General features: G+C 53.9%; 2 protein-coding genes and 1 long non-coding RNA gene across 4 annotated transcripts; 2 read left to right on the top strand and 1 right to left on the bottom strand.

Moving 5' to 3' along the window:
* Positions 1-3,815: 3,815 nt before the first annotated feature.
* LOC113902574 lies at positions 3,816-5,218 on the top strand. Its single transcript, XR_003513866.1, has 2 exons — positions 3,816-4,600; positions 4,716-5,218. It is a non-coding gene; the product is annotated as an uncharacterized LOC113902574 (long non-coding RNA).
* A 4,469-nt stretch (positions 5,219-9,687) lies between these two features.
* TUBGCP3 (tubulin gamma complex associated protein 3) lies at positions 9,688-45,533 on the top strand. The gene is made up of 22 exons (XM_027557991.1): positions 9,688-9,886; positions 14,954-15,061; positions 16,742-16,809; positions 20,939-21,016; positions 22,392-22,609; positions 23,764-23,936; positions 24,642-24,760; positions 25,324-25,449; positions 26,249-26,317; positions 26,630-26,762; positions 27,227-27,393; positions 30,205-30,315; positions 30,633-30,741; positions 32,072-32,261; positions 33,361-33,496; positions 33,822-33,890; positions 35,645-35,780; positions 40,455-40,543; positions 40,650-40,781; positions 41,925-42,065; positions 43,849-43,965; positions 44,531-45,533. The coding sequence occupies exons 1-22, from the start codon at positions 9,811-9,813 to the stop codon at positions 44,687-44,689; spliced, it is 2,724 nt and encodes a 907-aa protein (XP_027413792.1). The 5' UTR covers positions 9,688-9,810; the 3' UTR covers positions 44,690-45,533.
* Positions 45,534-48,303: 2,770 nt separating this feature from the next.
* LOC113902572 (sperm acrosome-associated protein 7-like) lies at positions 48,304-64,498 on the bottom strand. Of its 2 annotated transcripts, XM_027557990.1 has the most exons (7): positions 64,360-64,498; positions 61,186-61,242; positions 59,658-59,759; positions 58,599-58,703; positions 56,455-56,550; positions 49,371-49,451; positions 48,611-48,763 (listed from the first exon to the last, which is right to left on the bottom strand). In XM_027557990.1, exons 1-7 carry the CDS (start codon positions 64,445-64,447, stop codon positions 48,747-48,749), a joined length of 546 nt encoding a protein of 181 aa, XP_027413791.1. In that variant the 5' UTR covers positions 64,448-64,498; the 3' UTR covers positions 48,611-48,746. The 2 variants fall into 2 exon arrangements, with proteins under 2 accessions (XP_027413790.1, XP_027413791.1); XM_027557989.1 differs by having other exon boundaries at positions 48,304-49,451; positions 64,360-64,447.
* Between the last annotated feature and the right edge of the window lie 3,977 nt (positions 64,499-68,475).

Below are 68,475 nucleotides of genomic sequence, written 5' to 3'. Positions count from 1 at the left end.
TACAGCCCAAAGGCAGCCGTGGGCGCTGCAGACAGCGCAACCACTCTTGGGAAGAGCTTCTGTGACGGCTGGTGAGGGGCGCTGGGGAGCCAAGGTCAGGTGAGGTCAGAGTGGACGGACGAGGTGTGGTCCACTCGGTTCTTTCAACAAGAATCCCAAGTTCATAAAATACCTCAGCTTTTGTTTTTCAGATCAGAAAGTGGGCAAGGAAGAGTTAAACCACCAGCCCTTGTCAGAGGCAGAGGCGCCAGACAACCTGCCTCTGGTCTGCAGGCTCTTCCTGCGCTTTAGTAAGTCTGTTGCTTTTATAGAGAAAGTAATCCTTCATGGAAATGCAGTGGGCTTCCAACGTCCTGTTACGTCTGTAACTTCTAAACCGTAAACTGAGTTTGCACACAGGGAGGCTTCCGACTGCAGACCTTGCCTTGAGAATAGCCTCACGGTAATTTTGTATTTACGTTATATTCTGAGCGTGAGCCCCGGGGAGGGACTGTGCGGGCGTGTGGTCTGTGCAAACTGAAGCGTTGAGTGTAGGACGCTTCAATTCTGTGCTTCACGTTACACAGACCTGCCCTGTGTGTCCCAGCTGTATCTTTAAAACACTCTCAAGCCAATTTTACTTAAAAAGAACAAGCAGTGGGGTCGTGCACGATGGGCTCTGGGTCTGCCCCGTTGCCTTGGGAGGCTCAGCAAACAGACTGTCATGACCAAGAGCAAATGCCGTTCTCCACTCTGCAGAGATGAGCTGAATTCTGCTGCTGCCAAGGTAACGCAGGATATGTATTTATAGAAATGAGTAAGCCGTCCAGTCATTTCGTGTGCTTCAAATCAAGCCCGGAGCACAAAACCCCAGCCCAGGAGAAAGAATCTATTCGAACTGCCTGGGAGACCCCAGCGGCCACGACCGCTCCTGGAAGGTTTGTAGCCGAAGGTTCTGTGGCCCACAGAGGCCCCCCCGCTTGTTTGTTCCGCAGAAGGGGGCCAAGCTCTCTGATCATCCAGAAACTAACTTCTTTTTTTCAAACGCTTGATCAGATTTCTCCTTTGCAGCGTTCCTCGGATTCCTCAGGACTGAAGGGCTGAAGACCCAGGAGCTGCTCCAAAAGGTTATCAGCGCTCAGGAGTGTCTTAAGGATGGATTGAAACGGACCGCCCTTGGGTCCTGCCACCCGGATGTGAACCCTGGGTCCACCCCCGGCTGAGACCTCGGCAGAGGGACTCATGGCTTTGGGGGGCAACAGGGGGAATGGGACGGGGCTTGTGGAGATCGGCGAGGGGCTATTCCGTGCTGGACACAGACAGCAGGTCGCGGGGCCCGTCACAACCCTGGCAACGGTGGGCCAGGTGGTTGTGCTGGCCTGGTGGGCACCATGACCCAGCAGTCCCTGCGGAGGGGCCCTGGGGGTCCTGAGTAGACAGAGGCGGCCTGGGTCCCAGTAGCATCACGGGCTCTGGGGCACTGGGGCCAGCCTGGGCCTGGAGCAGATTTAGCCTGGGTTTATCAGCCTGATTTAGTCTGGGACACCTCAGCCTGATCTCAGCAAGGTGGCTGTGATCAGTGGTGAAGCCAGATCTTCACTCCCTGCCTGGGTATTGGACCTGGGAAGCCTGGAAGGGAGCCAAGAATCCTGGCCACCAGACCAGCAAAGGATGCAGGCTAGAAGCCGTTTCTCCCTGGATCTTTGTCCCCGTGAAAAACGCGTTTATCGTGGAGGAAGAAACTGTAAATGTAGGCTCAAAGTTCATTATTGGAGACACAGCACAAGAGCAAGTGGTGCCGCACACGCAGCGGCAGTGCGCTCGGCCGAGACGGATGCAGGGCAGACGCGCCAGAGAGCGAGCGCGCGGGCGCCCCCAGGGAGGAGGGTGCAGAGGAGAGGCGGCCAAGGCACTCAGGTTGGTCAGGTCTTCCAGGGCTTTGTCTCCCTTCAGCCAATTACCGGTTTCTTTTTCCACACCGGACCTACCTGGGGACCCCCCTGGGTGAGCACACCCGCCTCAGCCAAGATGGATCTCGGAGTGAAGGCTTCTGGGAAGAGCAAGACCCATTACGGCCTGGCACTAGCCCTTGACTTTTGACCCACAAGGAGCCTTTCTGCACGTATGTAGTGTCTCTTTTGTCCCAACAAGGGTGGAGCGGCGATCCCTTGAGCCTTCACTCACACAGGGCTTTCCCTTCTTTGCCGTCGCCGTGACCACTGCCGTGACCCCTTGAGCCTTCACTCACACGGGGTTTCGCCCTTCTTTGCCGTCGCCGTGACCGCTGCCGTGACCCCTTGAGCCTTCACTCACACAGGGCTTTCCCTTCTTTGCCGTCGCCGTGACCACTGCCGTGACCGCCACCGTAACGTGCTCACAGAAGACACACGCTGGCGTTTGCCCTGTTGCTGTTGTGACTTCCGCCTCGGAGGGCGAGCAGGAGGCTGACTGTAAATGCTTCAGCTGGAGCCCACCTATCTCTTGTCTCAGAAAACGCTGGTAGCTCTAAGTATCCAGCCTGAAGCCCACTTGGTGCCCCGACAAATGCAAACGGGAATCCAATCTGGAGCCCATCTACTCCCTAAGTCAAGCCTACTGATGGTGCCTGGGGTGATGGAATAGGGCGGAGGGCAAGGGGGACAGGCAGAAGCCACTGTTACCTTCAACCTGACCCGAGACGTGTGTCCGGCCCCCAACCCTGGAGGCAGGTTCCAGGTCTCAAAGACCAGTGGCCAGCACCCCGTGCCGACCTCAGGCCAGACACCGCAGACACGGCCCCAGCTCCCAGGACAGCCTCTCCACTGCACACCTCCACCTTCTTCACGCCTCATGACGGCTCTTCTTATACTTGGGGAATCTCGAAAAAGTTGTTCAAACCTTCTACCAACGGAATCAACGTATTCCCAGTCACCCCCAGACAACAGAGTGAACAGTTCACCAGATGGTGGATGAACTGGGACGTTCACATTGGTAAACGCACGGTCAAATGGGTAGGGATGAGGGCAGGATGGAATTTTGTATCCAAAAAAGGATGTTTCATCCCTGTTCGGAGAAGGCAATGGCACCCCACTCCAGTACTCTTGCCTGGAAAATCCCATTGATGGAGGAGCCTCGTGGGCTGCAGTCCGTGGGGTCGCAAAGAGTCGGACACCACTGAGCGACTTCACTTTGACTTTTCACTTTCATGCATTGGAGAAGGAAATGGCAACACACTCCAGTGCTCTTGCCTGGAGAATCCCAGGGATGGTGGAGCCTGGTGGGCTGCCATTTATGGGGTCGCACAGAGTCGGAAATGACTGAAGTGACTTAGCAGCAGCAGCAGCAGCAAGATCCCTGTTATGAAAAGTCATTTATTTTCTTTTAAAAGTGTTTTAAAATTAATTTAAAATATGTTTAAAATCAAAGAAGCAACATCCTGGTTGAACATCATATTTAAAAAACGCGATATGATTCAAACACTGTAAATATAGAGAAAGAAGATCAAAGAACACAGGCAAAAACAATGCTGGAAAACAGGGTGGGTGGAGGATTTTTGCTTCCCAAGCTGGGCTGAGAAGGAAAGTTAGGACTCAGTCCTGGTGCTGCGTATAGTAAAGCCATGTCAGGTGTCAGCCTGTGAAGACCGAGGCCAAGGTTTCAAACGTTCGAGAAGAAGCATAACATACTCACAAAACAAGATAACAGAAAGGACAGCGTCTCAAAAGACTTCTTGACTTCTAAAGTAATTTATCCGTCTACTTACAAGGGCTGGATGACAAGTTCCTGAAATATGTGCGTCTTCAAAGCCTAATTGGAATTTCTCTCTGTTGATCTGATGTCAGAACAGCAAATCATTATGTCTTGAAAAAGAAAAGTGAATATTAATTGAAAAGTTCATTGGAATTTAAAAGACTGTTCACTAGTTTTAGTCAATCAATCACTAACAATATAATGATGGAGTTGTGTACCGAAAGCTCGGTAATCACAAAGCTTTCCTTGGAGGTGGCTTGAATGCGTTTTTCCGACCGTGTCGAGTGTGACATGAAAGACAGAAAATGAGAGAATTTTAAATCTGGCCCAGGTCAAGGGGAAGGTAGAGCACCTCGTCACATGGCGATGAAGGGAAGTTGAGTAGCCAGGCGTGGAAACCGTCTCCCACAGGACTCAGCCTCAGATAAGGGAAAATGAGGCAGCGGCATATGGCCACAGAACTCACCGTCTCCTCGCAACATCCATCACCCTGAAGCACTGGGCCAACATAAACTCTGGACTTCATTAATCGCTTCATTAATTGTGCCCTGTCCTAATGCAGGCAGATAGGGCTTCTTTGATGATGCAGTGGATAAGAATCTACCTGCCAATGCAGGCGACGTGGCTTTGATCCACAGTCTGGGAAGATGCCACACGCCTTGGAAGGACCACAGCCTTGTGTGACAAGCGCTGTGGCAGCCCTGCTCTGGAGCCCGCCTGCCGCGACTCCCGAGCCTGTGTGCCGTAGCCACTGAGGTCTTTGCCCCGGAGCCTGTGCTCCGCGGCAAGGGAAGGCCCTGCAGTGAGGAGCGGCCCCATCCACCGCAATGAGACAGGAGCCCACACAGAGCAACAGGGATCCAGCACAGCCCCAAATGACCAAATTAAAAAGGTTCGTAACAGGGGAGACTGTGTGCCTGGGGCGGATGGGGGTGTGAGCGCTTCTACTCAACTTTCTCTAAGTCTACAATGATGCTAAAACCCACTGTCTACTCGTTATCTTTTAGGAACTCACAGCCTCGTGGGAATGTCAAAGGGCCCAGGAGTCGCCTGAGAGGGCTCCCGGGACCAAGGCTGAAACAGTCCGAGCAAGAAGATGGGTGGTGCGTGATCGGATGCTGAGCACCCACAAGCGCATACCGACGTAAGTGCATCGTTGAATGAACAAACAAGTGGGGGAGAATAAACTAATCTCCACGCAGAAGAAACTTAAAGAATCTGCGTGAATATTTCATGCTGAGGGGAGGGGACCACAGCGCCCTCCTCCCTGCGGCCGGGCTACACGGTGACGGCCTCCCAAAGAGCAAGAAAGAGAGAAGCAACCAACGCCGCCGAGGGCGGCCGACCGAAGTCCACAGCAGCAGGGGGACGCCCCGATGAACTGCAGCCTTCACAGGCTGCAGTTAGGACTGTGCCTGGCCTCTGTGGACTCAGCGCATTTATGTTTAAGCCATTTGTGACCAATTTTGGTTTCAACATACCTTCTTAAAACGTTTCCTCATTCCTCCTGTTCTGTGTTCACTTTTCTTTCTTATTTTTAACGGATGATTTTATTTTTTTTCTGTTCTATATTCTACTGTGCTGCTAAGTCACTTCAGTCATGTCCGACTCTGTGTGACCCCATAGACGGCAGCCCACCAGGCTCCCCCGTCCCTGGGATTCTCCAGGCAAGAACACTGGAGTGGGTTGCCATTTCCTTCTCCAATGCATGAAAGTGAAAAGTGAAAGGGAAGTCGCTCAGTTGTGTCCGACTCTTAGCGACCCTATGGACTACAGCCTACCAGGCTCCTCCATCCATGGGATTTTCCAGGCAAGAATACTGGAGTGGGGTGCCATTGCCTTCTCCGATATTCTACTGTATCACCTGTCTAGAGCGAGGGAAAGAGCTTGAGTTATTTTAAGGGACTGGCTCGCATGAGTGTGGGGCTGGCAAGTCCACAGTCTGCAGGGTGGGCTGCAGGCTGGGAAACCAGAGAAGAGTTGGTGTTGCAGCTGGAGTCTGAAGGCTGCCTGCTGGCAGACTCCCACCTCCAGGAGGGTCAGACTTTTGGTCTACTCAGGCCTTCAACTGATCAGATGCGGCCCATCCATACCATTTACTCAGAGGCCACTATTTCCATGTAAATCTCATCCCCCAAACCCTCTCTCAGAAACACCTAGAACAGTGTTTGACCACACATCTGGGCACCACGGCCCAGTCAAGGTGACACGAAACCCACCCTCACATGAAGATCCTGGTGGGGCTGCCACTTGTACCAAGTGGGCCCCCAGCTCTGGGCTAAGCTTGGGCTGCAGTGTAATGCTGTCGACTCACCTGGTGAGCCACAGCTTTTTGCCGGAGCCTGCCCCTTCTGGGCCCTCCGCTGACGGCCGGCAGCCGCCCTGCACGGGGGGCACACCCTCCCAGCTCCCGTTGTGTGGTGGGCCTGGAAGAGCCCTGGTGAGACCACAGGTGCATGTGTCTCCCTGGAGACGTCGCTTCTTCAGGAGCAAGCGCTTGCCAACTTGTGGTCCATCTCCGGTTGATTCTGCGTGCCATGTCTTGGTTCATTTGGGCAATTTTGTCCAGTTTCACACTTTTTTTTTTTGGTGGAAATGAGTTACTTGCATCCTCACCCATCACTTCTGTAAGTCCCACTGGCTTCATGTACTCTGAGGGCCTGTCCTCAGGCACACACGCAGTAACAGGTGTGTCTTCCCAATGAACTGACCCTTTCAGCAGCACAAGACGTCCTTCTCTGTCTCTCGACACTCCTTGTCTCCAAGTGTATTCTGCTGCTGCTAAGTCACTTCAGTCGTGTTCGACTCTGTGCGACCCCACAGACGGCAGCCCACCAGGCTCCACCGTCCCTGGGATTCTCCAGGCAAGAACACTGGAACGGGTTGCCATTTCCTTCTCCAATGCATGAAAGTGAAAAGTGAAAGTGAAGTCACTCAGTTGAGTCCGACCCTCAGCGACTCCATGGACTGCAGCCTTCCAGGCTCCTCCGTCATGGGATTTTCCAGGCAAGAGCACTGGAGTGGGTGCCATCGCCTTCTCCGTGCCTGATGTTAATGTGACAACTCCAGCCTTGCTACACTTGCTGTTTTCATGGTATATCTCTCCTCTGCTCATTTACTGCCAACCAGTGTATGTCTTTGTATTAAAATAGGTCCTCACATAGCCTGTGATTAAATCCTGCTTTTTCCTTCCCTCATTCCGGCGGTCTCAGCCTTTTGACAGGGCGTTTCACCCACTCACAAGCGTGCTGCAGTCACTAGTGTGCTTGGGCTGGATTTATGAAGAGTTCTGAACGTCTTTCTGTTTCCCTCTATGATTTTTGTTTGTCCACTCTCTCATTCCTTCTTCTGGATGATTTGAGTCATTTTGAATTCTGCCTTATTTGCCACTGAGAAGAGCAATCCTGGTTCTTTAGCAAATCAAGGAAAGGCCAGACTCTGCACACACACGAGGAGGGGGATCCTGCTGTGTTGAGGAAGGTTCAGGTGGTTTGGGTTTTCACGTTTTATTCAAACATCTCCATCCCAGATCTTGGGGTCCACTTCTTCTTAATTAGCTGCTGCTGCTGCTGCTAAGTCGCTTCAGTAGTGTCCGACTCTGTGTGACCCCAGAGAGGGCAGCCCACCAGGCTCCCCCATCCCTGGGATTCTCCAGGCAAGAAGCAATCCACCCTTAATAGGAGAGACTTGGTAGGACTGTGTATTCAACTCACACCATAATCTACAACTCAAACAATCAGGATTGGAGTCTGGTCCTCAGTTCTGATGACTCCACAGGTACAGAATAAGAGATTTCTTCTAGGGCTGTTACTGGGGCTCTCTGGTTCTGTCCATGACTGCACCTCTAGCTAGAAATGCAAGGCCTCAGCTTTCCGCAGCACAGTCCACACCACGCGGTCTCTCTGCAGTCATCACCACCGCAGCGAACCCCCATCACAGTGGCTGCTGAAATCGCCAATGTCTTGTCATCAGCTAGGTCTTTGTCCCAAGAAGCCACACAGTCATATAAGCCTTTTCGGTGGTCCCAAGGCCGGCCCCCTCTCCCACTGCTGTGTGATTAGTTATCTGGGGCTGGGGGCCTTGCTGTCGTTGTTCAATAGCTAAGTCTTGTCTGACTCAAAGTGTTGGAACCTCAGCTGGGGATGGGGAGGAGCCAACACTGCTTTTATAAGAAGCTAGAAAGGACTGTCATCCGGTCCCATCACTTCATGGGAAACAGATGGGGAAACAGTGCAAACAGTGTCAGACTTTATTTTTCTGGGCTCCAAAGTCACTGCAGATGGTGACTGCAGCCATGAAATTAAAAGACGCTTACTCCTTGGAAGGAAAGTTATGACCAACCTAGATAGCATATTCAAAAGCAGAGACATTACTTTGCCAACAAAGGTTCGTCTAGTCAAAGCTATGGTTTTTCCTGTGGTCATGTATGGATGTGAGAGTTGGACTGTGAAGAAGGCTGAGCACTGAAGAATTGATGCTTTTGAACTGTGGTGTTGGAGAAGACTCTTGAGAGTCCCTTGGACTGCAAGGAGATCCAACCAGTCCATTCTGAAGGAGATCAGCCCTAGGATTTCTTTGGAAGTGAGAGAGTCATTTGCTAGGCAGGTTGATAAGGAGTCTAGGGGTCCCCAAGGAGAGAGGGGTCTGGAATTGTCAAGGAGAAAGAAAGGACAAACTTTTTTTTCTTTCTCCACATTCCTTAGGATTATATAACAATAATGTATCCTGCCTAAGGACAGTCTTTGGATTAAACCTTCTGTTATCTTAAAATGTAAATTATGGGAGTAGACCTGGTCTTTACAAAGATGTATCCTGCCTGAGGACAGTGTTATCTTAAAATATAAGTTATGGGAATAAGTCTGATGAGGTCTTTACAACCTCCAGATATTCTTTGGATTATATAACTTCATTGTTAACACTAGCAAGCGGGTACTCTTTCTGCCCCCTTCTGATGCCTATGTCAGAAGCTTTCTCTATCTCCTTTATACTTTAATAAAACTTCATTACACAAAAGCTCTGAGCGATCAAGCCTCGTCTCTGGCCCCGGATTGAATTCTTCTCCTCTGGGGGCCAAGGATCCCGGTGTCTTCGTGTGATTCAACAAGAACCTTTCAGAAGGAATGATGCTAAAGCTGAAACTCCAGTACTTTGGCCACCTCATGCGAAGAGTTGACTCATTGGAAAAGACTCTGATGCTGGGAGGGGTTGGGGGCAGGAGGAGAAGAGGACGACAGAGGATGAGATGGCTGGATGGCATCACTGACTCGATGGACGTGAGTCTGGGTGAACTCTGGGAGTTGGTGATGGACAGGGAGGCCTGGCGTGCTGCGATTCATGGGGTCGCAAAGAGTCTGACACAACTGAGTGACTGAACTGAACTGAAGAAAGGACTGATGCTGAAGCTGAAGCTCCAATACTTTGGCCACCTGATTCGAAGAACTGACTCATTTGAAAAGCCCCTGATGCTGTGAAAGATTGAAGGCAGGAGGAGAAGGGGAAGACAGAGGATGAGATGGTTGAATGGCATAACTCAACGGACATGAGTCAAGCTCCGGGAGTGGGTGGTGGACAGGGAGGCCTGGCGTGCTGCGGTCCATGGGTCACAGAGTTGACACGACTGAGCGACCGAAAAATAACAAGACCCTGGGGCAGGTGCGGATGCTCAGCCAGTGTAGAAAATCATAACACCCTCGTGCTTCCATAAATGGGCTTCTTCCACCCAAAATGAAAGTAGAACCCAAAATGAAAGTAGAACCAAAGACCTTGTAAAATCGGCGTGCCCTGTGAAGGCGCTCCTGGGCGCCCAGCGCTCCCTGCAGGTTCAAGCCCTCTGCCGGACGGGTTTGGGGGCGTCTGAGCACCGTGTGCGTGAGCGGCTGCAGCCGGAACTCTTCCGCCGTGGCCGCAGTGCTCGGGGGGAACTCTGAGGCCTGCGCCCCTGCGGCCCCTGCGCGCCCGGAAGAAGCGGGGCATTGTGGGAGGGGCGCGCGTTTCGGCGGGTTCCGTTAAAATGGCGCCCTTCTTGCCGGCGCTGCTTGCGGGGCCTTAGCCGGTGGGGGAGCCGGGAGCCCGCGGGGCCGGCGCGGGCAGCCCCGGGCGAGGATGGCGACCCCGGACCAGAAGTCGCCCAACGTCCTGCTGCAGAGCCTGTGCTGCCGGATCCTGGGCAGGAGCGAAGGTAGCGGGACTGCGGGCGGCTGCGCTGCGCCCCTGGGCTCTCAGGGTCGGGGCGGCCGGGCCGGCTGAGTCACGGCGGCCCCGGGCGCGTCCGCCACCTCAGGCCGCGGGGCCGGGCGCGCGCCCCCGCGCTTCTCCGGCCGCCCGGGCCGCGCGCGGCGCCTCCTGACGGGGGCGAGGAGCGGGTCCCGGCTGACGCGGAGGCCCGCCCGCGGCCTCGGTCCCCGCGGTGCGGGCCGAGGGGCACCCGGGATGAGCGCCGTGCGGCCCCGGGCCCGCGGGGCGTCCCTGCCCGCCGATCCTGCGCTCGTGGCGGGAGGGGGCGACGGCGCGGCCTTGTGAGGGCCCTGCGGGCGCTGGAGCGCTGGGTTATTTGTCCCCTAAGCACCGGCGTGGGCAAGAGAGTCTGCAGGTTCTGCAGGAAGACGTGAAGCAGAACCGGAGCGTTGGGACGGCCCCTGGTCCTCCCGCGACTCTTGAATTGGCCCGCGCGACTTGTCTGGCGGTCTGTGATAGCCTCAGGGGCGGACGCTGGCTGTTTCGGTTCAGTCTATGCGGTGACCCCGACTCCACACAGCCCTCGCTCGTTTGTGAAGCTTCTCTCTGCCGCTCTGTTCTCTAAGAAGCCTGGGCTTCTCCCACCGGCAGGCACTGCGCGAGGTGGCGGAGGTGCAGAAGCGGGAGGCAGGGCCGCCTCCTTCCTGTTGGCCGTGGAGGGGAGCCTCCAAAATCAGCGCGCACCCAGTGCTGAGTAGTGGGGTGCCTGGGGAAAAAGCAGGCAGGGCAAACGGCTGTTGAGGGAAAGCTAAGGAAACTCGAACGCAGACCCGAGTGCAGACGGGGGGTCCCCGGCACCCCTGGGCCAAGGTCTTGAGGCGGGTGGGGGCCTGGCTGTCTCGTCTTTTGCCCCCAGCTCTTCTGCGCTCTGAATGGCCTTTCTGATTTGACACCCGGATCTCCCAGACCCGAGGATACCCGTAGACACCAGGGAACTGACTCTGGTGGTCGGGACTCAGTCGTGTTTCACTGGGGTTTGCTTTGAACCAGCGGGCCCTCGGTTTTCCCAGAGTGAAGCCACACGTCCGTGCGTTACCGTGGTCACAGCTCGACTGTGACGCTCACGGTGCCCATCGTGTTTCTCAGAATACTTTAACATTTGAGGATCCTGTCGATTGACTTAGCTTCACCCATTCTAGGAGGTTGAAAAACTTCTTTTCAGAAAGTTCTGCACCCCCTCTCATTTAGAATTTTGTCTAAATTAAGAGTAAATAGGCTCCTGTACACCTTAAACTTACAGAGTGATACACGTCAGTTACAATTCTACAAAATTAGAAGGAAAAAAAAGTAAATAACCTATGAGATCCTCTCAGAATAAAATGTAAAATCCACTAAAATGATGCTCTCTTTCCTCCGTTCTGGACAACTAGGATCGCCAAACAGTTGTATTCATGTTTCCAAATTACGCTTCTGTCCACTGAAGAATTTGTAAGTCTTTAATCGCTTCCCTCGTTCTGTTCTAATTTATTCTACCTCCTGAGTAAAGAAGCAGTGCTAATTGCTGCCTTTACAGGGTTTGAGGTTTTAAAAGAGTTTCATTAGTGGGTGTTTTGTTTGTTCACAAAGTAGAACATTTGATTAACTGCTTCGTTCTCTAGTGATGTTACAAACAACTGGCCTTCGGCTTTTGTGATATGCTTTTTTAATACGATGGAACTGAAGCATTATAGACACTTGTTACTTTTTACGTGAATTTCATATGAATCATTTTTTCGTATTTTTAAAAATTTGTAGTTGGCCTCAACAAACCTTCAGAAGCCAAGCCCTGAGCTCTAACGGTGCTTGACATTTTTATAAAGTTAGTGTAACCATTATTTCCCACCTTTTCCTGCTTATAACACGTGTGGGTTTGCTGGAAACACCCAGGGCCAGCCAGTGACAGGGGAGGTCTCAGCACCCCTGAGCCTCCCCTGGAGAACATGGTACTTCCTATCACATCTTTGGATAGTCGGTATTTCTGTTTTTGGAAACACTGTCCTTGAGGTTGCATCGCTTCCCCTCTGCCAGAGGCAACATTCCTTTTCTCACTTTGCAGTCCTGTTTCTAGTCGGAGATAAAGGAGAAGAGCAGGAGTTTCTGTTAAGTGTTTAAGTGCCAATGCTTAGGTGGGACTACAGTCCCCTGCACAGTGCGGTCAGACGATGACCTGACCTGGAAGCCCTGTGTGAGGGTCGTGTGAGCCCCGTGCGGGCCGGGATGGGCGTTGTCTTGGTAGCTCATGGGCTGCAAGTGGTGTTGCTGTGGGTTTTTTGATTTTTGAAGATGGTGAAGAGCTCTTGATGAAGTTCCAAATAAAGAATAGTCTTACTCTTGGGGAAATGAATGTGTATTAGATATACATTAAAACGTGTCATGTATTATTAAAATGTTCACTAAATGTTGATTAACGGGTATGTTACTTTTTAAAGCTTTAGGCTTCATTTGAAAATTGTACTTAATGGGCTTGTTATTTTAAATGAATTAGTATTTAAAAATAATCTTGGTTTACATTTCTAATACAGTATAAATAGATAGATGTAACCCCCATAAATAAAAACTTCCAGGGGTCCTCAGTCTTAGAAGTATAAAGGGGGCTTGAGACTGACAAGTTTGGGAACCACAGACCTAGAGCAGTGTTTTGGTTTTGTTTTGAGTACTGCTTTTCAGCTAGCTGTGTGATCAGAATGGCCTGTGGTCCCATGAGAAGCTGATGTGGTGCTGCTGCTCTGGGGAGAGGAGCTGGTGGCCAGACAGTGGTGGCGGGGAAGCCTCCCCGTGTCCGCTGGTGGCCTTTCCACTGTGAATCCTCTCAGTGTGGCGCTTGCTCCGAACGAGTCCATGCGCCCCATCTGCTGAGACTGTGGTGTCTGGCACACAGGCATTCTGACCTGCATCTGGGCTGGGGATTGGTTTAAGAAAAAGCTGATGGATTTTCCAAATGTCTTATCATTAACAGGAAAGACAGACTGGAAGCGTGGCTGGCGGACAGACAGGGGAACTGCAGCGTGGCTGTGGAGGTGGGAGGGACATGCGAGACACATGGACATGTGGAGAGGGTGTGAAGATGGGGGTGTGCCTCTGGTACGGAGGAGGCCTGGATTTGTGGTGGGAGAAAATTCAGAGCTTATGAAACTCTTAGACTGGGATTTTTGTCTGACATGCCTGAGCATTTTGTTAATGAACTGTTTGTAGAACTCAGGATCCTGGTAGTCAAAATAATTTTTAACTAAAATAGTTACACAGCTCTCCTTTTAAATACGTGATTTCACTGACCCTTTTAATATTTATAAAATTATTCTTGATGTAGGAAATTGTTTGCGTGTGGAGCAGCGTGAGGAGGAAAATCCCCCTCGAGCCCCGTGACCCCACGGGAGCATTCCGCGTTCCTCCCTTTTGCTCTTCCCTCCGCGCGTCTCCCCGTGTCCGAGGAAGACTCCGTGCGTGTGTGCGCGTGTGTGCGCGTGTGTGCGCGCGCGTGCGCGTGCTGCTGTGGGGGCGGGGCGGCGCCCTGAGGAGCTGGGGGGAGGTCGAGGGTCTCAGTGAACGTGAGCGAGTCCTCGCTGGTGCTGTGAGCCGGGCTGGGGGCTGGCAGGGGCCAGGGGCGGGTTTGCGGCCGCCGTGGCTGGAGGGGCGTTCGCTCCAGGGGCAGGAGGAGGAGTCGCCTGCTCCTCAGGGGACGCGCTGTGGCGTGGTCGTGGAGGGACATGCTGGAAGAAGCCGAGTCGGCAGGTGTAGGGAGAGAGCGAATTAGCCGAGATGGCGGTGGTCAGGCCCTCTCGCCCACGTGCTGTAAATCCCGGTTGTGTAACAGCCGGGATCCCCTACAGCACTGCGTGTCTCGATGGACCGCTAGGCCGCAGGCCGCGTGCGGCCTGTAAGCTCCACCTGCCGCACCCTGGGGGCGGCTGCCTTGCCGCTGTGTCCGCTCGGTCAGCCACGAGAGAACACAGTGAACCTGCAGCGAGGGCTGCGGAGCCCGTCTGTAGTTCCCGCGGCTCCTTCCGTCGTCTTCAGCTTCCCCGCTCCCGCCTCCACTCCCCGGGTTCAACCAACAGTGAGACACGGCGGACAGCAGGGTTTACTGATCGCCATGTTTTCTTTGCTCTCGTAGCTTTATGCCTTCAGTCTCCCTTTTTCTCAGTTTAGTGGGGTTTCTGAAGGGCGTGGCAACACGCATCTGTGTTTAAGCCGTCCTCTTATCTGGAATGGCACACGTGATCAAAAGTTACTGCCCCTGTTGGCAGCTTGTGGCCACTCCTGGTGTGTGTGTGTGTGTGTGTGTGAATGTACACGTAAGCCCTGTTCTGCTGCTACCGTGGTGTGTGTGAATGTATGTGTGTGTGTAAGCCCTGCTCTGCAGGTACCATGGTGTGTGTGCATGAGTGTGTGAGTAAGCCCTGCTCTTCAGGTACCGTGGTTTATGTGTGTGTACGCACGTGTGAGTAAGTCCTGCTCTGCAGGTACTGTGGGGTGTGTGTGTGTATGCACACACATGTGAGTAAGCCCTGCTCCACAGGTACCGTGGTGTGTGTGTGTGTGTATGTGTGTGCATGCACGTGTGTGTAAGCCCTGCTCCGCAGGTACCGTGGTGTGTGTATGTGTGTGCACGCATGTGTGAGTAAGCCCTGCTCTGCAGGTACCATGGTGTATGTGTATGTGTGTGCATGAATGTGTGAGTAAGCCCTGCTCCGCAGGTACCGTGGTGTGTGTGTGTGCACGCGTGTGTGAGTAAGCCCTGCTCTGCAGGTGCCGTGGTGTGGCTGGGGCTTTGCCTGCTCCTTAGGATTATCTGTCCAGTTGGTTTTCTGGCCCCGAGCAGCTTTCAGAGCTGGTGGCATGTCACGTCTTTCTTTGCCCATAAAACTCTGTTTAGCCCTTCATCCTGTTGCCTTGTGGCCCTTCGGTCCGATCAGGTAGGGCCTGGGGCAGGTGGGAGGTGGCGCCCAGCGCGCTGTCTTGAAGGAGCGGGAGCTTCAGGTGATCACCGCTGAACCTGACTGGCCATAACTTGCATCCTCTGTTTACCTTCCAGCTGATGTGGCCCAGCAGTTCCAGTATGCCGTGCGCGTCATTGGCAGCAACTTTGCCCCAACTGTTGAAAGAGATGAATTTCTAGTAGCTGAAAAAATCAAGAAGGAATGTATGTATTTTTCTTAAATGTTATCTCGTGTTGCATTGTTAAAACTTGTCAAAGCTTAAGAATATGTACGTGCATCCAGATATGTATCTGTATATTTCTGTATGTACATGTTAATGTCGGGATGGCTCAGTTCTTTCACTAGAACGTGGGGGAGGGGTTGTTTTAAATACTGTTTCAACAACACAACTTGGGTTAAGAATGTGAGGAAGATGAGAAGACTTAATATCACTTGCTGCTTCTCTTGTGATTCACGGTTTTAATCTTGCACGCCTTTTGAGCAGATAACCTAGCATATTATCTTGGCATTTAAACAGCCATGTGAGTTGAGTACCATGTCTGTTGATTGTCGCCATCCAGACTTCCAGTGCTTTGGAACTTCCTGTTGAACATTTTCTGAGATGGTACCGAAGCTCTCCTACACCTTGTCACCTTAGAGAAGAAAGCTGTCAATGTGTTAGCACCTGGTTATGAATGGGTCTCTGACTATGTGTTCTTGGAGAGGCTTTGAGGACCAGGACCCCCTGTGAGAGCTGCTCCTGTCCTGGTCAGAGGGTCTTATTCTCTCATCGCCAGGTCCCCTTTCCTCATAGTTCCCGGGACTTAGGAGCGGGTCCCAGCTGCCCGGGACGCAGCCTTGGCCAGTGCGTTCTGCCTGCGGGCCTGGCTGTTGCAGGTGGTAACGATGCCTTCTAGGAGGAGGTTTCCACGGCACGGTTTCTACCCGCTCCGGCTGTTGCATTATTAACTATGTTTGGCTGGCGTCTACTTGGATGTCCTGTTTCAGAGCTGAGTGCTGTGGCAGCTGGGGGTGGGAGTGAGGCCCTGGCATGTGAGGGTGGGGCCTGGTGGGGCTTGGTGAGCCGTGCAGGACTGAGGTGGTTCAGATCTTGGGGTGACCTAGCGTGTAGCTGTGTGTGAGGTGGGGGTGGTAAGCTGCTTGTCCTGCTGTGAACATGCACTTTCCTTTCTTGTCTGCAGAACTGAACCTGAGAACACTGTAGCTCCTTCTTGATCTCTGATGCTTAGCACATTTTGGATACTAGTGAGAATCCCGATACTGGGTGTGTTCACAGACCGTTTGCTTTGCAGATGCACAGATCCAGGCCCCTGGTGGGCACGTTACACGCGCTGGGAGCAGCTGAAAATAGTCTGTCTTCAGAGTTAAAGGCCTGGCAGCCATGCTGTCAAGTGGGTCCTGAGGATCTGTTTTCAGGAAGGAAATTGTAACCATGTGCAGATTATTCTTCTGCGTGTTCTCTGTGGTTTGAAGCAAGGCTTGCTGTGTAGACACAATGCTCTTCCTTTGCCAGTTACCTGCTGGTGTCCACAGCTGTTTGGGGCCCCTGCCCGAGTGCCCGACCCTGACGTGGGCCCCGGCTGCCTCTGTCAGCTGACTAACCTGGTGGCACTCTGCCTCACTGGATAGAAATGATGGGGTTTTCAAAGATTCTGTTACTTTAGCTAATGTTCACGTAAATTCTTTGATTCCAGCCTACTTGTGTCAATATTTTACAAATTTCGTTTTTTTGATGACTTGATGAAATTCCTGGAACGGAAGTGACTGGTTGCTCTGACTCTTCAGCTCAGGAGTGCCTGCAGACGTCAGTTACCTGCTGCTGTGGGGATAGTGTCGTGGGAGTGAACTTCGTGTCACTAACACGCTCATCTCCGGCCTTTCAGTGACCCGGCAGAGGCGAGAAGCGGACGCGGCGCTGTTCTCAGAGCTCCACAGGAAGCTGCACTCGCAGGTACCGCGTGCGGGATGCGGAGGAGTGGCTGCTCTGCGAGGCCGTGCTCCGTCTCGTGGAGGATCACGGAGCGTGTCTGGTGCTGCCAGGATCAGAGCTTGCAGTCCTCTTCAGTCCTCTCTGCTTCGTCTGTTGTGCCCTCACAATAAGCGTAGCCTTGTTTGCTGACCGTTTTGGTTCCTTAATGCACTTGGGTTTAGTTGGATTCATTGCTTTAAGTTTATTTTTCATCTTGGATAATGTATATGAAGTTACGAAACAGGAACTTTTTTGTATGGTCATTTTTAGGCAGATAGTTTCAAACTGTTGTATCATTTGCTTTTCCTAAAATTTTCTGTATTTTTAAAAGCAGCTCCATCTGTACATTGAAAATTACTAGGGTCTGCCTATCAGATGTCATATCCCAGGGTGCTCATAAGCCTTACCAAGTCTGCAGTGTGAGAAACCTGTGTTCGATCCCTGGGTTGGAAGATCCCCTGGAGAAGGGAATGGCTCACCCACTCCAGTTTTCTGGCCTGGAGAATTCCATGGACTGTATAGTCCATGGGGTTGCAGAGTCAGACACGACTGAGCAACTTTCACTTTCAAGATCCTGAATGGGAGATTAATCAGTGAAAGCTGTCGTGTCTGATAGCATTGGCCCTTCTGTGATCACACATTTGGGTGGTTTGATTTGAACGGTTGCTTTCCACAGTTCAGTTTGGAACCCTGAATGCTTATTCCTGAAATAGTCATGTTTTAAATAGTAGCCGACTTCTGGGGCTGGGAAACCCGTTGGGCTCGGGGCTGAAGGGGGACGGGAGGCGTCAGGGAGCCTCGGGCCTGCTCCTCCTTGTTGCTGAAAGTCTGGTTTTCCGAAACTGCAGTTGTGGTTGCTGTTGCATCCTCTCTCCTGCCCGTCAGGGCCTCTGATCAGGGCATCCGTGGAAACTAATGGGATCTCTGTGACAACCATGCACGAAACCTGGGGTGACTGCTGACTTCTGAATGCTTCAGGACCTGGGTTTCCCAGGAATGCCTGATGCCAAGACCCACATCTTAGACTTTAGAATTATTTTCTTTTTGTCTAATATTCTTTTGTTATGGCCTAAGAAATGGTGTAGCCATCATGGTCAACAAAAGAGTCCAAAATGCAGTACTTGGATGCAATCTCAAAAACAACAGAATGATCTCTGTTCGTTTCCAAGGCAAACCATTCAATATCACAGTAATCCAAGTCTATGCCCCAACCAGTAACGCTGAAGAAGCTGAAGTTGAACGGTTCTATGAAGACCTACAAGACCTTTTAGAACTAACACCCAAAAAAGATGCCCTTTTCATTATAGGGGACTGGAATGCAAAAGTAGGAAGTCAAGAAACACCTGGAGTAACAGGCAAATTTGGCCTTGGAATACGGAATGAAGCAGGGCAAAGACTAATAGAGTTTTGCCAAGAGAACACACTGGTCATAGCAAACACCCTCTTCCAACAACACAAGAGAAGACTCTACACATGGACATCACCAGATGGTCAACACTGAAATCAGATTGATTATATTCTTTGCAGCCAAAGATGGAGAAGCTCTATATAGTCAACAAAAACAAGACCAGGAGCTGACTGTGGCTCAGATCATGAACTCCTTATTGCCAAATTCAGACTGAAATTGAAGAAAGTAGAGAAAACCACTAGACCATTCAGGTATGACCTAAATCAAATCCCTTATGATTATACAGTGGAAGTGAGAAATAGATTTAAGGGATTAGATCTGATAGATAAAGTGCCTGATGAACTATGGACGGAGGTTCATGACATTGTACAGGAGACAGGGATCAAGACCATCCCCAAGAAAAAGAAATGCAAAAAAGCAAAATGGCTGTCTGAGGAGGCCTTACAAATAGCTGTGAAAAGAAGCGAAAAGTAAAGGAGAAAAGGAAAGATATAAGCATCTGAATGCAGAGTTCCAAAGAATAGCAAGAAGAGATGAGAAAGCTTTCCTCAGTGATCAATGCAAAGAAATAGAGGAAAACAACAGAATGGGAAAGACTAGAGATCTCTTCAAGAAAATTAGAGATACCAAGGGAACATTTCATGCAAAGATGGGCTCAATAAAGGACAGAAATGGTAGGGACCTAACAGAAGCAGAAGATATTAAGAAAAGGTGGCAAGAATACACAGAAGAACTGTACAAAAAAGAGCTTCACAACCAAGATAATCATGATGGTGTGATCACTCACCTAGAGCCAGACATCCTGGAATGTGAAGTCAAGTAGGCCTTAGAAAGCATCACTATGAACAAAGCTAGCAGAGGTGATGGAATTCCAGTTGAGCTATTTCAAATCCTGAAAGATGATGCTGTGAAAATGCTGCACTCAATATGCCAGCAAATTTGGAAAACTCAGCAGTGGCCACAGGACTGGAAAAGGTCAGTTTTCATTCCAATCCCAAAGAAAGGCAATGCCAAAGAATTCTCAAACTACCACACAATTACACTCATCTCACATGCTGGTAAAGTAATGCTCAAAATTCTCCAAGCCAGGCTTCAGCAATACGTGAACCGTGAACTTCCAGATGTTCAAGCTGGTTTTAGAAAAGGCAGAGGAACCAGAGATCAAATTGCCAACATCTGCTGCATCATGGAAAAAGCAAGAGAGTTCCAGAAAAACATCTATTTCTCCTTTATTGACTATGCCAAAGCCTTTGACTGTGGATCACAATAAATTGTAGAAAATTCTGAAAGAGATGGGAATACCAGACCACCTGATCTGCCTCTTGAGAAATTTGTATGCAGGTCAGGAAGCAACAGTTAGAACTGGACATGGAACAACAGACTGGTTCCAAATAGGAAAAGGAGTACATCAGGGCTATATATTGTCACCCTGTTTATTTAACTTATATGCAGAGTACATTATGAGAAACGCTGGGCTAGAAGAAGCAAAAGCTGGAATCAAGATTGCCAGGAGAAATATCAATAACCTCAGATATGCAGATGACACCACCCTTATGGCAGAAAGTGAAGAGGAACTCAAAAGCCTCTTGATGGAAGTGAAAGTGGAGGGTGAAAAAGTTGGCTTAAAGCTCAACATTCAGAAAACGAAGATCATGGCATCTGGTTCCATCACTTCATGGGAAATAGATGGGGAAACAGTGGAAACAGTGTCAGGCTTTATTTTGGGGGGCTCCAAAATCACTGCAGGTGGTGATTGCAGCCATGAAATTAAAAGACGCTTGCCCCTTGGAAGAAAAGTTATGACCAACCTAGATAGCATATCGAAAAGCAGAGACATTACTTTGCCAACAAAGGTCTGTCTAGTCAAGTCTATGGTTTTTCCAGTGGTCATGTATGGATGTGAGAGTTGGACTGTGAAGAAGGCTGAGCGCCGAAGAATTGATGCTTTTGAACTGTGGTGTTGGAGAAGACTCTTGCGAGTCCCTTGGACTGCAAGGAGATCCAACCAGTCCATTCTGAAGGAGATCAGCCCTGGGACTTCTTTGGAAGGACTGATGGTAAAGCTGAAACTCCAGAACTTTGGCCACCTCATGCGAAGAGTTGACTCATTGGAAAAGACTCTGATGCTGGGAGGGATTGGGGGCAGGAGGAGAAGGGGACGACAGAGGATGAGATGGCTGGATGGCATCAGTGACTCGGTGGACGTGAGTCTGAGTGAACTCTGGGAGTTGGTGATGGACAGGGAGGCCTGGCGTGCTGCGATTCATGGGGTCGAAAAGAGTCGGACACGACTGAGCGACTGAACTGAACTGAAGTCAGGCTTAATGTAGGGGAGGTGTTCACACATTTTATGATGGCACTATTCTGATAATCGCTGTGTTTGGGAAGCTGGCTCTTGAGAGGGTTATTTCAGGGAGGACATGCCGTGCGTCGGGAATAGGGTAATCTAAAAGCTTGTGCACTTTGGGACTTGGGCTTAGATTTCACGGGTTAAAGCCTCCCAGGGGCTTGAGCTCTGAGAACGTTCTTGCCTGCTGATGCAGCACTGTGCGGTGCCTGAAAAAGGGTGCGTTTTGGCGCCATGTCACCAGGTGGGTTTTAAAATGCGTGTCTATTTTGGGAAATTAGGATAACTCAGGAGAGGGGAAGGTGAAGCTGCGGAGTAGCACAACATTTTCCTTGTAATGTTTTCTTTCTCAACAGGGAGTTTTGAAAAACAAGTGGTCAGTTCTCTACCTCTTGCTTAGCCTCAGTGAAGATCCGCGCAGGCAGCCCGGCAAGGTGAGCTCTGTTTCACATCGCGGTGCCGTCTGAAGGCACGGTGTCTATTGGGACAGTTGTGCCAATTTTTGATCGGAATTGGCTTCTGTACTTAAGAAAATAATATTAGAAAAGGAAAAAACTTGTCTAGGTGTCTAGGCGGCTATGAGGGTCAAGAGGTTTTTTTTTTTTTTCTTTATTTTTAAGGGCGTTTTTAGTCATTGTGCTGTGTTTCCTTAAGGTGTCTTTGAGAATCATGTTATAATATTACTTCAAATACCGCCTCTGGTTAGGTAGAGCAGAGCTATCGGTGCTCAGATTTTTGCTGTGTACAGTTGCTGTTAGCCTCGCTTTGTTGTTCTTTGAGTCAGAAAAGCTTTTAGGGTTTTCTTTTGTTTTCAGATGCCATGATGAGCATTAATTACTGTTACATCCTGAAAAGCGCATTATCTGTGGGTTCAGGTTTTGACCTGTGCAGTGTTTTGAAGGTGTGATTGGGCAGCTGCCCGAGTCCCCGAGGGTCTGGTATAACAAGGTGCCCCACTCCAGAAATCTGAGAGCTTAGGAGGTTGGAGAGTATGCGCAAAGGAGTCAGGTTTACCTGGAAAGCCACAGCCTTGAGTAACGAGCCTTCTTTCCTTATATAACAATGCCAGGTTTTAAAGCTATTTTGAGTAATTGTTTGACTTTTAGTTTGCATAGGTTCTGAATAGAGTGTTTAGTTAACAGACCATGTGGGCTTGGGAAGATCCTCTGGAGAAGGAAATGGCAACCCACTCCAGTACTCTTGCCTGGAAAATCCCATGGACGGAGGAGCGTTGTAGGCTATAGTCCTTGGGGTGGCAAAGAGTCGGACACGACTGAGTGACTTCACGTCCACGACTGAGTGACTTCACGTCCACTTTCACTTTCAGGTGGGAGTCTTGGGATTCAGGAAGCTTTCTAAAACTTTTATTGGTTCAAGCACACTTCAGAAATACGACTAATTTACCGTTTAATGAATTCAGCACATCTTTATCGTGCTTTGCAGGTGCCGCGTTTGTTTGCTTTTTTGTAGGTTGAAGGTTTGTGGCAAATGTGCCTTGTCGGGGGATGGTTGCCATTTTAAGCGGGAAGGTGTTTAAGACGTGTGTGTTGCTTTAGAGGCTTGCTGCTGTGTCCGCTCAGCAGACGGAGTGTAGCGTAAGCATGACCTGCAGGTGCACTGGGAAGGCGGACGTTCGCGTGACCTGCTCTGTCGTTGGCTTTCCGGAGCCAGTCTGGACTCTGTCTGAGGTCTGCCTGTGCGACTCCAGGCAGAGAAACGCAGCCAAAGGGAGATGGAGTGTGAGTTGTCTTGTTGGCTGGGGAGAGTCATGTGATTCTGTATCTGCATTCGTGATGTGCTTATTTTCAGGTCTCCAACTATGCCACGCTGTTCGCTCAGGCGTTACCACGCGATGCCCACTCCACGCCCTACTACTACGCCCGGCCTCAGACCCTGCCCCTGAACTACCAGGAGCGCAGCACCCCGTCGGCCCAGAGCTCGGGCAGCCTGGGGAGCAGCGGCATCAGCAGCATCGGCGTGCACACCCTCAACGGCCCGACCCCGCCGCCCCCGTCCCTGCTGCCGGGGTAAGCGGGCAGTCGCGTGGGGCCTCCGCGGTGGAGGCGGGAGCGGCCTGTCTCTCAGCCCGTCATTCAGTCTTCAGAGCCTCGTGCGTGTCCGGGGTGTCTCGGCCCTGGGTCCGATGTGCTCTGTGGTGGGAGTCAGCCGTCTAAGCATGCCCTCCGGGCTGCTCTCGTCTGCGTTGACGGTCAGGTCGGCCGCCTCCTGACCTGGTAACGCACGTGCTGCGGCAGGGCCGGCTCGCAGCGAGGTGTGCGGTGCCTTCGTTGTGGGAACTGGGTGTAGGCTTGCGCAGCCGCCATCAGACGATGTTTTCCACGTGAGCGTAATCCGACAATATTTCTGTCATTGTATTAGTCAAGTGAAATTTTATTGAAGATACTGGAAAATAGAATGTGTGTGCAGACACAGGGATTATAAACAGAGTCTAGGATTTTAGAAAGACAGCATCATATACCCCAAAATTTAATCTCAGACTCATATTCTGGCTGAAAGGGTCTGGCTGAAACAGACTTTCTTATTTTCGCCTTTAATATAAGTAGTTGAAATAATTATTGTCATGATACTGACAAAAGCTGTGTAGAGAACTGTGAACTAAAGTGGTCTTTTAGACTTTTGCTTAAATTTAGAACTATACGCAAAACCATAGTTTGATTTAGTGTCTCCCCTGCCGGGGGCGGGCTGTTTCTGGGTCCGTTCGGAACCCCCTGGTGGGCCGCCGCGTTCTGAGGCGGGTGGGCCTCTCCCTGCGGTTGACGTTGCTGTGTGTTTCACGCGGAGTGCAGATCACACTGTCTGTTTGCATCAAGTGCTGTGAAGGCTGAGAGAGAGGACAGGGCAGCGGGCAGTGCCATCGGTTTTTACTCAACAAACGTGGGTGGGTTTCCAGGGTAAAGTCAGCAGTGAACCCTAGAGTCTGAGCTGGGAATGTATGTGGGTGCTTGCAGGCAGAGCCGGGTTGGCCTGTGACAGCGCCAGGAGGGCTGTGCAGGAGGCGGGAGGAGCCGGGGGGCTGCGGTCGGGGAGGGACGGCCGCGTGGGTCTCGGGCTCACACGGGCCAGTGGCTCACGTGGTGACTCAGGAGGCGTGTCTGCAGCGTCTCAGTGACCTCTGTGACTAGCCCGGTGTGCGGACCCAGCAGGCCCCTCCTCTTTTCAGACAGTCTCACCTGGGCCCGGGGACGGGCGACTGTCTCCGGCAGCAGCTGGGCGCCCGTCTGGCGTGGACGTTGACTGCAAGCCAGCCTTCCTTACAAACCACTACCTCCAAAGGTGTCCCCAGCGCGGCTTCCCGCAGCATGACGCGGCCGCGGAGAGACGGGGATGCGGGCGGTGAGTGAGGACGGGCTCCGGCTTCTCCAGGGTTTGCAGCCGAGACTGCCCCACGCGCCGCGTGCCGCCTGGGGGTGCCTGTGCTCAGGGGCCTTGGCGCCCAGCCCCGCCCGTGCTCAGGACTGCCGGGCGCGGCCCTGGGTGTGCACCCTCCTCCCCGACGACAGGCCAGGCCGGCCTTTTTACCTGGTGTTTGTGGAGGGTCGCCCATGCTGGCGGCTGCCCCGAGGGCCCCCAGCTGTGCTCGGACAGGGCCTCTCCCACTGGAACCTCGCCTCTATCTGGGCCTTGTCTTCTTGTGATATTGGGTGACAGTACGTTCTGAGCTGGCCTTTGTCCAGGGTTTGCGGGGCTCATAAGCCTTTGCTCTGGTGGGGATGGGGCCAGGCTCACGCGCCTGCTGTGTAGTCGGTCAGTCTTCTAACACCGTGTGAAATGGTCACCCATGCCTCTGGGACTGATTTGTGCTGCTCCTAGGTCATACGTTAGACTCCCACAGATTGCTTTGTCTTTTTGAAAAAGACTTGGAAGACAAACTATATGATCTCCATATGCTTTTCAGAAAATCCTTTTTTTTAAAAAAATATAACTTCATATTCTTTTTCATCTTAAACTCATTTAGCTTTTAAATTTTGTTCTGGTTACAAATATATTACCTAAAACGAATTGTGTCGTGCAGTTCACCGTACGGAAACCATGTTACAGGTGCCGTGGAGGTCACCGAGGCAGCCCTTGTCAGAGACATCCTGTACGTCTTCCAGGGCATAGACGGCAGGAACATCAAGATGAGCAGCGCTGACAACTGTTACAAGGTGGAGGGAAAGGTACGGTCCCCGGACCCGCTGCAGCCCTCCCGAGCCGGGCGGCTGTCCCCAGGGCCGGGCGGGAGCTGCTGCTCCGTGACGCGGGTGGTCTGCAGGCGGGGGTCCTGGCCCCTGTGCGCACCTCCTCCCTCCTGTGATGCTGGTGCCAGGGCTACCTGACGGACTGCTATCCTGGCATCCGTGCCCTGTCATGGGTCCCCTGTGAGGCGCTCCTGCCCGGTTTTGCTTCCTCTGGAGCCTGCCTTTCTCACAGTCCTTCCGTTGACGGTCCGTCCTTCTGCGTCTCTGGCTGTGACTTGGGCGGCTGACGTTGCAGACGGACCTTGCCGCGCTGGGCCCTCCTGGGCGGTGGGCCTCCAGCCTGACGCTGCCTGCGACAGGGTGCCGTCTGTGTCCCGGTCTCACTGTCCTCACTCCGGGGACGCTGTGTTAGTGATCTTCAAGTTTCCGGTGTTGAAGCCTAAGAATTACAAACATGAAAGTACAAGTGGTTGGAAAGAAGTAACAATTAAGATTCCAGCGGTAAACGTATTTTTTAAACTGTTGACGTGTTTGCTTTTTAGGCAAACCTGAACAAATCCTTGAGGGATACGGCTATGAGGCTGGCCGAGTTGGGGTGGCTGCACAATAAAATCAGAAAGTACACGGACCAGAGAAGCCTGGACCGCTCGTTTGGACTTGTCGGCCAGGTGTGTTCTTGGGAACTTGGGTGGCGCTCACCTCAGGACGTGCTTCATGTCCTTAGAACCTCATGTGACGTCATCCTGAGGCGGGTTCCTTTTCCATGAAGCAGGTTTGATATGATACACTGTGTCAGCCACGGTCCTCTCAGGAAAATAGAAAACATGGTAAATATTGACACAGGTAACCAAACAGGAAAGTTGTTTAATGAATATTTAGGAACACTGACCTGTCCGAGTCACTTTACGTATTTTAATGATTTCCCTTTGACCTAAAATTCTCTCAGTTAAAAAATAAATTTGTTTAATTGAAGGGTAATTGATTTACAGTGTTGTGTTTCGAGTATATATAAAGGGATTCGGTTATATACGTGTGTTAAGTTGCTTGTGTTGTGTCCGACTCAGCGTGACCCCATGGACAGTAGCCCACCAGGCTGCTCTGTCCATGGGATTCTCCAGGCAAGCACACTGGAGTGGGCTGCCGTCCCCTCCCCCGGGGTCTTCCTGCTGTGCTGCTCACCTGAGGCTAACATAGCCAGGTTACAGGTGCGGCTAAAATACAGCATCAGGGTCTAAAGGAGTCACCCTTCAGGTTAGGAGCAAGGCGCCGCGTCTGTGCTGCGCTCCCGCAAACCCAGTGCTGAGACGACCCCCAACTCCGTTAGTGCGTGGTGGCGGCTCACCTGCACGAGCGCGTGGACAGAAGCAGGCTTGTCTCGGCCTGAGCTGTGCCTCAGAGAGCCGGCCTGCGCAGGTGTGTGGTGGCTGTCCCAAGCGCGGCGACCACGTCCGGCCTCTTTCTCCACAGAGCTTCTGCGCGGCCTTGCACCAGGAACTCAAGGAGTACTACCGATTACTCTCCGTTCTGCACTCCCAGGTAAGCCCTTGTTTCTATTTCATCACGATCTGAGATGTTACAAAATTCCACTCTCCACAGTTCCTACACTTCCTCCTACGTTAATCGTAAGATTTGGCGGGCTGTGGGGTGTCCTGGAGTCAGCTTGCGGCTCACTTTCAGGGTCCTGTCCCCCTGAGGCAGACCGCCTGTGTCCTGAAGGAGCTGTCCTCCCCCAGAGGCCCTCTGCCTCGTTGACGTGAGGCTTGCCCCTTCCCCGGGACTTGACTCGGGTCGAGACGTGACTGAGCTCCTGGTGGCTGCACGCAGGCGCTCTTCGCTCCTGTTTTGCAGCTGCAGCTGGAGGACGATCAGGGTGTAAATTTGGGCTTCGAGAGCAGCTTGACGCTCCGGCGCCTCCTGGTGTGGACCTACGACCCCAAGATAAGACTGAAGACCCTGGCGGCCCTGGTGGATCACTGCCAAGGTCACTCTGCTCGGATTTAAGGCAGCTCTAGGGAGTGTCACTGAGGCTTGCCTCTGTGTCTGCCCTTTATGCGTAACAGCCATAAGGGTGCTACCAAAGACAGACGGATAGACTTGGGCTTCCGGGGGGAACAACCCCTGGGCCAGGATTTACACCCGTGGCGCTCAGGACTCCCTGGGATGAAGTGGGGGACGGGGTCTGGTCCCCTGAGGCCCCCGGGTCACGGGGCTCGTCGGAGCTGCCCTCACTCCGCAGCCTCTCCTAGGCGCCCCAGATCTGGCTCAGCAGCCGTGTCCTACGCCCCTGTGCGCATCTGCCTGGGCCTCTCCCGCCCCCGTCTGGGTCTCGGCGCTCTGCTCAGCGTGCGTGCTCTCCTGGCCGGGAACCCCTTGCCCTCTTCTCCTCACTTTGTCTCTGCGTCTCGGCCTCAGCGTTTGTGTTCACTGTGGCTTCTGTGTCCCCAGGAAGGAAGGGAGGCGAGCTGGCCTCGGCCGTCCACGCCTACACCAAGACGGGGGACCCGTCCATGCGGTCCCTGGTACAGCACATCCTCAGCCTGGTGTCGCACCCCGTCCTGAGCTTCCTGTACCGCTGGATCTACGACGGCGAGCTAGAAGACACGCACCACGAGGTGAGGAGGCGGCTCCTCGGGGCGGCGGGGCGCCGGGCACACCCCGAGGCGAGGCGGGCCTGCGGTGTCTCCTCAGAGCAGTGGGGCGCCAGGCGCACCCACGGGCCAGCCTGTCCTCCTGACACCGCGTCGAGCAGAGCTGTGTGTGCTTGGTGGGAAATGGTTCTCCCCGTAACTCAGGAGCCTGGACCACATCCCTGCTCCTCAGCACGCTGGTGGCAGAGCTGGGGTCTGGGTGTCCGGCGTCCTGGTCTGTCCTTGAGGCAGGCATTGTGAGTTCTGATCCTTCGCGTGGTTAATGGTTAGCTGAGCCAGGCCATTTATATGTGTATTTGTATTCTGCACGTTGAAACACGCTTAGTTCTGCTAGAAAGCAGCATATTTGTCTGAAAGTCACTGTTACTCAGAGTCGTCCAGTGAAACCACAGGCTCCTGACCAGAAGTAGAGAGGGCTCCCCGCTCGACCTTGTCACTACATTATGTTAGTAAAGAAGGGGACTAAGTGGAAGTTGTAGCTTTTAACACACAGTAAGCAGTTAAGAAACACGCAGATTCTAGAATAAACGTGGCCCTGACCTTGGCAAAGCCCAGGGGTTGGCAGGTGGGCGTGGGCGGAGCAGCAGTGGGAGGTCCTGGCCCTTGTGGCTGGGCTCCTGGGTTCACCTCGGCTCTCGAGGCTGAAACTGCCTGTGAGTGATGGAAACAGATAGGACCGCACGGCCCTGTCCCTGTTGGGAGTGCACTCGGGGCCCCGTGCGTGTGCTCCGGGCGCCCTGTCCCTGGTGGGAGCGCACTCGGGGCCCCGTGCGTGTGCTCCGGGTGCCCTGTCCCTGGTGGGAGCGCACTCGGGGCCCGTGCGTGTGCTCCGGCGCCCTGCAGCCCCTGTGGTGTGGCTCCTGTGTGGCCGCGGCGCCTCTGTCTGAGCAGAGGCTGTCCTTGTGGTCGTGCGTCTCCGGCAGCGTGAGCGAGCTGCCCGCGCCTTTGTGCGCCTCCCCGTGTGTGTTCGCAGCTTCTCTGGTTGGTCCTGGGAGGCGGCTGGCTTGGGGGTGGAGGGTGGCCGCACCCGCAGCTTTGATTTTGTCTCCCGCGCTGGGGGACTGTCCCCCACCCACCCTGCACCCCATTGGCTTATCCCCCTTCTGTGCGCTTCACGTGACTCGCCATGAGCAGGACTGCTTTTCATCTAACCCCGGCCCTGGGCTCATCGCGTGGGCCTCCCAGGCAGCCCTCTTGAGCACCACATTCCCCTGCTGTGGGGACACTCCCCTGTCCTCCTGCTGCTGCAGAGTGAGGCCCCGCGTCCCGCCTTGGCTGCCTCTGGGTGGGACTGACCTGCCCCCCACGGATGAGTTTTCACTCCTTTTCCCTGAAAGAAAAAATCCCAGGTGACCCCTGAGCTGCGCTACTCCTGCAGCAGCATTAAAAGTGTCTCTGGGTCCACTAGTTGGGCGAGACCAGAGCCCTGAAGGAACCTTCTGAAAGAGGCATTTCTCCAGAGGAGATGAGCAGGTGGTCCGTAGGCTCCTAAAGGGATGCTCAGCATCACTCACGGTTGGACAAATGCAAACCGAGACCACAGTGAGACGCGACGGCGCTTCACGCCTGTCGGGTTGGCGTCAGGGAAGGGCAAATGATGGCGAGTGAGGGGCAAAGGGAACCTGTGATGGCGATGGGCACTGGCGCATCCCCATGGAGACAGCACAGACCTTTCTCAACAAATGCCGCTTCTGGGTGTTCACCCGACAAACAGAAACACTCGTTTGAAAAGAGGTGCAGGCTGATGTTTGTAGCACCGTTACTTCCGGTTGCTAAAGTGTCGAAGCAGCTTAAGTGTCCCATCAGCAGGTGGATGAGCAGAGAAGAGGTGTGTGTGCCGTGGAGCGCTGCGCGGCCAGAGGAGAGTGGGGTTTGCCATTTGCAGTGACACGGACAGGCTGGGAGGGACGTTACGCTAGTGAAGTGAGACAGAGAAGGACAGGTGCCGTGTGAGTCGGTGCTCACACGCGGGATCTGAAGATACAGCAGGCGCACGAGTGTAACGGGAAGGGGCAGACTTGGACGTGGAGAATAAGATGCGCTTTGCAGAAGCGAAAGCACGAGTCTGTTAGGACTGTGACTGAAAAAGGAGGATGTCCTCGGTGCAGTAGCAGAGGAGCTGGAAGCAGTGACTTAGTTTCCTCCTTCGCGTCCTGCGTCCTTTCTGCCGTTAGCCGTCAGGCTGGTCCCCGGGTTGGTGAGGCTGAGGAAGCGGACTGGGCAGCTTCCGAGCGCGGCGGTTCTCAGGGCAGAGCCGCCCCGAAGGTCACTCCCCATGGCACTGCTGGGTGGGCCACGCCTGCCATCTGAGCTGTGTGCCTCAGGCAAGGCGCCTGTGCTCCAGATCTGGGCCCCTGCAGGGCTGGGGTGGATACCCCGGCGGGGGAGACGCAGTTGTTTGACACGGGAGGGCAGGAAAACTGAGTCAGCTTGAACTGAAAATTGAGCCGGGCCCAGAGGGCTGGGAAGAGTCCCTGTGGATTAGCACCGCCCCCACCCGCCCTCCATGTGCAGAGCAGAGGCTGTGAATGAAGGACCACTTCGTGTCTTAAGGAAAAAGCTTGTCTTAGCACCCACCCCTTTGTTATAAGAAATGGGGAATAACTGATTGCGTTTAGTGAGAGCTGTCCAAGGTGCCCTTTAGAACAAGTTCTGTTGTAAGTGGTGGGTCCCCCTGGATCTGGAGTTCTAGGATTGCTTGTTTTCTGCTGTGCAGTTAGTGAGCACTTGGAGGAAGCATCACTGTGTCGCGTCTTACCGCCTCCTCACTTGCAGTTCTTCGTGGCGTCGGATCCGACCGTGAAGACGGACCGGCTGTGGCATGACAAGTACACGCTGCGCACGTCCATGATCCCGTCCTTCATGACGATGGACCAGTCCCGGAAGGTGGGCTCCTGCGGCTTGGGCGTAAGGGTGTGCCTGCCTTCACGGACAAGGCCGGTCTGCGGTGAAACACGTCTTGTGGCCTGTTAGGGTTTGCGTTCTTGAGGTGAAGTGTACGTTAATTGCATCAACGTGTACTTGTAAGTGTTTGTTAATAGCAGTTTTTTCAGGTCCTGAAATTTCCTTGATACTGTCGCTGGTGTTCCTGCTGTTTAATTTTTAGTCAGTAGAAACCTGTGGCTTGTGAGTGTTTGTAGAACTTGGATGTGTGATCATTTTGATTCTGAACAAAGGTAACTCCAGGGTGTTTTCCTCTTCAGGTCCTTCTGATAGGAAAATCAATCAACTTCCTGCACCAGGTGTGCCACGACCAGACGCCCCCTACAAAGATGATCGCCGTGCCCAGGTCTGCGGAGCCCCTGCAGGACGGTACGAGGGCGACGGTGGCAGGGCACCTGCTGCTCCACGCTGGGGGTCTCTCCTCGCTCGCTCACGTGTCGTCAGGGTTTTTCAGTAGAATCCAGTGTTGAGATGTGTTTTGTAAATGGTTTTGGGTTACATGGATGCAAACCTGCATTAAAAAGCTGCTGGTGTGAATCAGCTCCAGGTGCTCCTCCTCCTCTGTCGGAGGCTGGGGGACACCAGCTGAGGCTCGGCCTCTCTGGGCCCGTGTGCTGTCCCCCGCCCGCCCTGGATGCTGTCTGGCCTCCCTGCGGCCTGGGATGCCCTGATGTAGCTGCATGCTGACGGCACCTAGCCATCACGCCAACAAGTGTCATGGCCAGGACGCCTGTAACACGTGCCGTCTCGGGTTTATCCTCGACACCATCATGCCTGACCCACCCCGTGCCCTCTGAACCTGTGTTTCAGTGCGGCCTGGAGTTGGCTTCGTTGTGGAAGGGCTGTGACCTTTAAATCTGTGACGTGGTGAGCAGTACCCTCTGGGCTCCCCCAGATGGGAACACAGGTGTCTGCTCCATGTCCAGCGTTGGCAGTGTTTTGGGGTCACAGCTGGGGATGCTGGTGGCCCCGACAGCTCCCATGGTCTGTTTTGGAGCCATGGGGAGGCATGGGCTGGCACGTGTGCGTGTGAGGAGCTGCGGGCGGACGCGGGCTGGCGTGTGTGTGTGTGAGGGGCCGTGGGCTGGTGCGTATGAGGGGCCGCTGGCGGGCACGTGTGCGTGTGAGGGGCCGCGGGCGGGCGTGGGCTGGCGCATGTTCGTGTGAGGGGCCGTGGGCTGGCGTGTGTGCGTGTGAGGGGCCGCGGGCGGGCGCGGGCTGGTGCGTGTGTGTGTGAGGAGCCGTGGGCTGGTGCGTATGAGGGGCCGCGGGCGGGCACGTGTGTGTGTGAGGGGCCGCGGGTGGGCGCGTGTGCGTGTGAGGGGCCACGGGCTGGCGTGGGCTGGCGTGTGTGCGTGTGAGGGGCCGTGGGCTGGCACGTGTGCGTGTGAGGGGTTGCGGGCGGGCGTGTGTGTGTGTGAGGGGCTGTGGGCTGGCGCATGTGTGTGTGAGGGGCTGTGGGCGGGCCCGGGCTGGCGCGCGTGTGTGTGAGGGGCCGCGGGCGGGCGCGTGTGCGTGTGAGGGGGCGCGGGCTGGTGCGTGTGCGTGTGAGGGGCCGCGGGCGGGCGTGGGCTGGCACGTGTGCGTGTGTGTGAGGGGCTGCGGGCGGGCACGGGCTGGCGCGTGTGCGTGCGCCTCTCGTTCCTCCTCCTTGAAACGCGATCATGTGTGTGTGTGTGCTTTCCCCTTGTCTTCACAGCTGCAGATTTATTCACAGATTTGGAAAATGCGTTTCAGGGGAAAATTGACGCAGCTTATTTTGAGACCAGCAAGTACCTCCTGGACGTCCTGAATAGGAAGTACAGCCTGCTGGACCACATGCAGGCCGTGCGTCGGTACCTGCTGCTCGGCCAGGGGGACTTCATCCGGCACCTGATGGACTTGCTTAAGTAAGACCGTGCTGGACGTGCCCACGCGTGCGCGGTAGATTTCAGCAGGGCCAGGGGTCTTGAGTTGTTGTTTAAAGAACGAATGGCATTAGAGGAAATTTGTTGCCTTCTCGTAGAGTCTTGGGAATAAAGCCTCGTCACGTTATTCCCTCTAGCCCTGTTTGCCTTGTTCGCAGAGGCTCATGTGCCTGTGAATACAGGCCCCGATGGATGTGTAAGGGGCGCGTGCCCTGCTCTGTTGGCTTAGATTTGGGTGAAAGTTGTCTGTAGGGCAAATGGGAGCAATCGTGAGTGTGTGGGGGGCGGGCAGGGGTGAGGGGGTGGGCGGGGACATGGGCGTTTCTGAACCTTTAGGGCCACGTTACAGATCTCGTCCTCTGGGTGACTTACCCGTGTTTGCCTTCTGCTTGGTTTTAATAATTGGAGCATCTCACCCTTGATATCAAACAAAAGCTTAGTTTCTTCTCAAAGGTGTGTTTCCAATTTCTAATTTAAAAGGAGACGCCATCCCTGGCCAGCTTGCCTCAGGTCACCTGAGCGACACTGGGGTTGTTGGTCTCCTCAGCCTTTCCTGCCGACATCCTGCGCCCTGAAGGCTGCGGGGCGGTTTCTGCGCACCGCTGGGGAGGGCGGGCTCGGCCGCAGAGCTCTTAGTGTGGTGTGTGGGGACGCAGGTGGCGCTCATCCTCGGGGTCTGCGGCGGTGCGGCTCTGGGCGTCTGCACGTCCCATTGCTCTGGTTTAGCCGAGGCCTGTGCTCCACGGGGAATCTGCAGGCGGTGCCGGGGGCTGTGCTGCTCCAGGACCGGCTCAAGTTAGGAACCGTGTTTGCTAACGTGGCGCGTGTCAGTGTTCTAGGAATCAAAACACTCAGGACCCAGTTTTAAGCTGAATCAAAATTCATTTTTAAAGGACTGTCTCAGTCCCCCGGTGCTCGACGGAGTCTTTCCGTTGATTCTGTGAAACTTCTGTTCCCGTGCTGTGTTGTTTCCACTTGGCTTTTTAGTTTTTATAATTTTGACTCTATAATTTTAAGTTTTTCCAGAGATTATTGTGAATTCAAGTAACATTCTTTTTTACTTTTATACAAATCTGTGAAGACCAGAGCTTGCCCGTCCAGCTACTACTCTGTACCAGCACAATTTGACTGGAATTCTGGAGACCGCCGTCAGAGCCACCAACGCCCAGTTTGACAGCCCGGAGATCCTCAAGCGACTGGACGTGAGGCTGCTGGAGGTGCCGACGCTGGGCCCCGGGCAGCGTCCCCATGGGGGGTGGACCCCTGCTGTCGTGTCTGCTCTGGTCTGGGGGGTGGTCTGGAGGGGGAGGGGTGAATCTGGGCCGGACATGCCCTTCATCCCCGCGCGCGCCCGTCACCATCCAGATGCAGGGCGCCATGTGGACAGAGGTGTGCGTCTCTGCTCGCGCACAGCTGGCGCTCCACACGCTGAGTGGGTTTAGAAACAGGGCTTCGTTTCCTGTGTTCTCCTTGGGATGTGACCATGAGGGCCGTGGCCGCGTCGGGGTGGGAGGCCCTGCAGTGGTGTGTGCTCTCCCGCAGGTCTCTCCGGGGGACACTGGCTGGGACGTGTTCAGCCTGGACTACCACGTGGACGGCCCCATCGCCACTGTAAGACCCGCGGGTGGCTTCAGCGCTGCTGCTGCTCTGACAGAGATCACTTCTCTTGGAAGTGATCACTTGGCACCAAGACATACCCGCTGAATGAACACTCCAGCCAGGATCGTTTGTGTGTGTGTGTGTGTGTGTGTGTGTGAGTGTGAGTGTGAGACAGTCACTGGGTGCTAAAGTGCTCTAATACTTTAAAAATTATTAAACATATCATTTATCCTGTCATAGGTTTCAGCAGGTACTTACTAAATGGATTATTCATTTTGTTCCACTATTCTTAGACTGGAGCGACTGATTTAGGATCATTTGAAGCAGACTACGAAGTGTACTTTGGGAGCCGCATTCTCAGTACTTGGATAAAGCTTGGTGTCATTACTCCTCTAAGCGACCACGGGAGTGGCCGTGCGGGCGCTCACAGTGCTTTCGCTGTGTTCAGACAGAAGCGCTGTCTGCCTGCATGGAGCGACCACACGGCCCTCCCGCCTCTGTAGGTAGACACCCTCTTCACGCCCAGTCTGTCTTCTGAGACTCGGTGAATGTCCTTGACCGAGACCCCTCTGGCCTTGCTTGTCGCTTTCTCTCTGAAGTATTGAAGATGGACGCCCGTTTCTTCTCATTCTTGGGAGATCCCGTTGAGGCACCGCGTCTCCGGCTCTGCAGCATCTCCCTTGTAGCCTCTGCGGGTGCCGTCCGGGCTGGCCTGCCTGTCCCTAGCGGCCCGGCCCGGCCAGGTGGACCGTCGGTGCCAAGGCTGGGCTCCCCCGCGGCTGCCGGCTCTGCTGTCCGTCTGCTCTGAGGTGCCAGCCGCCGGGCCATGTTTTTACACTCAGATTCCCAGATCAGAGCTACATGTTTTGAATACGTATCTGCTCTCAAGCTCTATCTTTGGTCATATGCAAATTAGTTTTTCCTCATTAATTTACATCTTAAACAGTTTTAGTAATTTTAGCGTACAAAACCAGATATTTTAACAAGTTGTTGGAAACTATCATATCATACACCACGTTAATATTGTATTTCGATGTGTTTTTTCTGTAGTATAAATGATACCGTAGCAAAGCCAGCTGCCTCGATCATTTCACAGAATGTGTCTGGAATCATAGCTGAACGGAACGTGGTGCATATGTGGTTACTTGACTGTTGTAGTATCGAGGTTGTGTGCTGTGTACCTTGTGCATAAACAATCGATCATGCGGTGTTATGTCTTCAGAATTTCAGGTTTTTAGAAGCTCGAGTAGAGTTAGGAAAAGAAGTTAGTATCGTAGATGTATTTGAAAAGAAGTTTGGGATAGATCCTACCTGTGGCTGATAGGCGTGGGTTTCCATGCCATCTCCAGTGGGTTGGTGGTCCGATGAGAGAGTCTGGGTTGGAAGGACGAGGGGTCTTGTCATTGGTTGGTGGGGGTCTGCCCGGGACTCGCAAGGAAGTGGCCGCTGCCCATCCGGTCTTTGCCCTCCAGCCCTAGGGTGGGCGTTCGTCTTGGGTTGGTGCGTGCTCAGCTAACGTCTGTCACACGGAACTTCTGGGCGTCAGGCCAGGCCGTTGAGTGTGCTCTGGCACGCTAGGGTCAGGAGGCTGTTCTGCAATGCAGCTTCCTAAACGTGCCATGTGTGCTTACCTACTGCTTAGGAGGTGTGAGAGCGGCTCTGTGTCCTCTGGCTCTTTGTTTCAGGAGTAAAAAGAAGACGGAGCCCCGCCCCGGGAGCGTGCTCGTGTCCTGGGATCCCGTCAGTCTGTGCTCTGCTCTTTGCAGGTGTTCACGCGAGAGTGCATGAGCCACTACCTACGGGTGTTCAACTTCCTGTGGAGGGCCAAGCGCATGGAGTACATCCTCACGGACATCCGGAAGGGGCACATGTGCAACGCCAAGCTCCTGCGAAGCTTGCCAGGTAACCGCCCGCCATGCGTCTCAAAGCGGAGTCCTTAAAGACATTGAGAAGTGGTTTCTTCTTGTGCCGCTGGGTTTGTCTTTGTGAAGAGGGTCGTTTGTAACATCGTAGCTTGACTTCAGTGCAAATCAGGAGAAACACATTGAGTCAAGTTAGCTTTTTTTTAGGCCATGACGTTTCTTTCAGAATCATACAGTGTTCATACATGTTTAAAAAAATATTAAGGAAAGAAAGCCGTTTAGTAAGTCACGGGCTCATTTAAAATTCACTTAGTTAGTGTTTTAATTAAAGACTGTCTGGAAATTGCTTTATATACTGGTTTGGATCATTAACCAGAACATGAAAAGATTTTATAATTTTTACAATTAAAAGCTGTAATAAAACTCGTTGTCAGATAAGTTTATTTTAATTTTATAAATATTGAATGACTTCAGTTGTGAGTAATTTTGAAGTCTTTATATTGAAAGGGATTTGGTCAGAACCTTCGAGAAAGTATTTCCACCAATGATGTCACCAGAACAAGCGGTCATACCCTTAGTCCTTTGGTGGTGGAAGCAGCTTCTTAAAGGGGCCCATGTGGGCTCTGCCTGTTCACCAGGCGGAGGCCCCCGAGTTCAGGTCAGGGGCAGCCCCTAGGCTGGGGCTGGCAGGCACCCAGCCCTGTCTGATCGTGTGGAGTCGAGGGCTTGCTGGGTGCCCTCACTGCCTGTATCCCCGGGACCCGGCCCGTGGCACGTGGTGCCCTTGTGCTCCTGGCCCGGCTTCCTCTGGGCTTATTTCCAAGAAGGTAGGTGGTGGGGCCCCTGAAGTATCTGGGGCGGAGGCCAGAGGGGACGTGTGCCGTTAGATCCTGCCGTGGCTCTGACGGTAAACCCTTCAGCGTCCACCTTCTAGTGGCCGTGCCGTGCCTCGCCTGTGGGCCCTCTGGGAGGAGCACCCCTGTGTGTTCCCGGCCACCCCACCGTCCCTCTGCCCTGCCCTCCTCCCTGTGGGCCCAGGGTTCCCATTCTCCCCGTTGTCTGATGTGGGTCCGTTCAGTGTGGTGGATGGACCCTGTCATTATTTCTCTCTTCTAAATAAGAACTGTAATACTTAGAGATGTGGGCAGGTCTGAGCTCTGTAGCAGTCGAGCGTGTTAGCTGATTGTGGTGCGTTTCATCACGGGAGTGTCAGCAGTGTCTGTGTGAACTGGCTGCTCTCTTACTTTGCCTAATCATCAGTGAGTTTACTCCTCGGAGATAACTAATGCATTCATTTGATCAATTTTCTGTGTAATTTTAACATAACTCTGTTATGTCGTGTTGGATTTCAGCTTCTTTCACTGAACCTTTTCCCTTGTCATTAAAACCTCTGTAAAACATTTCTGATAGCTTAACATTCCTCATGTGGACGTCGTTTATATTTTTTCTTTGGTTAGTAGTTTTTTTTTTTAACTATTCTCCACTAATATAAATAATGTCATAAGTGTTTTATAAATATATATTTATATGCCTCTGAATATTTCTTTAGAATAGGTGAATTGGAAATGGAATTGCTGGGTTAACAGGTATGATTCTTGCTCTTACTTTATACTTACTAATATTTATATTTGTTAGTATTTACATTTTAACTCTCTTGGTACATATTGACAGATTCCTTTCTAGGGAAGCTGCACCAGTTTAATTTAGATCCTCATAAACACGGCTCTCACTGGTCGAGAGTTGTCTGTGTTGCTGGTGGGGGTTTTTTTGGGAGGGGGTGCTAACATCGGATATTACGTTCAGATTGTCAATTTGATAGGTGAAAATTGAGGTTCACTTATTTATTTTTATTATTTGTTATTTTAAGTTTATTTTTTTGGCTATGCCCCAGAGCATACAGGATCTTAGTTCTGACCAGGAGTGAGACCTGTGCCCCTGCAGGGGGCGTGCGGAGTCCTGAGCACTGACTCGCAGGGAGGACCCGAGCTCGTGTTCGCTTCCTGTAAGGCTTTAAGATCACCGGTGGCTCTTCTTGGGGTCATTTGTGTTCCTTTTCCCAGCAGATTGCCCTTTTTGCCCGTGATTCTGCCGGGGCACAGCGTTCTTATTTTTAACTTAACTTACACGGAAGTATTTTACTAGTTAATGGCCAGGCAGCTTGATGAGCAGAGATCCATCGGGTGGTTTGTCTTGCTAACACAGCAGGTTTAGAAATGTCCTTCCCACTGTAAATGTGAGGCAGAAATACGGGGAGACTCCCAGAACGCTCCTGCAGACAGCGTGAGCAGGAGACAATGCTCCCTCACACGTGCGCCCGCCTGTCTGGCCACGCGCGCAGTGTCAGTGGTGGTCACCCGGGGGCCCTTTCGGTGACTCTCGTCCAAGCCCGTTGTTCACGCCTGAAAATGATTTGCTTAGGAAAAGTTTTTGATAATGGTCTGCCTAGATGATTAAGTCCATTTATATATATTTAGCTGGACAAAAGAGAATGTTGATCTGAAATGGTTTAAAGAGTTTTTTTTTCTTTAAAAAGAAATGGAAATTCTTTCATTAGATTCAGTGAATCTCAAAACTGTTGCTGTTAGTGGCAACTGGATTTATATTTCAGATGCGGTGTAACCAGAAGAGATGGACGAGTGCGTCCAGACCACTGGGGACGAGCTTCCTGTGTTCTTTCTCAGCTTCTGTGTCAGGGGTGGGGGGAAGTGCAGGGAGGCCCCCTCCCCAAAGAGTAGTGTTCAAATAGCCCCTTTTTGGTCCTTGTTGGAAATAAAACTGAGCAGGGAGGAGTGGTTGGCTCTCCGTCCCCTCGGGACCGTTTTCCTTTCCTGGCGATGAGTGTGGTGACGGTTGCCCTCACCTTTGGAGTGGTCCAGGCTGTGGATGCCGCTCTGAGGTCAGTGGGCCTTCTCGTGAGCTTCCCTGTGGACGAGTAGGTCGTCCTCATCTGTTTGCTGGCTTCTAAGCCAGGCGGTTAGCACTCTGCCCAGCTGCTGGGCAGCACTGCCCAGTGGGGCCATGGCCTTGGCTGGTTCCTGGTCTCCTGCCTCAGTGCCACACCTGGGCGCCGGGCCGGCCGTCAGGAAGGGGTCTGTGTAGCGCTCAGGGTCCCCAGTGGACGGTGGATGTCAGATGGGTCTGCAGGAGGCCTGACCCTGATCGGAGGCCCTGAATACAGGGGGGACCTGAGGTCTTACCAGTGTCCTCTGGCTCCAGAGCCTCGAGAAATGAGCCACGAGGGTCATTGGTGAAGTTACTTTTAAACACTGCTGCATCAGCTGTAGATCCAAGTGGAAGCAGGTGGTCTTGAATTGGTGAGTACCTGGTTTTAGTGTATTTTTGTATTTTTAACAACTCGCAAGGCTGTTTCCGGTGCTTCTCCAGTTGGCAGAAGCGTCTGGTGCAGATGCTCAGAGGCCAGCCAAGCTGGGAGGGGTCAAGCCCTTGAGAGCTGGTGTGTCTAAAGCCAGCCCTGAAGTTCTTCCTGCAGCCTTGAGAGGGCAGTAGAGAATCACCCACGGTCTGCCGCCTGGGTCAGCCGGAGGGGAGGTGGCCCTCGTGGTGTCTGTGCAAAGCTGTCTGCTGTCCACTGAGTCCATCGGGAGGTGTGCTTACTTGTGTCCTTACTGGGTCCTTACTGTCCTTCCTGGTCCTTACTTCACCCACAAGGGTGAAGGTTGCTTTGCTCTTGGGATTTTTAGAATTATGTGCGTATTTGTGGATCAGTCGTAAAAACAGAAGTACTTATGTTTTAACTGTGCTTTAAGTGTATTCCCAGGGCACCGGGTAAAGAGACTCAGGGCTGCTTCAGATTTCTCGGAGTGAAGGACCAGCTGACAGCTTGTGAGTCCAGCGGCCTCGTGCCTCAGCTTCTCCCCGGCCAGGAGTTGCTGTGGCCCGCAGAGCCCCCACGTGTGGTCTGGCCTCAGCTTGAGGGGAGTGTTAGGCTCACGGCGCGCAGTTCTCTTCACCCTGCTCGTGTGTCTTGCGTGGTCACTCTTCTCTGAGGAGGGATGCAGACGGTTCCTCCCGGAGCTGCAGCTGCAGCGAGCAGGTTGTCTGGGCAGCTCAGCACAGGCCTGGAGCAGCCCCAGTGGTATGCCAGATCTCACCCGGGGCACGGCTCCTTGTGGGCGTCCCTCCTATGCCAGTCCCTGATGGGGCCTTGGGGACAGTGGTATCCCATGATGGTCCGGCGGAGTCCCTGAATAAGTGAAAAGTCCAGGCAGACAGTGGCTGCTCCCTGGTGACCCTCCAGCCTTTCGCTGGTTTTGTAAAGAACAGGAGTGGAGTCTGGACTCTGCCCATCCCCTCCAAGTTCACGTTCCTCCCAGGTGACAAGGTCATATTCCTTAAGGCGATGTCATTTTTGTCTCCAAATAGCTAGGGAATAGTAAAAGTCTCACACACTGTAGGCAGGCTGACTTAACTGTAAAGAAACCATAAAATTGATCTTATTCAAGATACCGCGTTATTATAAAATAACCTTTTCTTTAATTTTCAAGTTCAGTTAAACTTTGTTTTTTGCATTTCTTGTCAGATCCTTGTGTTCTGTGGTAGTGCTGCTCAGTTGGGTGGCCTTGTCTGTCTGTGCATGGAGGCTGGCTCGGGAAGGCTGCCGGCCGTGGGGCCGAGCGGCGGGGCCGGCCCTGCAGGAGGACCGCCCTGCCCCGCGGCCTGCCCGGAGTCTGACAGCCGCCCTGCTCTCTTGCAGAGTTCTCTGGGGTGCTGCACCACTGCCACATCCTGGCGTCCGAGATGGTCCACTTCATCCACCAGATGCAGTATTACATTACCTTTGAGGTAGGTCCCGGTCAGCCCTGCACTGTGGTCCAGCCGCCCTGCGCAGTGTCCCTGGGCCGGGCCAGGCTGCGCTGCCTGCTCCCTCGGGCCTGGGTGTCGGTTCCAGGTGCTCGAGTGCTCCTGGGACGAGCTGTGGAACCAGGTGCAGCAGGCGCAGGACCTGGACCACATCATCGCCGCTCACGAGGCCTTCCTGGGCACCGTCATCTCCCGCTGCCTGCTGGACTCCGACTCCAGGGTAAGGTGGCCGGCCGAGCCCATCACAGCGTGGGTCGGTGTTTGTGTCTGCTGGGGCAGCGGGGCTGAGGCAGGAGCTGGCGTGAGGCGGGGAGAGCGTACTGGTGCCCGCCCACCTCTGGGGCGGGGGAGCCGTCCTGAGGGACGGGGACCTCTGACACCCACACAGCCCCAGGCAGCTCAGGAACGAGCGTTGAGGGCTTGCTCCTCCGTTGGGGGCGCAGGTGGAAGCCTGACCTCGGGCCCTGGCTGCAGTCAGGACAGGCCATCTGTCAGGATAACCCCTTGTTGCTGACTGTCCCTGCTGCAGGCCCTGCTCTGAACGTCGTGTCTTACGTGTGCTGAGGCTTCTGGGAGCTGCTGAGGCTTCTGGGAGCTTTGATTTTACTCAAAAATCTGGGGAAATAAGCAGCAGTTTGCTTTCACTTGAGATAAATATGAAGTAGGAAGTAGAATTTCAAGTGCATCTTTGACGTTTAACTATGTGACTTCAGTGACATGTCAGGCTTACTGAGGGCCGCTCGCCAGTAAACCTCTGCTCACCTCAGGGGCCCTTTTGGGGAGCGTGATGTTTGCACAGCTTTCCTTCCATCTGAGTTTTTGAGTCTGCTGGTTAGCCACCTGTGACTGGGCAAAGATACTTTGAATTAAGCGAACGTACTGTCACACTTGTTCAAAACCGCCCTTTCATTCGTGGTGCAAAGCATGGTATGATACTCTTTTCTAAAAATCCTTGCAGAATCTGTTTATATTTTTTAAAGAATTTTCTCTCATATTCTCTGGGTCTGGTTTTGGCATGTGTCACCAAAAAAAAAATGCTTTCCCGTTTCTTTCTGATCCTCAGAGTAGCTGCACTGCAGACATGGCTCTGGGCTCCAGGGGTTGGGCGGCACGTGGGGGCTCGCGAGGTTGGGGCTGGGAGGTGGGGTGGGCAGGGCTGGCTCTGGCCGCTCCCGTCACTGTGGAGGCTCTCGGGACCGATGTGGATGAGTGAGAACAGTTAAGAGCCCTTGAGAGTCAGAGTTGATGTCTGGGTTTACAGTGGTTTTTCGCTAATGGTCAGTGTATTATTTGAAAAGCGTAGTGATTAATACGTATGTGGGGGGCTCTGTTCATAAGAGAAAAGGCTGTTCTCTCTCTCCAGGCTCTTCTCAACCAGCTGAGAGCCGTGTTCGACCAGATCATTGAGCTTCAGAGCACGCAGGATGCCATCTGCAGGGCCGCTCTGGAGGAGCTGCAGAGACGCCTGCAGTTTGAGGACAAGAAGAAGCAGCGGGAAGCTGAGGTGTGGTTTGGGGGTGGCTGGCATGTTGGTTTAGGTGGTAAGCAGTTGCCATGGAAACTGCAAGCCCTCAGGGACTCTGCTGCGGTCACCTTGTGTCCCGCCGGGTCCTGAGTGAGCTGGGTGGTCACCGTCACCCAGCTTAAAAACCAATGAAGGCCAAGTGCACAGGAAGTTCAGGTCTCTGGCCAGTGTCCCTCAGGGAGTGTCCAGATGTCCGTCTGCATCGGTGTCTCTGCTGGGCGGTGCCTGGCTGCACACACACATCTGGAGCGGGCAGACACAAGTGTGCACACAGGAACTGGATTTCTGCACTTGGGCTGTTTTTAGTGACCTCACTGCAATATTTCATTTATAACCTTGAAGTACAAATACTGAATAAGTTTGGGTCTTCGTGGGATTTCTTGTATTGGGTATAATCTGTACAGGTTCTGGCTTTTTCAAGGTGCTTGTTCTCGGGGTGGTGACAGATGGCTTTTCAGCTGACACAGTTCGGTTGTGTGTTGAGTATTTCCTTGTCTGTGTCGGTGGGGGTGTAACTTGAAAGAATCCAGCGTGTCTGGCACGTTGTCTCCCGTGTATGTGGAGACAGGTGTTTGAGGGCCGTCACCTCACGGTTCTGACACACGGGGCATGGACCTGTGGCTGGGAAATCACCCTGCTGCTGCACCGTGGGGAAGAGGCCAGGATGTCGCTCCGAAGCCGTGGTGTGCACAGGTGTGCACAGGTGTGTACAGGTGTGTGTGTGTGTGTGGGGTGGGGTCAGAGAGCAGAGAGCAGGGTGGGCTCCTGCCAGAAAATTAGACTTCCAAGCACGAGACACATAGAAGGATCCTGTGTGTGTCCTGGACACGTGTTCACTCTGTTTGCGTTGCCAGGAGCAGGGTTTGTGGCTGAGACATCAGAGCTGGTGACACCCCCAGGGCCTCCTGGGCAGGGCAGCCTGAGGCTTACGCCCGTCACCGGCTTCCTGCCTTTGCTGACTTGCCCTGCCAGAGCCCCGTTTCCTGATTCGCAAAGTGGGAGTAAGGATAAATACACACACTCCTGGGCGCCCGTTCTCACGTGCTCACGCATGTCAGCTGCTGGGCAGGCAGGCGGTGTTGGGAAAGCCAGCCGTGCTGACTCCCAGACTGCCCCGGCCTGGAGAGCCTGCCCTTCCTGGGAGCCATGAGCCTGCACTCTGGGCCCAGGCCCCCCTGGAGATGGTACCCGCTGTGTGCGCCAGCACCTTGCAGAGCAGACCTGCATGGTGAGGCGGGTGGTTCGGTGTGTTGTGTCCAGACGGCAGGAGCCGGCAAAGCTGAAACCGTGCCTGAGGAGTGATCGATGTTCAGGAGGCTGTGACCCAGGAAGCCACCATCAGACCTGAGGCCCCTGCACGTGGGGGGCCTGTGCGGGGGGCCTGGGGAGCTGCTTTCTGCTGCCTCCGAGCTTCCCGGAGCACGTGGGTGTGGTCAGGTGTCCAGGACGCACACAGGACCCTTCTGTGTGTTTCGTGTTGGGAAGCCTTGTTTTCCAGCAGGAGCCCACCCCTGTCTTTGCTCTCTGACCTCCCTGCCCCTGACACACACACCTGTACACACGTGTGCACACCATGGTCTCGGAGCGGGCGTCCCGGCTTCTCCCCCGTGGTGCAGCAGCAAGGTGATTTCCCAGCTGCGGGTCCTTGACCGCACGTGTCAGAACCACGAGGAGACGGCCCCGAAATAGCTCCCCCACCCACGTCTACCCCTGCCCGTGTGCATCTTCGTCCGGAGTCTGACCTCTGGTTCTCCTGACTCAGGGCCAGTGGGGCGTGACGGCAGCAGAGGAGGAGCAAGAGAACCAGCGGATCCGGGAGTTCCGGGAGTCCATCCCGAAGATGTGCTCCCAGCTGCGCATCCTGACCCATTTTTACCAGGTGCGTGTCCAGACCTCGTGCCGTCCCCGCAAGGACACGTGCTGTCGAGGGGCGGACAGGCCTCACTCAGTCAGTGTGGCCTCTTCTCTGCGGTCAGAGATGGGTCGGAGCTCCCAGGCGTGTCCCCCAAGTGGAGGAGGATCTGTGGTGTGAGCGGGCCCCTCTGGTGACTCAGCCCTTGCCCTGAGCCCTGAGGCCGTGGTTCCCAGCGCGCGTCTGCTCCTTAAGTTCTCAAGTGTCTCCCATCAGGCTTCCTGACTCTGTGCTTTCTAGCCACGTGGAAGGTAAGCAGTGTAGCGCGGGGCTTTCCTGCTCGGAATTAAATCAGCAGGTGCCCTTTCCGTGCTTGCTTTGCCGTTTCACTGATTCTTGTAGAATTTAAGGGCCAGAAGGAAAATCTGTTGCTTAGTCCTTTCCCATGAAGCTGCTGTTGTGAATTTCATCGACGGTGTGAACCCTGGTCCCGGAACCCTGCCAGGGTGGGAGTTGCTGGAAGCCCCCACGGGGCTGCACGGCGGGGGCTCCGCCCGCACCTGAGTGAGCACGTCCCCCTCTGTCTCCGCAGGGTGTGGTGCAGCAGTTCTTGGTGCTGCTGACAACCAGCTCCGACGAGAGCCTGCGCTTCCTGAGCTTCAGGCTGGACTTCAACGAGCACTACCGGGCACGGGAGCCGAGGCTGCGTGTGTCCCTGGGTGCCCGGGGCCGGCGCAGCTCCCACACCTGAGGCCCAGCGCCGGGGGCCGCCCCGGAAACGTCCCCGGGACGCCGGCTCGGCCAGAGGTGGGGCGGGCCTCTAGACAGCGGAACTGACCGTGTTCGTGACGTCACTAAGTTAAACGGGCTGGCTTGCACTATCCGAATTTATTTTTTAAAGTCTTCATATGTAAAAGATACCATACTTTGAGGTTTCTTAAGCCCTCCACGATATAATTTATATTTGTCACTTTTTAAAAGATCACACTTTCTTTCAGAGAAAATTAAGGCGATGGATATTCATCAGTTAAGATGGTAATGTCATTGCTATTTTTTTAACATCCTTTTTAGAGGCAATTCTTGTTAATATAACCAAATTAAATTGAAATCTAATGTCCCTACTAAGGAAATATAGAGAGCATTTTATTTTGGTTTTTAGTGTTGTAAAATATTAACCTCTCTGAGGACCTTTCTATCAGTGTGTTTACACGTTTATTCTTTTTTTCTCTTCCTTCAAAGTTTACATTTTTGTATCTCATTTACTCTCAGATAACTTGGGAAATAGAGTAGAAAAGAGCAGAGTCCTGATGCCTCAGTTCTTTGAACCATCAGCTGAAGCACTGTGTAAATATGGATGCCTGAAAAGTTAACAAAGTATTTTATTTTCAGGATTCTGATAAGCATTGGAAAGAAATTGTCTTGAATAATGAAGATTTCCTTTTTCCTTGCCTATTTTTTCATTGTAAATATTTATATACTGCTGCCCAGATGTTGGGGGGACATTTTTTGTAAAAATGTCATATCAAGTCACATAAATCCACCTTTATTATGTTGCGTAAGTGAAAACTTAGACAATTAAAAGCAATTATCTTTCAGATGTGTTGGTTCTTTCTCGACTCGTCTGTGAGGACAGTTCACCCCCAGGCTCCAGGGCCAGGTGTCAGCAGGGTTTGTGCTTCAGCACGTGAATCACCGTCTGTGAAGCCAGGAAACTAACCGTGTGCGCCCCTCAGGCTCGGGTGAGCGAGGGCCCCCGCACTGGGGGGTGGGGAGATCGGTGTTCCAACACCCACACTGGCTCCTCTGGGCGCAGGGTCTTGCAGGACAGAGGGGCACCAGGGGCCCCGGCTGCCCAGCAGCGGACCCAGGGTGAGGTTCCGAGCTCCCTAGGATACACGTTTACTTTCGGTTTAGAAATTCGCGTGGCAGAGCTGGGAAGCAGGTTCCCCAGCGCACAGCTTCCCGGAGGGGCTGCCATGCGCTGCTAGACGGACTGCCCAGAGTCCGTGGGGCTCGGAGCCTGCCTCTGCTCTGTCTCGAGCATCTCCCAGAGATGAGTCCTTGGCGGAAAGCACGCTCGCACGCCGCTCTGCATCTAGAGAGCTGTCAAGCAGTCAAGCTGGCCTGTGGGCTGAGGAGGAGCTTCCCGGGGCCAGGGCTGCGGGCCGGGGCCAGTGGAGGCTCTCAAACCTCAGGATGGGTTGTGGGTCTGGCCCCCAAGGGTCAAGCAGCCTGTCACCCAGCAGGGTCTTGCCCAGAAGAGTTGGCATTGAGTGGGAGCTCCACCTGGGGTGGGGGAGGGGAGAGCCCACTGTGAGTGAGCTGTTTGGAGGCAGGAGCCCTCACAGCCCCAGGAGGTCACTGCTTCCACCAGAAAATGATCACTGCTCTCAGCTTCCAGGTCGTCACGGGGGAGAGCCTGCGTGGGGCCAGCACACGGTCCTCGGTCAGGGGGCCTGTGCTCAGTGGACAGGAGCCCCCCACCCCCGCTGCCCCTGCTGCCACCCAGGGAGGCCAGCTGCTGAGGCCAAAGCCCCAAGGCTGAGCTCCTGCTAGAGGACTCGCTGTTTGTCCTGCTGGGCGAATGGCCTGTCCCCTGGGCCTGGTCCCCAGCAGACCCCATGATGGGCGACGCCCCATCTCTGGGGAGGTCGTGTCCTCCAGACTGGACTCTGGGACAGGAGGGCACAGCCCACGGAAAACCTCACTTGCAGGGAAAAGAGTTGGGTCGAATAGCCACAGTCACACTCAGACTGGGTCACAGGGCGCCAGGTCCGCATGAGGGCGAGAGGGGCGGAAACCACAGCAGCCACGGGGCAGGGGGCTGGTGCAGGCCCCCCGCCCCAGGGACGTCTCCACTGCTGTGTGTTCTGGGGGCACCCAGGCACAGCAGGTGCCGTGCCGGGGTCACCCGGCCCTGCGCTGGGGCTGAGCGCCCCAGGCCTTGGGGTCAGATCCCCTGCCTGCTTGGAGGGGGCACCGCGGGGGTGCACCACTGCAGCCTCCTCATGCCTTGCCCCGCCCTGCCGACTCGGGGAGCAGGGCGTGAGCACACGGGGATCTCTGCCTCCAGAGAATTGAGTCAGATGTTATGGAAATCCGACCAAGTGATTATGGATATTGTTCTGAGGCCATGTTGCCAGGTGTCTCTTCAAGGAGAGAAGTGTATTTCTCTGCCTTTCTTCCAGTTTAAGGTTTTAATAAAAATGCAAGGAGCGAAAGTCGCACAGCAGCTTGCCTGGAGCCCAGCTTCGTGCTGCTGACGGCGGCTTCTGCCTGGTGTCCTCCCAGGGGCTCGCCAGCTCCACCACTGACCTCGCCCCGGCCCCCACCCCCGAGGGCCCCAGAGAGCGCGACAGCCTGTGTCTGCCTCGCGGGGTGCCGGCTGGCCGCCTCCGTCAGGCCTCCCCTCCCCACCGGAGTGCAGACCAGCCTCGCGGGGGACCTGCCCTGCTCCAGGCGTCCCCTGCGGCTGTCATGGCTTCCGTGTTACCCGGGGATCTGGAGACGCCCCTGTGAGCACAGGGCTGGTCCCACTGGAGGTTCGTTACCCCACGGGGGCTGGGCCTGGCCTCTGCCTGCTCCTCTCTGGACAGCTGCACCCCCGCGACCCAGGCCTTCTGGACCTGGTCTGACAGGCGTGGGCAGCTGGTGCCCACCTCTAGCCCTCCTCTGGTGCTGAGTCTCGCTTGGGGTGAGAGTTGGACAAGAGTTTCCATGAAGGCCCTGGACCTCCTGGGCACACCGGGCTGCCGGGGGTGGCCTCGAGGCCCTCGAGTCTCCATCCCCTCCTCCTGGCCGCCACGCAGACCTTGCTTCCTCCCAGTTCAGGTTTTTGGTGGGGACGACGTCCGCGTGTAAGGCTGGAGTGTAGAGATAGTGATCAAATTAGTAAATGACAAGCTTTTCCATCCCAGGTTGTCCTGCCTTCTTCCCTGGGTCGCCCTCCCTTAGAGTTCTTCTTGTCCTCTTTAGCTCAACAAAGGCAGTGCAAGCTGCCCTGGTAATTGTGCAGCGGAGGTCTCTGCAAACACATTGGCTTAGCCGCGGAGAGGTTGACTTTCAGCTGAACACAGCGCCTTATCAGCTGAATGGGATCCAATGGAAAGACATCCGTGGAGGGTTTGCAGACAGAAGGAGCACAGCAAAGTACCCTGGCCGGCCGTGGTGGGGGCAGCGGGGGTCAGACGGAGGTGCTGCTTCCCAGATCCTCTTGCATCCCCCACCATGTTCCTCCGTGTTCCCACGCTCATTTCATAAAACCGGCATGGAGCCTCAGTTTGCGTTTCCCCAGCCTGGCGAACGTGGCGATGCAATGGCATTGTGTGTGTGCGTGTGTGTGTGTGTGTGTGTGTGTGTGCATGCACGCACATATGCATGTCGCACATGTGTGCACACTTCTTGCCAGAAGAGGGAGGTGGGAAGGCTGACATCAGGCCTTCAGACTGGCTCTTCATGGACAGGATCCTCGAGGGTCTCAAGCCTTGCCCTGTAGCAGAGAGGCAGGTCTCCATGCTCTTCTCAAATGTAGTTGTTTGTTTCTTGTTTCTTTACAAAAACTAAAAGAAAACCACCTACCCTCACCTTCTAGCTTAACATTTAAAGGGACTGCTTAAGGTCACAGAACAGAACTCTGTCCTTCTGCGGAGCGGTTACCAGCGTGACGTATGTACATACATATGCTCTTTATTGCCAAGGGTGGGTGTGTGCTCACGCAGTCTGGGTGCCCCGCTCAGGGGGCTCCCTTGGAGCGCACAGCCCTGGACTGCTCTCCAAGATGCTTCTGGGCCGCTCTGTTCCTCTGCCACTTACTGGAGAGAGTTTCCTGTGTGGAGAGAGATTTCGTTGAGAAATTGTAGGACTTGCACCCCTGCCCTGAGCCTCCCGTGGGATCCCAGCGGCTCGACTGGCAATGCCCTGGTCTGTGGGCAGCAAGGGGAAGGGCTGTGAGGCCACGAGGTGAGTGTGCGTGGAGGAGGAGGAGGGAGCGTGGGTTTAGGGGAGGTTAGCGAGCGAAGAGCAGAACCGCAGCTTCAGAGGCACGAGAAGCAGAGGCCGATGTGTCTGAAAAAGCCTGGGAAGCAGGTCCCAGGCGGGCGATCCCGGCGGCGGGGGGCGTGGCTGCCCACCGGTGCAATGACCTCCCTGGGCCTGTGCGCCGGGTCATGTGGGTGGGTGACAGTGCCCCTCATCCCGTTATCTCTGGAAAGAGGCTCAGTCTCGCTCAGTTCAGCCAAGGAGGGTGGGGAGCCCGCAGGTGGCTGGTGACACCGGGACTGTGGACCCTGGTATGGGGCTCGCAGGGTCCCCCTAGGATGGAGGGTCCTCTCCAGAGCCGCACACGGCTCCCGTGGGTCCTCCGAGTGGGCTCAGTGCTTCCCTTCTCACCAGGGGGGTGACCCCTGTTGTCACCACATCGTTGTTTGCTTTACCTGAAGATTTTCTGATATTTTGAAGGATCGTGTCCAGAACTGATTGTTTCAATTGTTGATCAGTTTTGGGGTACTTCTTTCCTGGGGGAAAAATTAATAGAACAGTCAAGTCTTTTGAAAGTTAAGGCAAGTTTCCAAACGTCTTTTCAACGTTAGAAAACCATGAGCTCCGAGGCAGCAGCACCTCACAGAGCTCGTGACGTGCTTGTGGCCTCGGGCAGGGCCGGGAGACATCCTTCCTTCCAGGCAGCCATCACCAGGGCGTACAGGTGGAAAAGTTCAGTGCATCTTAGCAAACTGGATCCAAGATGTATAGAAATGAAACTGTCGTGACCAGCTGGGTTTATTCTGGGAATACAAGGCTGGCTCAACACTCAAAAATCAATTTCGTGTAATTCATGATATAAACAGCATTAACAAAACAAAACAGTTGATCATTTCCAAAGATCAGCGATTGGTGAACGAGGACTTAAGGGCTGTAAGTTATTATGTTAAAAGCTGTGACCTCTGTTCCTTGCCTCTGTTCTCTTGATGAGAGTGGATCAGCACCTTTCTAATGAATGAAGTTTTGTTGAATGAGAAGCTCACCCAGGCTTCTGTGCATTGTCTCTGGCTGCTTCTGTGCCAGGATACAGTAAGTAGTGAGAGCAGGAGTCACGTTGCCGCCAGAGGCTAAATTCTTTACTGTCTGGCTTTTTACCAAAAAAGTTCACTGTGCCTACAACAGGTACTGAAACAGACTTGGCCAAAACTCAACACCCATTCACCCATCAAAACGCTCAATAAACTCGGAGGAGAAGGGAACTTCTTCAGCCTAATGAAAGGACTCTGTTAAAAATGCCCACAGCTGACATCTTTAGTAAAATTGTCCTTGATGTTTTCACTCTAAGTTATGAAAAAATGTCCATTCTAACCACTCCTATTTAACATTCAGCATTGTATTGGAGCTGGGTAATAAGGCAAAAAAAATAAATAGAAGGTATATATGTGTGTATATGTATATAAATTGTTCCCAGATGGTATGATCATAAAGAAAATCCTGACGATTCTGCAGGCGGTTTCCCGGAACTGAAGGGCGAGTTGTCCAGGGTGATGGTTACAGGATCAGTGTGAAACAATCACGCTTCCATACGCTAGAAGCAGACAACTGGGGATGAAAAGTACCATTTGTAACAACACCAAGAATTAGTAATGTGTCTATAAATATGATCAAATGTATGCACGGTTTTAGTCACTAATGAGAAGTCACGGGAGACCTAAAGAAGCGAGGTCACTGCGGGTTCGAAGACTAGATATTGTCCAGATGTTGGCTTCTTCCCGAGTGGTCTGTGGAGTTGTAGAAATCCCAATCAAATCCACATCTGACTTTTTTTTTTTTTGGTAGAAATTAAAAAGCTGTGTCTTAAATTTTTATGAGAAGATGAACCAGAAGAGCTAAATTGATTTAGAAAATCAAGACCAAAGTAGGATTCACACTACCTGATTTCAACTGTTGTGATCTCACAGTGGCTGGTACAGTGTGATACCTGAGAAAGAAGGGGTCTTCTGTCAGTGGGATAAGAGAGAGCCCAGAAACAGACCCAGTCAACCCAGCCATTGGCTGACTGACACCGTCTGGCAACTCAAGAACAAAATGTCAGCAAAAGCAGCTCAACAGAGAAAGCTGAGCTCGGGCAGCAAACGGTGCTGAAACCGTGGAACCTCGATGTGCGAGAAAGACAGCGCAAGACGTCCGTACCTTTCATAATGTGCTCCACGAACTGGGCATAGTCCCAAACGTAAAAGAAAAGAACACAGAAAATATTTGTGACTTTGAATTAGGCGAAGATTTCGCATATTTGACACCAAAAACATGATCCAGAAAATGAAAATTGATAAATTGGACTTGATCAATATTAAGAACTTCTGATCTTTGAAAAGCAATGTTATACAAATGAAAAAGCAAGCCACAGTCTGGTAGAAAATACTTTCCAATCACATATCTGATGAAGGACTTGTATCCAAAACATACAGATGCTTCTCAAAATGCAGTAAGAAAAGAAACTAATAATGGACAAAATATTTGAACAGAGGTTTGTCCGAAGAAGATATGTGTATGCGTGCATGCTCAGTCGTGTCCAACTCTTTGCAACCCTATGGACTGTAGCCCACACCAGGCTCCTCTGTCCATGGGGTTCTCCAGGTAAGAACACGGGTGGATTGGCGTTTCCTACAGGCAAATAAACAGGACAAGATGCTCAACATTATTGGTTACTCAGTTTAGTTCAGTTGCTCAGTTGTGTCCAACTCTGCAACCCCATGAATCCCAGCACGCCAGGCCTCCCTGTCCATCGCCAACTCCCGGAGTTCACCCAAACCCATGTGCATGGAGTCGGTGATGCCATCCAGCCATCTCATCCTCTGTTGTCCCCTTCTCCTCCTGCCCCCAATCCCTCCCAGCATCAGGGTCTTTTCCAATGAGTCAACTCTTTGCATGAGGTGGCCAAAGTATTGGAGTTTCAGCCTCAGCATCAGTCCTTCCAATGAACACAGGTCTGGTCTCCTTTAGGATGGACTGGTTGGACCTCCTTGCAGTCCAAGGGACTCTCAAGAGTCTTCTCCAGCACCACAGTTCAAAAGCATCAATTCTTCAGCTCTTAGCTTTCTTTACAGTCCAACTCTCACATCCATACATGACCACTGGAAAAACCATAGCCTTGACTAGACAGACCTTTGTTGGCAAAGTAATGTGTTTGCTTTTGAATATGCTATCTAGGTTGGTCATAACTTTCCTTCCAAGGAGTAAGTGTCCTTTACTTTCATGGCTACAATCAGCATCTGCAGTGATTTTGGAGCCCCCCAAAATAAAGTCTGACACTGTTTGCACTGTTTCGCCATCTATTTCCCATGAAGTGATGGGACCAGATGCCATGTCTTAGTTTTCTGAATGTTGAGCTTTAAGCCAACTTTTTCACTCTCCTCTTTCACCTTCCTCAAGAGGCCTTTTAGTTCCTCTTCACTTTCTGCCATAAGGGTGGTGTCATCTGCATATCTGAGGTTATTGCTATTTCTCCCGGCAATCTTGAAGCTTGTGCTTCATCCAGCCCAGTGTTTCTCATGACGTACTCTGCATATAAGTTAAATAAACAGAGTGACACTATACAGCCTTGACGTACTCCTTTTCCTATTTGGAACCAGTCTGTTGTTCCATGACCAGTTCTAACTGTTGCTTCCTGACCTGCATACAAATTTCTCAAGAGGCAGGTCAGGTGGTCTGGCATTTCCATCTCTTTCAGAATTTTCCACAGTTTATTGTGATGCACACAGTCCAAGGCTTTGGCATAGTCAATAAAGCAGAAATAGATGTTTTTCTGGAACTCTCTTGCTTTTTCGATGATCCCAGTGGATGTTGGCAATTTGATCTCTGGTTCCTCTGCCTTTTCTAAAACCAGCTTGAACATCTGGAAGTTCACGGTTCACGTATTGGTTACTAGAGAAATGAAAACTGGCACTACAAGGAGATGCTCCTGCAGGCTCATTAGATTTGTTAAATAGTCGAAATATCAAATATTGGGGAGGGTCCAGGAAAATCTGTTTCGACAGTTTTTTACAAAGTAAAACGCAGTTACCATGCCTCTAGATGTTTATTTAAATGAAAATTTGTCTTGACCCCAAAGCTACTGTATAGACGGTTGCAGTGGCTTTATTTATCATTCCCAAGCCTGACAACACTTCAAATGTCATTCCCCTGGTGAGGAATGAGCAAGCTGTGGCTCAAGTGGAGCGTCACTCACGGAGGAGGAGGAAGGCGGCAGACGCCCGCGTGACTTGGCAAATTGCTGACGGAGGAAACCAGCCTCGGTCTACACAGCAAGCGACACCTCACCGCGTGTCGACATTCCGGGAGAGGCAACGTCGGAGGGACGGGAAGCAGGCCGGCCTTTGTGGGGGGCAGGGGAAGGGGCTGACTACACGGAGGCGTGGTACCCGAGCGACGGGCCTTTTCTGGGTCTTGTTCTCAGCGCTGGCGACGCGGCACTATTTGTCAGAACTTGAGGAAGCGGGACGCTAAGGAAGGTGGATTTCACTGCATGCAAATTATACCTTCATGAAGGCCGACATTTCTTACAATCAAGGCTCTGTCTGCCCAAGTTCTTTACCTGTATTTATTTAATCCTCACAGCAGCCCTACAGATGAAGCTCTGGTGTGTGTGTGTACGCTCAGTCGTCAATCCGAAAGGAAACCAGTCCTGAATATTCATTGGAAGGACTGATGCTGAAGCTCCAGTACTTTGGCCACCTGATGTGAAGAGCTGACTCACTGGAAAAGACCCTGACGCTGGTAAAGACTGAAGGCAGGAGGAGAAGGGGACGACAGGGGATGAGATGGTTGGATGGCATCACCAACTCAATGGACATGAGTTTGAGCAAGCTCCGGGAGTTGGTGATGGACAGGGAGGCCTGGCGTGCTGCAGTCCACGGGGTTGCAAAGAGTCGGATACAACTGAGAGAATGAACACAGCAACAACATGGTCAGTCATGTCCGACTTTTTGAGACCCTGTGGACTGCAGCCCACCAGGCTCCTCTGTCCATGGGATTCTCCAGGTAAGGATACTGGATGGAGTGGGTTGCCATTTCCTTCTTCAGAGGATCCTCCTGACCCAGGGATCAAACCTCTTGCGTTGGTAGATGAGTTATTTACCGCTAGCCTCAGCTTCGGAGAAGGCAATGGCACCCCACTCCAGTACTCTTGCCTGGAGAATCCCATGGACGGAGGAGCCTGGTGGGCTGCAGTCCATGGGGTTGCTAAGAGTCAGACACGACTGAGTGACTTCACTTTCCCTTTTCACTTTCATGCATTGGAGAAGGAAATGGCAACCCACTCCAGTGTTCTTGCCTGGAGAATCCCAGGGATGTGGGAGCCTGGTGGGCTGCTGTCTCTGGGGTCGCACAGAGTCGGACACGACTGAAGTGACTTAGCAGCAGCAGCAGCCTCAGCTCACAGATGATGGCACAGAAGTTCAGGGAGGCGAGGCAGTGTCACAGGATCAGGAGCAGTTTCATGGAGGCGGCTTTATCTCTGGCAACTGGAGGAACTTCTAGGTAAGTCTGTTTCTCTGGGCGCTGGCTGCTTGCTTCTAGACTGAGCATGTCAGTTCCACCGTGAACACACGCCGGCAAGGCAGACCCTGCCTCGTTCTCTGCGGGAACGTTTCCGGCTCATTAAAAAGCAGGAGTGGAGCCCCCAAGAGAAAGGCAGGAAGGAGTGTGGTGGGGAGCAGTCAGAGACGCTGCCCTGCCCCAGTGGCCTCTGGGAAACTCTCTGCTGGGGGCTCTCCTGGCATCCCCCAGAGGGGCCCCTTGCAGGTTCCCGGGCTCTGGCTCCAGGACTTCCCAGGCGGGGCTGCGTGGCCTCAGATCTCACATCCGAGAGCTGAGCTGTTGCCCTGGGTGAATCTCGCTCCACGTTCCTGTCCGACAATCAGGTTCCAAGCAGACACGCACTCTCAGCCCCAGATGAGAGCTGCCTTGCTCTGGTGTGGCCCGCAGGCGCCCTGCCCGAGCAAAAGTCAGTGTAGGCTCAGACGCCGGAGGACCTGAGTTGTGGCTTCTCCAGGGCCACAGCCTCCTCACGGGGTGCTCGGGTGGACTTGAAACCGCAGTGGGCTCTGACCACCCAGAGCTGCAGCAGGTTTGTCCTGAGCAGCCCTCTTCTTGGAGACGTGGGTGTCACCCTCACGGGGCCGTGACCTGACAGCGTGGGAGGAAGGAACACAGGAAGGAAGACGAGCCTCCCTGAGCCTCAGTCCGTTTCCGAATTGGAGTACAACGGCCACATATTAAACCTCATTTGATTAATGTTTGACTCAGGAATCCTTGTTTGGGTTTACCCCATAGTTACCAGTTTGCTTTAAAATTCTGTCGATGTGGAACTCTCAGGATTTACCAGTCACATCAGCGATGCCCATCAGCTTAACTCAGGCATTAAAGTTAGTTTTTGGTAACTCCCTAGAAAGCAATACCCAAGTATGTGCCGTGCATTTAAAGTGATGCTGAAATAAAGGAAAGGAGATGAAAGACATATGACGAGGACCATAGAACGCTGATAAATGAAATTGAAGATTCCAAGAAAAAAAGGAAAGATAGGCCCTTGGATTGGAATAATTAGTCCAGTTAAAATGGATATATTACTCAAAGCCAGCTACAGATTTAACTCAATCCATATCAAAGTACCCATGACACTTTTCACAGAACCAGAACAAATAATCCTAAAATTTACACGGAACCACAGAATACCCAGACTTGCCAGAGCAATTCTAAGGAAAAAGAACAAAGCTGGAGCCATAATCCTCCCGGGCTTCAGGTAAGCGCTACAGAACCACAGTAATCAAAGCCATGCGGCACTGATGCAGCGGCGGACACACAGATGCGCTTAACAGAAGAGAGCCCGGAAGTAAACCCACACACCTACGGCCAGTTCATCCACGACGAAGGAGGAAGACTATACAACGGAGAAAGGACATCTCTTCAGTAAATGGTGCTGGGAAAACTGCACAGCGACATGTAAAAGAATGGAATTAGAACGTTCTGTCTCTGTCAGGATTGAAGCGCCCGGAGGCTTGCTTCTCCTGGGGCTTCCTCAACGTGGACACCGCAGGGCACTCAGGGAGCTTCCTGAACTGCGGTCGTGGTTCCGTGACGCCTGTAAGTCAGACAGTCCTCTGCACACCTGAGCGAGCACAGTGAGGCGTGTCAGTTCTGCCTTCGTACAACTGGAAGCGAAAAAGAAAATCGCTACAACGTCGCCTGAAGAAGCGAGTTACAGAGTTTATACTGTATGTTTCAACTGTATTTTAAACATTAGCCTTGAAAAATGACTGAAGGGAAGGAATAAAAGGACAGATCTTGATGAAAAGAATGGCCTTTAAAATATGAGCTGTCCAAACTCTTAATTAGAAAATTGCGGATTAAAACGAGATGGGAACACGCTCCTCACCCATCAGCTTGGCGGTAGCTGACACGCGTGAGCACGCACGGAGGGGAGGCCGGGTCCCACAGCCTCTCCTCTGCCTGCGGTGCGAGCGGGGAGGGAGCTGCTCTTACCGTTGCTGTGGAGACTGTCTGCAGCGCCTGAGGACGTCCGTGACTCGTGGTGACCCTCGGGGCCACTGGTTCCGTAAGACGCATCCACACTGGGCTCTTGGATGAAGAACATGGGGAAGGGGAAACATTTGCGTGGTTACATATTTATCTACATCTTGGCTCATACTTTTTCTTTAGAAGTTTGGGTTAAAACACCACTCTTGTTTTCAGATTTTATTGGGAAGTGTTTTGGGAAGTTATTATGTATAATGAATACCAGGGTCAGGCGTTATCTGACTACGAAGATTACAGATCACTCCTTTTTTGACCCCTTATCCCAGTCCTAAGAATTTTCCCTGGAGATTCATCGCCAACGACAGAAACATTCACACGTGCCAGGCTGTTCATTGCAGCGGTGTGTGAGGTGCTCGTAGCTGCAGAGGGTGGAAACGAGTGAACAGGCGGTGCACAGGTAACAGGGCACTAGAGTGGCTCACCCTGCCCACTCGGTTGGCTGCCTTCTATGGGGTCTCACAGAGTCGGACACGACTGAAGTGACTTAGCAGCAGCAGCAGCAGCAGAGTGGCTCGCACCCTGTGGACACCGCGCAGCTGCGAGAGCTAGACGAGACCATCCTCACGTGGAGTGATGCTCAGGTTTCAAGATTGAGTGGGAGAAAAAGGCTAGAGGGGATTTACGGTGTGAACCCTTGGAGCAATAAAGGAGGGACACACGAATATCCCTCATCTCCTCATCTGTGCAAAACGAGACCCAGCAAGGACAGGGTGGAACTGACGAGGCTGGTCCCCTGTGGCCAGGTGGGGTCATGGGGTGGGGGGCTGCCACAGAGTCAGACATAAATGAAGTGAAGTGAAGTCTCAGTCGTGTCTGACTCTTTGTGACCCCATGGACTGTAGCCTGCCAGGCTCCTCCCTCTGTCCATGGGATTTTCCAGGCAAGAATACTGGAGAGGGTTGCCATTTCCTTCTCCAGAGGAACTTCCCGACCCAGGGATCGAACCCGGGTCTCCTACATTGTAGGTAGATGCTTTTACCGTCTAGGCCACCCGGGAAGTCTGTAAACAAGTATTTATAATTAACAGGAAGAAGGGACTGACATGGAGAGCAAACAGCAGCAGGGAGCTGATGATGGAAAGAAGCCACGTGTGGAGTGCCTGGTAGGGAGGGGCAGCCCCGGGCCACCCTAAATCACGGGTGTCATTCTGCAGCGGGGAGCCTGGGTCTTCTCTAGGGTTGGGGGGGCAGCATCCTGAATCCAGGACTAAGCAGTGATTGAATATGTTGTGGAAAGTGGGGGCCAGGTTTCTGACAAAGTGGTACCAAAAGGAGCTTCAAGAAGGGTCCTGGAAGAACCCTGTGGTGCTCGAGGGGTGCACTGTGGTTTAGAGTGAAAGAAGGGGAGCAGGGAGGCAGACGGGACCCGGCACAGAGGTGCGTGTCTGTGTGTGTGGGCGTCTGTGTGTGCGCATGTGTCTGAGTCTGCTTCTGCCCAGGACGTGCTGTGCTGCCAGAGAGTGAGGACGTGCCTGAAAGGCCGGGGTGACGAAGGACAGAGAAACTAAACAGAAGGCGTTCCAAGGCAAGTTCGGGGCAATGTGGACAAAGAAAATAACGCATTAACGTGCTAAAATTGACAGAATGAGTAAATATTTATGAGTGTGAGTGGATATTAAGAAGCATTTAAGTATGCACATACATGCACACATATTTATAAAGGGCAAGCTCTTTCTAAAGCAGAATCCCAATCAATAAGCAGAGATGCCTGATAGAAACAGAACGCCACCGCTTGGCCAACACTACACCGGACTGCGGGCGACCCAACAAGTCCGAGTGTGCAATGCCTTCCGAGACGCTAGAAATATCAGCCCTCTGCCTGCTCCGTATTCCAAACACCAGCCGCCAGCTCACTGGAGAGCCTGGGGGACGGGCTGCAATGCACATCCCCAGGCCCCGCCTGCGGAGACACTCAACCAGCCGGCCAGAACGTGTTCTAGGCAGCTCCCCTCCCGAGCAGTGGTGATCTGCGGAAAGCAGCCTCGCTCTCCAGCCTGGGCTGTTCGTTCCGGGAAGAGGCGTTTCTGTCTGCACCCTGCAGTCCTCCCACCACATCTGAGCTCAGGTGGGGGCCTGCCAGGATGCATTTACCATTGAGAATTTTGTCCTCGGTCTCCAGAGATATTGGTGACAAGTCTGCAAACTCGTGGAAACCCTCAGGAACACTGAGTTGGTCACTCTCATCAGTGCGGGCATCTTGAGGAGGAGCATGGAAGAAACGGGGGAAAGCATGAATGCAGGGATGCTCTGACCCACACTGCGCTTTGGAACCTGAGGCGGGGACGCTAACACGCTTTCCAGCTTCTCCTGACAATGTGCTCCAGTGAGTCAACACGCACAGGCGGGCATTCTCTGACCTCTGTGAACCCAGCCATTTGGCAGATGTTCTGAGAGGTGATGCCAGGAACTGGCATTGACGTCTGGATGCAGAATTTCAAGAACACGCTGACCTTCCCTGCTGCTGAACGCATTCCATGCCCTGTTGTAGATTTCAGACACACGACTCTCACTGTCGTTGCGGGTTAACCGCGTGTTCTGTTTGGACCTTAGGGTGCTATTTCCCTTTTCTGTGTGTTTGGACTACGCTAAGCTGCAAACTCTGGGAGATGGGGAAGGATAGGGAAGCCTGGCGTGCTGCAGTTCGTGGGGTCACAAAGAGTCGGACACGACTGAGCGACTGAACAACAGCAAAACCTCACTTGGGAAAAGCACGCTGTTTTGTTCGCTACCAGCTCTGTGGCCGGGGGCCAGTCCATTCGGACCCTAGTTTTGTCCCCTGTCGGCTGGAGTCAAGTCCCCGCCCCTGCTCTCAGGAGGCTTAGGGGAGCGGGGTAGTCGGAAGCTCTGGCCTGCATGCATCCTGGGGTCCTGCGGCGGCTAAGCCCCACATGCACCCCAAGCACCAGGCCTCTCCTGCACGTTCCCCCAGAGACCTCCCAGATACAGGAGCTTGTCTCTGCCCGTCTGGGTTTGACCTTCCTGCCTCGGGAAGATTACAGAAAATATGGGACTACTGTGTCCTTCACATCTCCATCTGCCTTTGCCCCAGGAGTAGCTGATCTCAAAGATGCTGCCCAGATGGGACTGTGCATACACACCGCAGACCTTCAGGAACACAGGCAATTAAGGCTCGAAAAGGTGAATACTTGCTTTTCTCCTTGAATAATCTTGTTGATGCCGTTGGTCCACCACTTTGTATTTTAGGCATTGATGATCTGTTTGGCTCCAACATCTCCTTGACTAGAATTTCATCTTCGGAAAAGCACACAAGGATGCCTGTTACACCCTTCTGCTCCGCGCAGCCCTAAGGCAGTCGGTGAGAGCAGGACTGGACACAGGGACCCAAGGACCTGGGGAGACGGACTTGGTTTCTAAAAACCTTGTTCAGGCGCGGGGAGACCACTGCCTCCCTAAGTAACTTCTGGAAACCTGAGCTCATCCGGGTACCTGGACACCCTTGCTGGAGACAAGATGCTGGAAACCTGACCCTGCCTGGTCATGAATCTCCTTCTGCCCCAGGGGCCGCTCTGTCCCCTCTGAGACACCCCGCCTCTGTGATCTGCGCCCCGGGAGGCAGGCAGGCGCGAGCGTCTTTCCTGATTTCTACCCAAGGCGGCCGGCCTGCTTTCTGCCTGCGCATCCCCGCGCCCACCCAGGGAGCGTCTAACACGGGCCCTGGCCTTGGTGTCGGGCAGCCCTGGACCACACCTGGCTCTGTGCTCACCGGACGTCCTCTGACGTCTCTCGGGCCTCGGGCTTCCTTGTCTATACGACGGGGTCTGCGCTTACCTCATCAGGATTTGTTTGAGGTTCAAATGAAGCCGTGCGTGTAGGACACGGTTGACACAGTCCGGGTCCAGGGTGGGGGCTATGTGAACACACGTCAGTGCCGAGGCCCAGGTTCAAACCCCGCGGCCAAACCGACCAGCCTGTCCACGCGCTGGGTCTGTGCTGACTCCCGCCCAGCGGGGTGACCAGCCCACCCCGGCTTGCCCTGCTTTTCCTGTTTTAGCAAGGAAGTCCCACATCCCAGGAGCCCCTCGATCCCAGCAAGGAGGCCGGCTGGGCCCCCGGTTCCAGCTCATGTGGAGACACATGGAAATGTTCACACTTGTGGGTGTCATACACGTAATTGTCTCTGGAAAAAATCCCAGGTAGCGATGAGCCCAACAGACGTGCAAGGTGAGAAACGCCTGTGCTTTTAAACCTCGTGTATTTTCTACTTTAAACTTTCCCTTTAGAGAAATGAGATGTTGAATGTGCAAACGGACAACGACCGGACCTGCATCACACAGCGAGCACACTGACCCCTGTGTGAGCGCCCGCAGGGCAGCCGGCAGGCTCTGGACGTCACACCTGCAGGACGCTGACCGCCGTCCCCGCGACGGTCCCGGAGACCAGACACCCGCAGCGGCACCGTCAGACCCTCCAGGACAGCGTGAGTCACAGCCGCTCCCTGACCTGCGGAGCAGGGTCCTCCCCAAGTGGGCACCTGACCACAGCCCCAGGTCTAAGCTGCAGCCCCGCTCAGCGGCGTCCCCGTCACCACTCCCGTCTGGCGGGGCCTCAGACCCGGCCACCTCCCTGCCTGTGCGGCTTGCACCAGGGTGTCTGGGCGACGGCCCCCAGCCCCCCGCCCCGCCCAGACGGCCGTGTTTGGGAGGAGGAGTTTCCTTACCAGATACTCCAGGCATATCCTCCTGAACTTGTGTATTGTTCGTTGCAGTGGTTGAACCTGAGGTGGGGGAGTAAGGAGCCTCGTAGGTTAACAATGTTCCTCGAACTGGCACCAACTTCTCTCCAAATAGGTTTGGTTTTGTGGGCCCACCAGCCTGCTCGATGGGGGGAAGCCCTGCACAGGATCTGGGGACTCACGGCTTGTCTGGAAGGAGGTTGGAGGGTGATGACAGGTGGCCCTGCTCTGGGAACCAACCCCGCTCCTGGGCAGGCTCACTGGCACCGCCCTAGGGGAGGGTAAGAAGGGGCACACACTCTCCTCCCCGATGAGGGGTTCTAGCCGCGAGCCTGTCTGGGGCTGAGGACGTGACGTGGAGGAAGGGAGACGGGCACGGCCGCCTGCCCTCTGCCCCTCTGCTTGGGGATCTGAGAGCCCAGCCCCTGCGGCTCCTCGTCTGTAAACAGGGATCCCGTTGGGGGGCTCGGTCCCCTGGGGCTGGCCTCTGGAAGCCAGTCCTCCGTGGGGCCCTAGACCCCTGGCTCCACCTTCCCGGCCTCGCTGACCTGAATCAGCCATGCGGGGCTGGGCAGGGTGCAGAGACCCTGAGCACTGGTCCCCACTGCACCCCCAGGGCGCCTCCCACTCTTCTCAGAGCTGGTGTCGGGGTCCACGTCCTCCACTCAAGGTCAAGATCAGCCCTGTCCTTCAGCCCCAGGGGGACCAGAGAGCAGACGGTCACCCCCAGGACCCCTGGTGACCCCAAGGAGACCAGAGAGCAGACGGCTGCCCCCCCAGGACCCCGGGTAGATGAGAGAGCAGACAGCCGCCCCCAGGACCCCCAGGGACCCCCAGGAGACCAGAGAGCAGAGGCCACCCCCCAGGACCCCCAGGACCCCAAGGAGACCAGAGAGCAGACGGCCGCCCCCAGGACCCTGGGAGACCAGAGAGAAGACAGCTGCCCCCTGGACCCCAGGCAAGGCCACCTTCCCGTTGCTTCACACAGAGCGCTCAGGTGGTGTCTGCAGGCGTTCAAGTTCCAGCACTAAACCAATGACGACGCTGATTTTGAAATGGTTTTAATGACGGACAATCTGCATAGCAATCGCTCATCTGCGCACACGCGGGCTCAGAACAATGCAGGGAAACTGCACAGAAAGGTCTGTGCTGTGATGACAATCGCTTCCCAGTGAGCTGACCTCCGTCAGCGCCGCAAACAAAAGTACAGTCCTCTTCGGAGGCGACGTTAGCGAGTCATTACGGATGGGCACAGCTGCTCCTGCGAGCGCTTTGTTAAAAATATTCTTCTCATTTCGCGTCTGTCCCTAATTATAATGGGGCCATTGTGCAAGCCCGCCGTGCGCGTGTGCAGAGAAATATTGATGTTTGTGACGCCTGCCTGGCCCGTCAAGTGTGGCTGCCTGTCCGCCTGCATCTCCTCCCGCCGTCCAGGGTCCGCAGGCCCTGTGCCCTGTGCCCTGTGCCCTGTGCCCTGTGCCCTGTGCCCACGCAGGGACGACGCTGCTTGCTCCATGTTTGAACGTGCGCATCCTGGCCCTGGCACGGGCTCGCCGTGGAACGCTGCGGGTGTGCTCTGCTCCACCCGGGGAAAGCAGGACGGTGACCTCTGCCCTCCCGGGGCCAGGGCCACCCCCTTCCTGACCTCTGGGTCAGGCCAGCCCGGTGTCCGCCGAGGCTGGAGGTTGGAACAGAGACTGTGCCCAGGACCGACCCTGAGCTCTCTCGGGGTCAGGCCAGCCCGGTGTCCACCGAGGCTGAAGGCTGGAGCAGAGACCACAGCCCGGGACCAGCCCTGAGGTACCCTCGGGGTCAGGCCAGCCCAGTGTCTGCCAAGACTTGAGGCTAGAGCAGAGACCACAGCCCGGGACCAGCCCTGAGCTGCCCTCGGGGTCAGGCCAGCCCAGTGTCCGCTGAGGCTGAAGGCTGGAGCAGAGACCACGGCCCGGGACCAGCCCTGAGCTGCCCTTGGGCTTGCTATGGACTCTCTGTCGGGACGAGGAGCCAGACAGGCTTAGGGCTGCGTCGGGAGACTCGGGTCAGTCCCGGCGGGAGCCGTTCCCACGGGCGCCAGGGGCGGGGAGCCACAAAAGCAGCGGCAGCGGGGAGCCAGCGCGGGGTGAGCCCCCATCGCTGCCCATCACAGACCCCGTGCCCCGGCACCCAGAGGATGCCTCCTTGCAGGCGCCTCAAAACTCAGTGTCCTGAGGAAAGATCGCTAGAAACGCCAGCTTCTTCACGGCAAGGTCAGGCAGGGGACCCCCTGCCCTCCCGCCAGACCCGGAGTGGGCTGGGCCTCCCTGGTCACTTGGGGCCAGGCTGAGGCCGTGTCCTTCTTGGTAGAGCCGCTCAAGCCCTGTGGGGACCTCCAGGGCTGCTCGTCCACTGGGCACCGTGCAGGGGGCCTGGCAGGGCCTCGTTCATTGGGCTCGTCCCTCTGAGGAGGGTGGGAGGGGGCCTGGGCTCAGGTCTCCCGGCAGAAAAGTGGGGTCACGGGGGACCCCGCCCCCTGCAGTCCTCGGGCAGCGATCCCGTCCCAGGAGGGCGGCGTCCACTGTCGCCTTCCTCAACCCAGGGGTCGGGATGCAGCGGCCGGAGCCCAGCGGGGCCTGCCTGGGTGGGATTCGAACCCGCCGCCTGTAAAGCATGTTCTGAGACCCGGGGGGAGATTTGGGCGTGGGCCAGGATTGGCCCTGCCTGGGAGCTTTCTTCATTTTGTTAGTGCTTCAGTGACGCTCAAGGTGCGTAAAAGAAAAATGCCCTTATCTTAGCAAGACGCATTTGCAGGGAATCATAAGACATTTTGGGCGATGCTAAAATACTCCAAAACCACGAAAGTGTGTGTGTGTGTGTGTGTGTGCCAAACAAGATGGCAAAATGTGTATAACTGAAGCCAGGGAATGGAGCTTCTTTCCACGACTCCTCTACTTTTGGGTAGGCTATAAATGTCGATCGTAAAAGTTAAAGTATATAATGCATGCTACTCCCCCATCCGAAAAACTCTTCAAATATAGGAGAGCTGTGCAGCTTGCTCCATCCTCCAGGAATAAGTGGTAAATTTGGGGAGGCACGCAGGGGAAGGGCCTGGGAGAACCCCTTGCCCCCGGACTCACCCGGGGGCCCCGTTTCCTCCCGGCCACGACTGCGCCGAGGCCGTACCTGAGGTCACGTTGATCGGCGGGAGCTCGGCTCCCTGCCCGCCGTAGAGCAGCAGGACCAGGAGGGTCACTCCTGTGGTGGCCGCCATGCCCCTCGAGCAGAAGGAGGACCCTCTCCTGAAGGCCCCTCAGCTTCTCCCGCCTCGGTCTCCAGGACACAGTGGAATGCCCAGGGTGTGTGACATCACGGCAGGAGAGGAGCCGGGTCCTGCCCGTGTGGGGGGTCGTGACGGGGAAGAGGGGGCCCCCTGGGGCCGAGGGGAGCAGGGGACCCTTCTCCTCACCCCTGGTGAGCTCCTCCTTCAGGCCTGTCGGCCCTGGGACCTGGCAAAACCCAGCAATTCAGCTTCGGGCAAAAGAGGTGGCTGGAAGGAGGCTGGGGCTCACCGAGCCGCGAGCTGGAGCCGGCAGGGCAGCAGGGGTGGTGCCCAGGCCTCCCCACGTCCCCAGAGCCCTGCAGCACCAGCCCCCTTCTCCACCCCTGGGGGAATCTCGCTCCACTCGCACTGGTGAGACGACCCCATGGCAGGCGCTCACGCGGGCTCAGCTGGGCCCTTTGTGTGCACAGTCATGTCCGGCTTTGCAACCCCATGGACTGTAGCCCCCCAGGCTCTTCTGTCCATGGGATTCTCCAGGTGAGAATACTGGAGTGGGCTGCCATTTCCTCCTCCAGGGGATCTTCCCGACCCAGGGATTAAACCCACATCTTCTGCATTGGCCGGTGGACTCTGTCACTGAGCCTCCAGGGAAGCCCGTGGGCCTTAAGCCATCCCACATCCCAATCCTGGACCACCTCCCGTGTCTGGGGTCGGAGTGGGGTGGCTGGTTCCCCCAGGGCAGGGTGGGCCCAGGTGGACAGTCCTCCAGCCACAGGGTGGTGGTCCTGGACACACAACAGCCGTGCCCCCTAAGCCTGGGACGGAGCCTAAAGACGGCACACCTGCTGGAGGACTCTGGCTGTTTTTCTCGAGGATACCGGGAGCTAATGTGGACGTGCGGGCAGCAGTCCACCTTGAGGAGTGGCCCTGGAGGATGCTGCGAACGTTGCAGCGTCTGTAGCCTTATTAAACGTGAACAGAGCTCGCGTTTGCAGGTGGCATGGTGGGTTCGTGTCCTACATGGGCCAGTCAGTGGTCTGAGGATCTTGGACCAGCATCCTCGAGGGGAAAACAGCACCATGGCAGGACCCACAGTCTGAGCCGCTGTCTGTGGCAGCCAGAGCAGCAGGGGAGCCAGCATCTGCAGTGACCGTCCGGAGGGAAAGAACCGCCCACAGCAAACCGAGGAGGTGGAAGCTTGGCTGCAGTAACCAGCCCCGGAGGTGAAGCTGTCAGTCACCATCCAGGTCAGCCCCCGCCTGGACCGGATCAGAAACCGACAGTTTTCCCTTCCCGAGGTTTAGCGTCCACTTGCAGCTCAGACCAAGCAGAGCCAGCCGGCTCACACACAGGAAGCTCTGGACGTCTCCCTGTGAGGGTGTGGGTAGCCCCGCCTGGGGCAGGGGTGTCCTGAAGACTCGCTCCAAATACCCAGAGCTGTCATCTTGCGGGTTCTGGGGGTGGAGGCCCCCGCCAGGGTCCCGGGACACCGGTGAAGGTGAGCGCAGCACCACGTGCCTCCCGGGGGCCCCGGGGAGCTGTTTCCTCCTCCTGCTCCTGGGAGGCGCGCTTTCCTGGGCTGAAGTCCTTGCCCTCCCTCCTTGAAGCCCGTCCTGCCTGTCCTGCATGACTTGTAGAGCCCTGGTTGGCGCCTGCGTGTGCCAGGCTGAGTGGGCCACACCGCCTGCACGGATGGGACAATATTCTGGATGTTTCTGTGAGGCTATTCAGAGTGAGATTTATGTTTAAAGTGGGGGGCTTTGCAGTTACAGTAAGACATATACTGTATAATTCCACTTATATGAAATACTTGAAGTGGTCAGGGTCATAGAGATAGAAAGCAGAAGGGTGGAGGAGGGGTAGAATGGGGACTGTTTAAAGGGGACAGACTTTCTGTTTCATAAGATAAAGAGAATTATGGGGCTGTTCCCATTAAACGGTTTAACTTATTTGTATAAAATATGAAATTACAGAGTTAAAGGTTGGCGGTAACGGGCTTTTTAGAAGCTAATAATTCTAAGTATATTCTGCTCTTCAAAGAAATGTCTTTTTTTCTAAAAAGGAGCTATGGGGATAGATGGGGGTGATGACTGAACAGGCCCGTGACTGTACTGTATATCTCTGAACCTCACACCTGAGCATGCTTCTAGTGTGAAGTTTTATGTCACGTTGTTTTCCAAATTGGGAGGGAAAGCTATACAGAGAGAAAGTGCATGGAAGAGTCTGTGGCATGTGTTAGGTGCTCAGTAAATGCTAGGCATGAGAGGAAACTAAAAAATAAACTGGGTGATTGTGGGTGCTCCTTGTCCAATCAGTTGAAGGCCTGGATAGAAAAAAAAAAAAAAGACTGAAGTTCCCCAGGCAAGAGGGACTCTGCAGACGGAAGGCAGCACCAGCTCATCCCTGGGTTTCCAGCTTGCTCGCCTGCCCTGCCATCACAGTTGTGAGTCAGTTCCTTAAAATAAATCTTTATATAAATACCTATGGGCTTCCCGGAGAAGACAGGTTAGATTAACTTCTAACAGTCCATCCCAGAACTCAAACCTGAATATTCACTAGAAGGACTGATGCTGAAGCTGAAGCTCTAATACTGTGGCCACCTGATGTGAAGAACTGACTCAGAAAAGACCCTGATGCTGGGAAAGATTGAAGGCAGGAGGAGAAGGGGATGAGATGGTTGGATGGCACAGAGGATGAGATGGTTGGATGGCATCACCCACTCACGGTGATGAACACGGGCTTGAACAAGCTCCTGGAGATGGTGAAGGACAGGGAGACCCGGAGTGCTGCAGTCCACGGAGTCGCAAAGAGCTGGACATGACTGAAGTGACTGAGTGCACATACACGAATGTCTTTTAGGATGATCTGGTCTATATCTGCAAAATATTTTGCTGGAATTTGTGTGAAACCTGTACATCAATTTGAGGAGACTTGTTAAATGTGTTTTTCTGCCTGGATTGATATGACTGAGTGCCTCTTCATTAGCTTGCTAAGATGGCCAGTCATACTGAGAAATTTCCATAGTTTTATCTTTTTGTCACTGATTGTTTTCTCTTTTCTCCATTCTGCTGTTGAGCCCATCTTGAGTTTTAGATTCTCTCAGATGCAGTGTTTGTTAATTCTGAAATGTCTGAATGCTTCGGCCTTGTATTTTCTCTTTGTTTGCCGAAACCTTCTCTGTCTTTGTTGAGACTTTCTATTTTCCATTTGTTTCCACTGCGTTTGTAAATGCTTGTTGAAGCATTTTTGCCATCGCTGGTTCCACATCCTCTTCAGAGACTCCTCGCGCTTGGCATTTCAGGGCTGGCATCTGCTGAGCTCCTGCTCTTGTTCCACTTGTCGCTTTCCTGCTTCTTGGTGTGGCAGATGGTCGTCTACGGAAGTGTGGATGGCGTGCGGATCACCTTATAAGACGTGGATCTCTGAAACCTGTCCGTAGCAGGCAGGCCGCTGCCCCCAGGCTGGGGTGTTTATTACCATCAGCCGGGGTGGAAGCCTGGGTTCCGCCCTCAGCCTGCTCCACCCTGACCCCAGAGGTGCGCCGGCCGCCTTGTCTTCAGCTCCATGGTGGTGTAAGCCACCTTCTGCCGGCGGGCTCGGGGCAGGTCCACATGTCTTCTGTGCTGTTTGGCTAGAGAGGAGCCTTACTGTGGAGACACTGCTGACCTTGGGGAGCCGACCCATCTCTCGGTCCTTAGGCTGGAGAGCAGGCTTTTGCGTTCAGATCTTTGGGTGTTTCCAGGCTGGCCGCTTTCTCTGGTGCCTGGTGGGAGCCCTGGGCCAAACCGCAGATCTAGGGGCTCCTGGCCAGGCTGGTCCTCAGGTCCTCGAGTGTCTGAGTTGTCTGCTCGTTCCAGAGGCTTCCTGCGGTTGCCTCGTCTGTGATGTCCAGGCCTTTTCGTGGTACCTAGCGGGAAGAACAGGGAAAAGGACATCTGCTCCAACGTCCACGCCATAGGAGGCCATGCAGGCTCTCTGTGAAATGTGGGGCCCGTGTCCCGCGGGGTTATGCTTCAGAG

This window comes from Bos indicus x Bos taurus, chromosome 12 (assembly GCF_003369695.1).
Source record: "Bos indicus x Bos taurus breed Angus x Brahman F1 hybrid chromosome 12, Bos_hybrid_MaternalHap_v2.0, whole genome shotgun sequence".
Taxonomy (NCBI): domain Eukaryota; kingdom Metazoa; phylum Chordata; class Mammalia; order Artiodactyla; family Bovidae; genus Bos; species Bos indicus x Bos taurus.
Note: the sequence above shows the minus strand (reverse complement) of the source record. Positions and strands in the feature narration are given on the sequence as shown.

What these genes read in the sequence shown, in the direction of transcription:
- TUBGCP3 (XM_027557991.1), top strand. Translation starts at nt 9,811, where the DNA reads ATGGCGACCCCGGACCAGAAGTCGCCCAACGTCCTGCTGCAGAGCCTG. An exon ending in TGAAAAAATCAAGAAGGAAT is followed by an intron (nt 15,062 to 16,741) that starts GTATGTATTTTT and finishes CCGGCCTTTCAG; the next exon opens with TGACCCGGCAGAGGCGAGAA. An exon ending in GAGAGACGGGGATGCGGGCG is followed by an intron (nt 23,937 to 24,641) that starts GTGAGTGAGGAC and finishes ACCATGTTACAG; the next exon opens with GTGCCGTGGAGGTCACCGAG.
- LOC113902572 (XM_027557989.1), bottom strand. Translation starts at nt 64,447, where the DNA reads ATGGCGGCCACCACAGGAGTGACCCTCCTGGTCCTGCTGCTCTACGGC. An exon ending in AAGATTATTCAAGGAGAAAA is followed by an intron (nt 58,704 to 59,657) that starts GCAAGTATTCAC and finishes CTCCTCCTCAAG; the next exon opens with ATGCCCGCACTGATGAGAGT. An exon ending in CGAGGACAAAATTCTCAATG is followed by an intron (nt 56,551 to 58,598) that starts GTAAATGCATCC and finishes TCTTCATCCAAG; the next exon opens with AGCCCAGTGTGGATGCGTCT.